At 42.8% G+C, this 65,364-nt stretch overlaps 1 protein-coding gene across 2 annotated transcripts; it reads left to right on the forward strand.

The window, feature by feature from the left end:
* Window positions 1-17,400: 17,400 nt before the first annotated feature.
* Window positions 17,401-60,576, forward strand: MOCS1 (molybdenum cofactor synthesis 1). Of its 2 annotated transcripts, none has more exons than XM_063124179.1 (11): window positions 17,401-17,589; window positions 32,160-32,292; window positions 33,833-34,000; window positions 36,594-36,758; window positions 46,048-46,109; window positions 46,858-46,969; window positions 47,266-47,381; window positions 48,881-48,991; window positions 50,931-51,051; window positions 52,343-52,390; window positions 57,292-60,576. In XM_063124179.1, the coding sequence occupies exons 1-11, from the start codon at window positions 17,449-17,451 to the stop codon at window positions 58,170-58,172; spliced, it is 2,058 nt and encodes a 685-aa protein (XP_062980249.1). In that variant the 5' UTR covers window positions 17,401-17,448; the 3' UTR covers window positions 58,173-60,576. The 2 variants fall into 2 exon arrangements, with proteins under 2 accessions (XP_062980249.1, XP_062980250.1); XM_063124180.1 differs by having other exon boundaries at window positions 52,343-52,405; window positions 57,292-57,382.
* Window positions 60,577-65,364: the final 4,788 nt, after the last annotated feature.

A 65,364-nucleotide genomic window follows, 5' to 3' on the forward strand; every position in this document is an offset into this window, starting at 1 on the left:
TGTAAGACTTCTTTCACTTTTATCTCTCTAAACCTGCACCCTTATTGAGTTTGTTTGGTTTTTTACATATAATTGTTTTATATACAACTGATTGGTAGGAGATTCAGGACTGATAAAAGGAAGGACTTCTTCACACAGCACATAGTTAAACCATGGAAATCAATAGCACAATATGTGGCGATGGCCACCAATTTGGATAGCTTTAAAAGGGGATTGGATAAATTCCTGGAGGAAAAGGTTATCAATGGCACTAGTCCTGATGGCTATATGCTACCTCCAGTATCTGAGGAAATATGCCTATGTCTGCCAGCTGTTGCAGAGCATGAGTGTGTGGTTGCTATTGCACTCATGTCCTGCTGGTGGGTTGGCCACTGTGTGAACAAAATGCTGGAGTAGATGGACCCTTGGTTTGATACAGCAGGGCTTTCTTGTGTTCTTACATTCATTCTCTCTTAAGCATACGTAAGGGGTAGACAAAACAGAGTGGGGAGTGCACTATGCTAAGCAAAGATAACAGTTCCTTGCACATCCAGCAGTCAAACTTTACCTCATGTCTCTCCAAGCTGTTTATCAGCCCAATTTTGAAATTCATTCCCAAGGCAGGCATGACACTGGGATTGCCACTCATGGTAATCACAGTATAGTCGTGGGTCTCTAGTCTCATCATTTTAATTATTTTCTATTATTAAATACAGAGCACAACACAGGTCACTAGTGTCTAGTCACCCTTATTATCTACATAGCAATTTCAGAGTGGGCATGACAAAATGCCAACTGCTTGGCATTGTATTTGTGTTTAAAATATATACCCTGTACTACGAAACTATATGGAAACAAAGCCCTATGAGGAGAGGCTGAAAGAACTGGGCATGTTTAATAGGGGTGTGCACGGAACCCCCGATCTGCCCCGTGGGCCGATCCGAAAATTTTGGATCAGCCCGCTCCACGCCGCTCCGCCCATAGTCCGCTCCTCTTCGCCGCGGAGCTCCGGCTCCGAATCAGAGCTCCGCAGTGGAGGGGAGTGGCACCAGGTAAGGCCCCCTCCCTCCTCTCCCTTACTTGAGTCTGTCCGCAGTCCCTCGGCTTCTTCAATTGAGCCCGTGGCTCAACCAGGAAGTCTAGGCGGCCTAGACTTCCTGGTTGAGCCACGGGCTCAATTGAAGAAGCCGAGGGACCGCGTACAGACGCAGGTAAGGGAGAGGAGGGAGGGGGGTTTACTGGGCCCCGCCACCGCCCGTGCAGCGACGGCGGCAGAGCCCGGTAATGGACCAAGGGGGAGGGGGGCTTTACCTGCATCCATCCACGGTCCATCGGCTTCTTCAATTGAGCCTGTGGCTCAACCAGGAAGTCTGGGCCGCAAGTGCGGCCTAGACTTCCTGGTTGAGCCACAGGCTCAATTGAAGAAGCTGAGGGACCACGGACAGACGCAGGTAAGGGAGAGGAGGGAGGGGGGTTTACCGGGCCCTGCCGCTATCGCCGCATGGGCGACAGCAGCAGGACTGGGTAAACCCCACTTACCTTTCTTGCGGAGCTCCAGATCGAGGTGAAGGATCCACCTTCACCTCGATCCTCTTCGCAACGCTCCGCCGGTCCCCCAATTCTCTTCACCTCCGCTTTAAGGGGAGGTGAAGCACCCCGCTCCGCTTCTAATTCGCCGGTCCAATTAGAAGCGGAGCACATCCCTATTGTTTAACCTTGAGAAGAGACTGAGGCCGTAGCTAGACCTAAGGTTTATCCCAGGATCATCACGGGTTCATCCCTGCCTGAGCGCTGGATGCCCTGTGTGGCGCTTAGATGAACAGGTTTGACCCCAGGACAATCCTGGGATAAAACTTAGGTCTAGCTATGGCCTGAGGGGAGACATGTTAGCACTCTTCAAGTAGTGGGCTGTCCCACACTTAGAAGCATTCAAGACACAGCTGGACACAAAATCACAACAAACTCCACCCATTCTTAATTTTCTATCCAAAATAGGGCCACTTCAAAGTATGTGATAGGAGTCAACACAGCATGATCCTCTCCCATATTGCTCCTCATAATTTGAAAGAAGCTGATCAAGCATCAAATGTATGGCATACCTCATGAGAAACAGTACAAGAGTAGAGTCTGGAACAGGTGATGGGACCAGCATTTATGTACCTGCTGCCTCTCTTGGCTCATGTTTTTTAATCCTCTAAACATCTCAGTTTTGTGCAAGCCCTTTCAAACCATAATGTGTTTCCACCCTTTTTTCGTTTTTGATTTGCTTTATATTGCCCTATCAAGAGACTTTTTTCTTGTTCTTCTTCTTTACAATTTCCCTTCAATTAGGCATTGTTCTATTCTTCTATTTTATTTATTTCTTTACTTGTCCTGTCAGATTTTTATCATTCTTTTTCACATTGTGCATTAGCCCTTACCCACCTCCAGTCCTCTCCAATATTCCTTTCTGGCCAACCCACTTGACATATTCTCTAACATCCCCTGTTGAATCTATGTAAAGAAGAGTTTTGTCACGATAAGGAAAGCAAAATCTATTTAAAACTATGTGCTGGTGGGTAATGTGGTCCCATGTTAGAAATATCTTCAGAACGTTTATCTTCACAGGTCCTACCCTAAAGGTGTCGCTATAATAGTTAGCTTGCAATCTGGTTGACTTTCTTGAATGCTTTGTGATAAGGATAATGGAGCTTCTAATCTTGATAAATACTCTCTTACATGACTGGTTGTACCACTAAGCATCCCTAGATGACTGGTTTATAAGGGAGAATAGACTCAAGCATATTTTCCTGTGAACTATCAGCCTTGAGCATGTGGTTCTACAGCTTAGAAACAACAAAGAAATCATGAAGAATCCAATGCTATAGGAAAAGCAAGAGACAGCCAGAATCCAGCAACAATGAGAGAGGGCAGGCAAGGAATCATGTATAACTAGAATGAGCAGCTGCCTATTAGTATCCAAGGCAAAGGCTTCACTGAGAGGCACAGATGTAATTTGTTGAATCTAGTTGCAGACTGATTTGACTGTGTCATAGATTGGAATGGCTGAGTGGATAGGCCTGACTAGGAAAATAATCCTGAGGCTGCCAACCAGCAAGCATTTTATTGGTCCAACTTGTAAAGGTCTGTGTTCTGTCAAGTAACCAGTAATTTAGTTTGGAAAACCACTACACAGCTTGAGACTAATGGACTGCCTTCTCCTACATGAACTGGTCCGTTTCTTAAGATCATCATTGGAGGCTCTTCTCCAAGTGACCCCTGCCATCCGTTGTGAAATGGCAACCAGTAGGAGGACTTTTTCTGTGGTAGCACCCCAAATCTGGAACAGTCTCCATAGCGTTTAGCCTCGATTGATGCCAGGCTAAGATGTTTTTTTTAAAAAATGCTCTTGGTTTTATTATTGTGTGTTTTATCTGTGGGTATTATTCTTGTTTTTATTACTTTGCGGTTCCTTTTATTGCTTTATTTTAGGGTTGATGGTTGTATAAATATTTTATTCGTTTTGGTTATCAACTGCCTGAAAACATTTAAGGATGATGGTGTGTATGTGTGCAAATATTGTATTTATTTTTGGTTGGCAGCTGCCTGGAAAATTCTTGAAATTTTAAGGTGGAATAATAATTGGATTAAAAGATAAACAAACTGAAGATTTGTCAAGCAGCTCCATCCTTAAACTGCCAATTTTCAACCTGACTCAAAAGATTCTCCCACTCATTCACCAGATATCTTAGCTCTGCTTCTGACTGCCATTATTACTCTAGGCTCCGCTCTTGGACCAATCAGGTTCAGCTTTGACTTCCCCGGGCCCAGTATTTTTTAAATCAAAGTTAGCAGTCCTTCTCAGATAGCAAAGAAGAGTGGGAGGTTATCAGGCCTTGGAAAACCCAACATCTAAACGTAGGCTCATCAAAGACATGCTTCCATTTTGTGGGAGTTTCAATCAGCAAAAGCATAACACAAAAACATGCAAGGAGGTAATAAATAATTCTAGAAGAAAACATGCTAACCGAAAGATAGAGGAATATAAACACATATTGAATTGCAGCCAATATCACTTAGTCTTCTGCATTAAGAACATAATTAGTGGGGTGGGATCAGGGGGAGAGAAGAAGGCGTCAACGGGATTCGTCCTGCCTTAGCACATTGCAACCCCTTTGGGCTTCTTTCACCTTCTCATGAAAGCACCTCCTTGTGGTGGAGGGGATGTGTAAATGGTATGCTATATATTTTAGCACTTACAGGACATACTATCTCAAACTGAAGGGTGAAATACCTCTGATGCACTCCGTGCCACATCCCCAGAGACCTTCTGCCTCATCACCGTTGTCATGTTTACTTTGCTTCCCAGGGGTTTTAGGACTTGCCTCTAACATTTTCTAAAACAGCTTGCCTCAAGTGCTGCCAATGTACTAAGGAATACATTTCACTGTGTATATTTTATGCCTAGTGTCCTACTGTACTTTGACCAATGTGATATATGAAATATACTGGTGTGATCCGCCCAAGATTGCAACCTTACTTGTTATCATGCAGTTTGGCATCATTATTTTATTTGTTCAAAGAAGCAGACCATACAACAACACAACCTGGATGAAACGAATAATAACATCTATTGAAATGTTTGCAGTTTTCCTCACAAATAATATAATTCTCATACAGAATTTCCGATCCAGAGCATGGGCCGGAGAACAAATTGAAGAGTACATAAAATAGTTCTTGCGGAGAGAGGGAGAAGGGAGGAAATAACGACTCGGACACCAGAGCTGGGGTATAACTAGGGCCTCTATTAATAGGTGGAGAACTCACCCCTCCCTGGATCTGAGAGTGCGGGAGTCCAGCAACCTGTCTCCAAGCTACTAGCCTGCATCAGGGCGAACCACTTGGCCAAGCCAGGAGTTGGATGTCAACCTGGCTCCTTTCTTAAGCACACGTTTGTGCTTGAGGGGAAACCCACTGTGTCACTCCCACATTGGAGCCCCATGGCCCCAAGTAAGTGAGACAGTGAGGTCCCCAAAGGCAGGCCGTATCCTGGGATGAGAGCCCCATAGCCCCTGAGTACCAGGCCTCAGACCTGCCAATCACCATAAAGGTGCCCAACGAGTGCTCACCAACCTCAACTTATATCCACAGATTCCCGCACAAACCCTGCTATCAAATCAACCTATTTACCCACCCTCGACTAAACTTAAAATCCAGTATGGAGTAGGCAAAAAAACCTGTGCACCGCACCCAATATGTGGCAGGTACAAATCCTACTCAGCCCCCCCTACAAAGGGGGCAGCTAGCTAATCCCATATTAGATAAAGGACGGGAGGGTGGAGGCCAGAAAACAAAAGAGGCCAGAAGACGCACGGGGCTCGCCTTTATAGGCCAACCCCGCCTGACTTCATCTTTCCTCCTCTCCCCTGCCCGCAACAACCTTCTCCAGCCCCAACCGTTTGAGGGGCGGGAAAAGGACTTCTACTGGAACTAAGCAAGTCCAGCTCTCTAGGTATGGATGGCATAGAATGTGGGCTAGAGCTACAGCTTTCAGCTGGGGCAAAGGTATTTTTGGTATCAACCCAGGACCTGCCCCTTTCCAGAAGATTCTAGGCTCTTGGGACATACCTTGGTCTCACCTCCAGTGCATGTAGGAGGCAACAATGCTACCTCTGCTTGTATACACCAGAAGTATCACACCCTGCAACAAGGCCTAGCATCCCTGGGACGCTCTGGCACATTAGCAGAGTATTAACATTTTGCCACCCTCTTAATCAGCCAGTGGTGTCTGCAGTAAAAACAACACCACTGCAATTCTATTTTGGGCGGCCTTTTGACTCAAGTCCTCCTCCCCCCCCCCCCCGCCCACTAATGGTACTTCTAGAAGCCATCTGCAGAGGTATATGAATTGTTAATCTTATATAATTGAGGCCATGATTAAATGCCTACTTAAGCCATCACTTGAACCACTTGATGGAGAAAAATGGAATGAAGGCTTTGTACATGTTTGATGGAGAAAAACAGAATGAAGGCTTTGTTGTGATTTACAGGCCAATGACTCCATCTAGCTGCTAAACAGCATTTTGCTGGTTTTAAACACCAGGGCAACAACTGTATTCAAGCCACTTCAGGAAGGCCTCCATGTGACTGTCCCATCTCAAACTACATGCAGAGGTCTTCCCCACATCAGAATTTCCTACATATGAAAAGTATGCCTATCAGGTGACCCAAGATATCCCCCAAGTGCATTCTAAATAAACCAATTAAAGCTTAGTTCTCTGAAATGTGGCACCAACTACTAGTTCATAGGATTAGGGATACAACTTCCTAGGGTGACCATATGAAAAGGAGGACAGGGCTCATGTATCTTTAACAGTTGTATTGTAAAGAAAATTTCAGCAGGTGTCATTTGTATATATGGGGAACCTGGTGAAATTTCCTCTTCATCACAACAGTTAAAGCTGCAGGTGCCCTGCCCTCTTTTAAATCTGGTCACTCTAGTATAGCTCCTGCAGCTTTAACTGTTGTGATGAAGAGGGAATTTCACCAGGTTCTCCATATATACAAATGACACCTGCTGAAATTCCCTGTTCTATGCAACTGTTAAAGATACAACTTCCAAGAGTGGCATAAGAAAACAATGCACAAACCCAGGAACATTAAGCCAAAGTAATGATGAAGTAGACACCATGTGAGTCTGTGATTCAGGAAGAGTAATTGTACAGATTGAATAATGCAATCAGATGCAATGACCAGAGGGCAGTCCTCTATTTGAAGGCTGCTGGAGGACCACCATCTATTTGAAAGTGTTCTCTGTTTGAAGAGCTGCCCTATCCAATTCCATTTTAAAAACAATAGTGTGGATCTGGTTCTTGCTGCTCGTTCTAGAAGCTTTCCAAGTATCAATGTCAAGTTGACTGGTCAATAGTTGCCTAGATCCTCCATTTGAAAATGCGAACAACATTTGCCCACGTCCAGTCTCACGGCACTTCACCTGTTTTCAAAAATTATGGGCGGAGGCTTTTAGGGAAGAGAAGTCTGTAACTCCTTCCACTCACCATATGACCTTTTTGTTAGGTAAAGCACAGTTTTCCTTGTGGGACTGAAACATCATTGGAGTTGAGCATTCTCCCTTCTCTCTGTTGCCTCTTTTTCCATTTTCTTCCACTTTCTTCTTCCTCTTGCTCTGAACATCATCATCATCATCATCATCATCATCATCATCATCATCATCAAAATCAGTTTTTATATTTTTATCATCCACACAGCAAGCCTAAGCTTATTCTCAGGCTTAATGCTTCTGACACTCTCCCTACAAGTTTGTGCTATACTTCCCTTTTAAGCTAAACTTCCCAAGGCAGCTAACAAAAGTCAATAAAATACAAATTTCACACAAAAGAGTTAAAACACTGGCTTCCTAATTGTTCTTAGATCCAATTCTAAGTGCCGGTTTCGATCTTTAAAGCCCTGAAATGTTTAGGACCACAACATCTAAAGGACCTCAGAAATACATTTAATTGGGATATGGGGGAGGGCCTCCTTAGTGGCTGCACCTAGGCTTTAAAACATTTTAACTGGTGAACCACTTCCATGGTACTTTTTGTGTGTGTGGAGGAAAGCAATTGTGGAGATTCCCTGTCATGAGGCAAAAATAAAGCTCAAGTTCCAGAAAAAAAGGGACTCCCAGCAGATTGCCCTGGAGACAGAGCAATCAATTAATATGTGCAGATCTTAAGTACTACTCAATGTAGTTCCCACAAATAATACATATAATTGAACTTATGGGAGCCATATATGGGCTGAAGAACTGCTTCGGCCTCTCCTGAGTGATGTGCAACATTTACAAAATGGTTGCTTCATTTAATCAGTAACCCTAAGATAGTAACAAGCAGGACAACAGGAAGGTGCATATCCTTGTGAACAGCTTGAGAAAGTAATCTTTGCACTGAGGAATCATTTCTATGTTCCAGTAAAAGATAGTGAAATACTTTTTATAGTATTTATTTATTTTATTTATTATTGCATTTATATCCTGCCTTTTTTCCTCCAAGGAAACCATGGCGGTGTACATAATCCTCCTTCTCTCCATTTTATCCTCACAACAACAACCCTGTGAGGTAGGTTAGGCTGAGAGTCTGTGACTGACCAAAGTCACCCAGTGGGCTCCCATGGCCAAATGGGGGCTAGAACCCAGACCTTCCGACTCCCAGTCCAACATTTCAGCCACTACACCACACTGTCTCTCATAATATTTTTAGTGTAGCCTTATTTCTGCTGGCATGCAGCAACATGCCTAAGAAAAAGATTTTAAATGGTCTGTGTTATACAGTGTAAAATGAAATTATACACTTACACACCACCAACACCACAAAAAAACCAGGCTTGCAAAATTAACTACTGCAGAGGTGACATTTGGGGCATGTCACTTTCATCTCCTCCTGTAGACAACAGTGTAAGAGTCGATTCAATCACCGCACGAAATCGCTTCAAGGGAGGCCTATGAGCAACAGGCCCTTTTCTCCCCATGTTACTGTCATGGCTCCAGCAGAAAGGTTGGAATGACAGCTCACACAGAGTTAGAAACACACTTTCCCATTGTGTAACCACCCTTGTCACACACTTCTGTCACTGTGAGACATGGTGCTTGTTTCAATATAAAAATCTAAAGCTACAGCAAGAGAAAGTGAGAAAATGCAACCAGGTCACTAGAACTTCATGTTTTGGGCTTGTACATTCAACACAGAAGTCAGGAGGAACCTGGTACCTTCATTACTCCCATATAATTAGTGTTACATGAGGGATGTATATTCTGTGATTCCATATAAACAGAGAATTTAGTTTTAAGCTCATGATTCTCTCTCTCTCTCTCTCTCTCTCTCTCTCTCTCATATTTACAGTTGCCAAGGAATACATTGTGAAATCTCAGAAATTGGGAAGAGCAGGCTGACCCTACCCATCAGGCAATGAACTGGGTGTCTCAGGCAGCTGAGACAGCGTTTCATGAAAGGTCAGAAAATTGTTAGATATTTGATTTATTAATATTGCATTTTTACTTCTTATGGGATTTTTTTTTTTACCTCAGGTACCAAAATAATTTGACCAGCAGGCTATGCACCTAGGGATGGGACAACCAGGGATGCTCAGACTTGCCAAGATGGTCTGAATTATACTTTGAAGCTCGGTTCACCTAATTTCTGTTTTTGTTTGTGACCCATTTTTCTTTTAGTTCAAATGGGAAATGCACATTTTTCATGCATATTTTTCAAAAGTGTGAACAGTCGGTCCCTCATTGACTAAGAAAACACTTTTTTCCTTTCCATTTTTTTTTAAATATGCATTTTGTAATGTGATCACTGGTTTGAGAATATGCAAGGTTTTTCTGAAAAATGCACTCCCATTTGTTTTCACATTCGGGTTTTGAACAGGCAAGTTTTGATGATTTGCAAATTGAAATGAAATGCTCAGGTATCGCCATATGCACCCAGACTTGGGCTCTGTGTGTGTGTGGTTGCGGGAGGGGGGGAGGGTATTTTCTGCTCTGCCTCAAGCAGAGAAATGTGTGGGGCCAAGTCTGGGGAAGGGGAAGATTGAGTAGCATTTAGTGGTCACTGTCAATAGACAGGAATACAGTGTTCTTCTCGCTGCCTAAAATCCAAGTTTGATATGCTTCCTATAATATATTACAGTACTCTGCTGGTTAACATTTTATTCAATTTTTGGGAAATTAACATCTTGTCTCCCTATCCACATTCTCCACACCATGCATAATTTTGTACACTTAGCCTTCCTTTTCCTAGCTAAACAGTGCCAGTTGATGTAACCTTCTCTCAGAGGAGAGATGCTCCAGCCCCTTAATCATTTTAGTTGCCCTTTCCTGCGCTTTTTAAAGCTCTATAATATCATTTTTTAGGTGTGGTGACCAGAACTGTACACAGTATTCTAAGTGTAGTCACACCATAGGATTATATAAAGGCAGTATGATACTAGCAGTTTTATTCTAAGTTCCTTTTCTTATAATGCATAACATGGAATTTGCCTTCTTTACAGCGGCTGCACCCTGGGTTGACATTTTCACTGAGCTGTCCATCACAACCCCTAGATCTCTTTCTTGTTTGGTCACTGCTAACTCAGATCCCATTAGGTTATACTTGAAGTTGGGTTTTTTTGCCCCAACGTGCATCACCTTACACTTGCTTACATTGAACCACATCTGCCATTTGGATGCCCACTCTGTCAGCTTGGAGAGATCCCTTTGGAGCTCTTTACCATCCCTTTGTGTTTTAACAACCTTAAATAATTTGGTGTCATCGGCAAACTTGGCCACTTCACTGCTCTCTCTTAATTCCAGATAATTTATGAACAAGTTGAAAAGAATTGGTCCCAATACCGATCCCTGTGGGACCCCACTATTTACTTCCCTCCATCAGGAGAATTGATCATTCATTCCTACTCTCTGCTTTCTGTTCTTTAACCACTTGCTGATCCTTCCATGACTGCTAAGTTTGTTCAGGAGTCTTTGGTGAGGGACTTCATCAAAAGCCTTTTGGAAGTCCAAGTAAACAATGTCCACCAGATCACCCCTGTCTACATGTTTGTTGACACTCTCAAAGAATTCTAGTAGATTAGTGAGATAGGACTTTCCTTTGTGGAGTAGTAGACACATACATAGACGCACACACAGTATAATTAACAGCAGGCACAGGAGTGAAATGTAAGATAAAGTATTGGAATAGAAAAAGAGATATTTTTTTGTATTTTTACAGTGTTTTGTGGAGTAACAGTAAAAGACACACACAGGGGTGGGGTGCTGTGAAGCAACTTCGACAGACAGACTGTGAATTAAAGAAAAGTTGGACAGATAAACGTTTTTTTCTTAATTTCTTTTAAAATTTCTCCGTGGGGGTAATAGCGTAGAACAAGAACACACACACACACACACACACACACACACACACACACACACACACACACAGAGTAATGGGTGAGTGTGAAGTGAGCAAATAAAAGCAGACAGACACACAGAAAGAAAAGCAACCCAGCCAAAAAAAAAAAGGAAGCAGAAGCTATTTCTCTCAGCAATTAGAAATGAAGCAGTCAGAGCAAGCAAGCACAGCTAAACAGAGCTCTCCCTCCCTCTCCCTCTCTCTCTCTCTCTCAATCTCTCCTCCTCCTCCTCCTCCTCCTCCCTTCCCAATGCTTCATGAGGAATGAGTTCCAGGGTGGGGGGAATTGGGGTTTATCATTTGCAATTTCCAGGGAGTAGACTGTGGGTATTGGTTAGCCACAGATGTCAGTCTCAAAACTCCCCCCCCTTCACCCATCGTCATCTTCCTAATATGGAAGTGTTCTGTTAGCCGTCCATCAAGATGAAATGAGCCCTCATGTCACCTAAGAAACCTGTGGATCCAGATTTCTTTGGGGCCCTGAATGATCTTCTACCCACACCACGGGTTTCCATCATTTTTTTAATCGCCCCCTAACCACACCGTGCGTTCGGAGGTCCATAAGAGGTCCGTCAAACCCCCGATTTTTGGTGTGAGCACACACCCCTACTATCTAATCCAACATTCTGTTTTCAGAGTGGGCAACCAAATTCTAGTAGGAAGCTCACAAGCAGGACAGGAGTGCAATAGCACTGTCCCACTCAAGTTTCCTAGCAACTGGTATTGGGACAGGGATACTGCCCCTGACATTCCCTGGTATTCTGTAGGAATGGGGTCTGCATGGGATCCCACCCAAGGCTTGGGAGTCAAGAAGACCACTGGCTTTCCCAGTTCTAGAAGAGTAACACACCTGTTGGCTTAAATGGAAGGATAACTCAGAGGAAAGAAGAGATAATAGAAGAACTGCAGTTAGTGTTTATCCCACACGCTTCTGCAAGAGTTATGGTCGTCGTCGTCCCCCAATTCACCTCAGAGGCTGTTTTGGAGCTCCCGTAATGACCCCAATTCGCCTCGGGGTGCTTCAGGGGTTGCCTGCCTTGCCTCAGCACTGAAGCCGAGGCAAGATTCGGGGCCTCCGAGATGACTTGGCCTTGTGGGTCCCTGGGTGCCAGCCACGCAGCTGGCACCCAGGAAAGCTGGAAGCAAGTCTGAGTAAGAGCCCACTGGACTCCCGACTTTATGCTCCCTCCCTCAACCCCCCCCAACCCAGAGCTGCTGCTGCTAGGACTTACCCATTCACCTGCTGCCACAGCTGCATCACTATTGCCAGCCCATCGCCCCATCAGGTCCACCATCGCCCCATCATTGCCATGACCAGGAAATGGGCCATCCTCATGAGAGCCAGGCCATGATTTCAAGATATTGCGGGGGCTCTGTTTAGTACATCTACGGCCGCAAACTACAGTAGCCACAAAGGGCCATTTCCCCTTTACAGCCACTGTGGTTTGCGGCCCAGAGACCACATGATATCTTGAAATCACAGCCTGGCTCTCAGGAGGATGACATGTTTTCCTGGTCACGATAGTGATGTAGCAGCAGCAGCAGCAGGTGTGTGGGGAGAGGGAGTTGAGTCCAGCGCTGTCTGAAGTGGCCCGAGGCATCCCAAAGCTTCGGTACCAATTTGCTTCGACCTCAGGCCACCCCAAAATCGACTCGGAACCAAGGCAAGGTGGGCCTAATCAGCCCGCCTTGCCTCGATTTCAGAGATTTGGCCCAAGGCAGTGCACAGCTCTAAATTAAACAGTCCTGGCAAGACTTGTGGAGGCGTTTCAAACAGGCGTTCCTGACTCAATCTCCGCTTGGCTCAGGTCCTTATCAGGTTGATCAATCCACCAATCTGAGCAGTATAACAAACTGTGTCTTCAAGAAGCCTTTCTTCCAACATCCAGTTGCCTCAACACCATGCAGCTGTAGTTCCTTACTACACTTGCAGCTGTAGGAAGGAACTTAACTGAGACAACTGTGTGGAACTTGTCTGGAAATTTGGCATCATTCCCTTTGCATCATATTGTTGTTTAGGCCTGGTAAGCTCCCTGCAAGAGCTTGGATTTTAAATGTTCCTTTCCCAGAGTACAGTTCATTTCCGTCCCTGCTAGAAAATGCATCCCACTGAAGGGTAACAACATACTTTCGTCAAAATATGACCCCCATACATGAACTACTTGCATTAAATCGCACCATTTAAAATAAAGGTAACCAGTTCTGTCAAGAAGACCTCAGATAAGAAGTTCAGAGTTGTTTGCATTCCTGTCAAGTGAGGCTGACTTATACAAGTGGCTGATCCTAGGGCAAAATAAATATATTCTACTCTAGTCTCTGTGTTCTGCCTTCTTTTTGCCTTTCCTGTTTTTAGACTACATATCAGACTACATATTTTACACTTGAAGTGCAGTCCATACCATGTGGAAAATATGTGATTAAACATAAATTTAGCATGACGTCCCTATATCTACCCAAACACTGACTAGAGAATCCCAACAAGTCCTGCCCACCTAGCACTCCAATGTCCAGATGACGTCACAGGTTGGGCTCTGATCCCTGGCATCAGGAGTTGGGCCACACATCCCTACATAATCTGATGTCTGGCTAGAACTCTTCCAGCTGGTGCTTTGGCCACACCTTCTTGTATTGCAGAGGACGTTGGGTGGGCAAAGGAGCCAGGTAGAGGGGCGCTTGGGATCACCTCCCATCTCATCACCTTCAAAAGAAATTAGAAAAATGCAATACAGGAGGCTGACCATTTAAAATAGTCATACAAAACATTAATGTAAGTCATATCTGTTTTAATGAATCAATTAGTCTCACTGGAAAAGAACCAGGAAAAAAATGGGGGGGGGACCTAGGAAACAGTGCAGGAAAACTTTGTTTTGTTTTCAGGGGTTATGGGGTGTGTGGAGAAATAATTTTATTATGAATTTTTCCATATCCTCCTGTTGTTTCCCCCATGGCTTCACATGAATTCTTCACATCTAATTTATTTATTTATTATGTATTTATTTAATTACACTTATATACCCCCCCACAGCTGAAGCTCTCTGGGCGGTTTACAACAATTAAAAATAGTAAACATGAAAAGTATACAAAAATTAAAAAAACATAAAAACAGTATAGAAACAATTCTTAATTCTTTCTAACAAATAGAAATATATACTGGTTCAGTCTTAAAACTAAACACTATAAAGATGAAAGCCCAATTGATATAAATCTTTTGTTGTTGTTGTTGCACTCGGCGCATAGCTGTCCAAACATTATTATTTTAGAACGGTCCAATTTGTCTGAGGAAATTTAACATCAGGCTTTTCTATTCTTTTGTGACTGTATGTAATCCAGACAAATTCTATAACTGTATGATCACTGTGTGAACAGAGTGCTGGACTAGGTGGACCTTGGTTTGATCCAACACAACTCTTCTTACTTTGGACAATACACTATATGAGTCCTTTACTTACCAAGGAAGTTTTCAAAACAGAGGTAGCAGCCATCGCTCTGTCTAGTTAAGCCGCTTGTATATTGGATATTACAGCTACAGTATTCTGTATATTGGATATGGATATGTGATTTTTTGCAATATGTTTGTACATTTTGTTGCACTTCTGAATATTTTTAACACATTTTATGGAGACACTGGATTTTTCTGTTGTTTGAACCCTAACCCTTTTCACCTTTTGTTTGCTTTTTGTTTCTGCTTAACTGCTGCCAGCAAAGGAGAGCACATCCCCTCCCAAGGTAGTTTGTTCCACTGTTGAATGGTTCATACACTTAGGCATTTCTCCTAATGTTTACCTGATATTCACTTCCCTGAAGTTTCCACCCATTGGCTCTATTCCTGCTCTCTGAAGCAATGTGGAGATAACCTTTAACAACCACCAGTTCCACAGAGGTACAAGTGATACATCTGACACCACATGAATTAAAAATAAACTACTAATCAGATTAGGTCCTGTGATATAGCACATTGTAACTATTTCTTTTTAAAAATTTGCCACATACTTTCATAATGTCCTTGCCTAACTGATTGTACAAAGTTTTTCCTGATGTTCAGAGTAAGCTTGTTCTACTGCAGCTTAAATCTCTTGGGCAGTAAACTACAAACCCACTGCTAGTGCAACGGGGAGCTAGTGGTTCTTAAAACAACCAGAAACAATTTTGGCAGGGAAAGAAAGAGTTAAACTTCACCTTCCCACCCCTCAGGGCCCCGTCTTCAGGGCCCTGCTTTGCTGCTCCTTCCCCTTGAAACCCTGCAGTATTGCTGCTGTGGGGTGGGGGCAGGAAATCCCTATGCAGGAGGGAGCGTGGGGTTTTCCAGCAGTCATCCAGGTACTGGAGCTCCTCCCCACCCTCTTCATGGCTTCCAGCGACCAATCAGCCATCCGCCCCAGAATGCTCCCAGATTGACACCAGAATGCGATGGCTGTGAGTCAGCAGCTCCGTCATATAACTGACACAACGCCACCATGCAGCCACCGCGGGGCAAAGAAGATGTTTCGACAGTCCCCAGGTTCACTCAGACTGACTAAAGTGTGTAAGGAAGGAACAGAATCCTCACATCTCAAAATTCCAACTCATCAGGAGTTTTGTTTGCTCTGTGCTGGAATGCTGGCCTCTGCTATAAGGGAAACTTCATGTGCAATGTTTTAACCAACATATTGAATGACTGTTTTCAGACTTTTCTATTTGTTAGAATGTATTAAGCTATGAGGGTCCAATTTTCAGTGTTCTCAATCTGAAGTACTTTTGCGTTGACACCTTGAGTGCCTCCTTTTTGAGGGGGAGATGTACAAATGCCCCCTTCAGAGTTCAGCAGTGTATTTTAGACAGTGAATGTACCAAATTTCAGTTTCCTAGCTAGTGTAGAAGTAGCTTAACTGTTTTAAGGCATGCTTTGAGTCCTCTGCTTGACTGAGGAAATGTAAAATTCTAGTGTTTTCCCATTTTTTCCTCATAATCAGGTGCCTTGAAGTATGCATGTACCAAACTTCAGGCCTCCAAGTCAAGAATAATGATATTCTAAGGAATGACGACTAAACTAGTCTCTTTGAAGTTTGTTTCTGTCTTCCAGGGTATTAGCTATCCCACCCAATTTTGTGTCATCTGCAAATTTGATCAGCGTTCCCTGCACCTCCTCGTCCAAATCATTAATAAAAATGTTGAAGAGCACTGGGCCCGGGACTGAGCCCTGCGGTACCCCACTCGTTGCCTCTCCCCAGTTTGAGAAGTTTCCATTGATAAGTACTCTTTGAGTCCGATTCTGTAGCCAACTGTGAATCCACCGAATAGTTGTTCCATCTATCCCACTAGTTTGTTAATCAGAATGTCATGTGGTACTTTGTCAAAAGCTTTGCTGAAGCTTTGCCAGAATGTGAGGTTACTGCCAGTTTTTTCAGTAAAACCAAAACTAGTTAGGTAAATGTCAGTATATACACAGTTCACATTAACAAAGCGCTAAGGGAGCCTTGTTGTTCAACTCAGGCACAAGCCAGCATTTCAAATCCTAATGCACAGGAGATATAGCAGAACTTGCTGTGTTCTTTCTCTGCAACTGTCCCCACAGCACTGTCAGCAGTAGCACAACAAAATGGAAACTTATCAGCAACATATGTTGGGATTGATCTCTCTCACCCACCACCCTGCACACAGCTGTTATCCTGACTGACAGAAAACAGAAAAGTTTCAGAGTTTGCCCCTCTAGAGTCTTATTTTTGGCTCTCTGCCACACACAGTAGGCCTGCCTACATAATCAAAATCTTTACATCAAAAGCTGGGGCTGACATGTAACATGTAAGAAACAGCAGTTGAAGCCCTTGGTGCAGCTAAGCAACTCTAGACGCTGGGCTTAACATTCTCAAGCACACGCCTAACATTCTCTTCTCTTCATCCATCACCCCCCTGCCCTGCCATTCCACGTGGAACTGTTTCTACTTTCCTAATATGTTACACCAAAACAAACAAGCCTGTAAAGGCAGCCTAATTATTTTTAAAAAATAAGTGTTTGCCAACCCTGATGTTAAAATGTTGAGCAAGTTGGCAAACAAACATTGTTGTGGTCACTGCTTTTCATTAGAAAAAGGCTCAGGATCCTTGGACTTCGCACAAACCAACAAAAACACAGTCGAAGCGGCTGATAAACATAAAGGGGGGGGAGAGAAAGATGGTGATAATGACGAATGTCTCTTTTTTCAGAAAGCTGCTACTCGAGAAAACACATGGGAGAGACTTCCCAGCAATTCAGTATCTGTAGCCCAAAAGTTCGTGCAATCCTCCTTAATTCGGAGAGAATCCCATTTAACTCAGTTCTGCATAAACTTACACCAAAACAAGGTTTCGGAACTGCTGGGGAGGGAGCTTTGCAGTTTTGGCCGACTACGAATCCCAGCATGCCGCGCGAAGAGCCCTACCGCTCCTAGCTCGCGATTGGTCGCTAGCATCCCGCCCTCTGGGTTCATTTTCCTCTGGCCGGTGGGGGCTCACCTATTTCTTCTGGGTTGTGGCTGGTGGCGAAAGCGTCGGCAAGCGGGCTGCTGGCGTCGGGGTCGGCGTGGAAGGGCCCATGGCAGCCGCCGTATTTCGGCGAGGGCGCTGGACTTTGCTCCGGCGGGGAGCCTTCCGAGCTCAGCCGGGGAGAAGTTGTCGCTCTGGGGTGTCGGTGAGGCAGCAGCAGCAGGCAGCGCTGCAAGTTCCCTCCGCTCAGGTGAGGCGAGGGGACGGGACGAAGGTGGAGGAGCGCTCCGGTCAAGGAAGGGCTTTGGGGGCTAAGCATGCGTGGGATTCCCAGAAGGGGGAGGAACCTGGGCAGCAGCCTTGGACCGAGTCGGACCCTTGGTCCAGCTTAGCCCAGTAAGCAACACCGACGGGCAGCATCTCTCCAAGGTTTCAGGTCGGAGTTTTTATCCAGTCCGTCCTTGAGATGCCGGCGATTGAACCTCGGACCTTCTGCATGCAATGCGTACGCTTTGCCGCTGAGCTACAGCCCTTCGCAGGAGTAGCTCTGGCAGTCCGTTGCAGCCACACAGCCACGAAAGCTCTTGTCGGACCTTAAAGACAGACGGATATATTCTGGCGCAAGCTTTTGTGGACACTACGCACTTCATAAAGAAGAGCCATGCTGGATTAGGCCTAAAATCGATCTAGTCTGGCACTCAGTTCACACAGTAGCCAACCAGATGCTAATTGGAAATCCACGAGGAGATGAATGTAACAGCACCCTCCCGGCCATGTTCCCCTGCAACTGGTGTGCATAGACCTACTGCCTCTGATACTGGAGTTAGTATATCTATGGTGACCATATGAAAAGGAGGACAGGGCTCCTGTATCTTTAACAGTTGTATTGAAAAGGGAATTTCAGCAGGTGTCATTTGTATATATGGGGAACCTGGTGAAATTTCCTCTTCATCACAACAGTTAAGGCTGCAGGTGCCCTGCCCTCTTTTAAAATGGTCACTCTAGTATAGCTCCTGCAGCTTTAACTGTTGTGATGAAGTGGGAATTTCCCCAGGTTCTCCATATATACAAATGACACCTGCTGAAATTCTCTTTTCTATGCAACTGTTAAAGATACATGAGCCCTGTCCTCCTTTTCATATGGTCACCCTATCAGGAATAGTACTCATTACATAGGAAGCTGCCTTATACTGAGCCAGACCATTGGTCCATCTAGCCCAATATTGTCGACACTGAGTGGCAGCTGTTTTCCATGGCAGGATTCTTTCCTTACTCTATCTGGAGAAGCAGGGAATTGAACCTTGGACCATCCACATACAAAGCATGTGCTCTATCACACTGAGAGTTAATAGCCTTATCCTCCATGAATTGGTCCAATCCTCTTATAAAGCCATCAAAATTGGGGGTCATCAATCCATCTTGTGGTAGCGATCTGTCCTGAATCTACCACCAAACAGCTTCATCAACTTACCCCATGTTCTAATATTATATGAGATGGAGAAAAATGTTTCCCTATCCACTTTCTCCACACCATGGATGATTTTTGTATGCCTCTTATCTTGTCTCCCCCAACTGCACATATCAGATGTATGAAGTAGCAGGTACATTTAGTGTCGACTTCAAACAAACACATGGCATAGTCTGTGCACATTTATAGAAGAGTAAAGTTTTAGCCCACTGAACTCAGTGGGACTTACTTCTGAGTAAATGTGCATGCATGGGATCAGGTTGCATATTGTCTTACGTGAGAAGGCCCTGGGACAGTGGGAAATTTCTGGCACAGGTGTTCAGGTATTGTTACAGTTTCTGAGCTGGAAATGTTAGTCCCACATAGGAGGAGTGGCAGTGGTCAGTCTCTGTTGATGGAACTGTATTCTGCACATACTCAGAAGGTGTTCCTCCTTATTCTACATGAGAAGCTAAGCTTTGGCATTCACTATAGGTTTAGAAACTCAACTAATTAATTTATCCTCCACCTTTAATTGCCACTAGTAATCTAGATTGCATGTTTACACTAGAAGAAAGAATTGGAGGATTATTCAAGGCAAGTGGTTACATGCATAGTCAGCACTTAATAAAGTTCTATATAAAATGTCGTGATAGACAATTCCAGTGGTTTAGGACTGCCGCTTAATTCAGAAAAGAAGAAAAAGAAGTTGGTGTATTAAAATTACATACAAATTAAACATCCTTGTTAGCAAATCAGTTTATTACTATGCATTGCTCACCATATATTCAGTAAAACTGAAAAACTGTACCCACTTACCTGGGAGTAAACTCTAATAGAACTCAATGAGACATACTTTAAGTGGAGATGTATAAAACTGCAATGTGAGATTGTTATAACCCTCATATAACATCTCCAAAGATTATTTTTTAAAATTTTGTACAATATAGATCAATTTATGAAGATTAAAACTGCCAGAATTAATCTTTATTAAAAATGCCAAGCACATTTTAACCAAAGTCTTTCTTAGCACCCTGCTTTCTGTTTATTCTGGTTTTATTGTATTGGTGTTATTTTGCATACTGCCTTGTTATCTTTGATAAAGTAAGGTGCAGTATACATTATTTAAATTAAAAATAAATAAATGATAAGCTACCTATTGGTTTTCAGCAATATTTAAAATGAAATGTATATAGCCTCAGTACAACAAAGGAACCAATTACCTAGGGAGGTAGCCGGCTCTCCCACACTAGAGGCATTCAAGAGGCAGCTGGACAGCCATCTATCAGGTACGCTTTAAGGTGGATTCCTGCATTGAGCAGGGTGTTGGACTCAATGGCCTTATAGGTAACTTCCAACTCTACTATTCTATGATTCTAAGTGTATCTTCTCACATTGGAAAGTTATTGATAATCTATAGTTATTTTAGACATCCACTTTGTATCATAAAAAACGTTCATGTATATTGAGAATGGGAGTTACCAAATAGTTATTCAGAAAAGCAAGTTGAGATACTCTAAATCTTATCATATATGAAAGATCTGTTGAGGCAGTTTGTCAACTTCATTGAATATACTGTGAGAAATATATAATAATAAACTCTATATGTCATTCTTAATGCAAGGAGATGCATATACTGAAGTTGAGGAAGATATATTTGTATTTCTGAGATCAATGTTATCAAGAGTATACTTTAGCTCTAAGAACTGCCACTGAGTATCTTTTTAAACGATATTCAGTTTTTTGCAATTAAAATTACATTAACCTGATTTTATTTACTGGACAAATTTGGAATTTTCCCTTGGAGAAGTCCTGTGATAGGTATTGTACTTAAAGTTTTTCACTCTGAATGTATAGCTGTATGTAATGCATAGCAATAGATTGTACTAACTTGTATGTTTTTCCTGATAATATTAATTAATTAATTATTTTTTTTATTTTCTGCTTATATTTTGGACTGTGTCTAAGGTGATATCTTCTGCTTTTTGAAGTAACTTACTTTGCAAGGCTGCTGTTCCATAACTTCTAATCCTTCCAAGAAGTGCCACTGTGAGCAAGATAACAGGTGTAAAACATATGAGATCTCCTATTGCAGCGAGTGGGAAGGCACTATGTTATTTCCCACAGAAAGCTGAGTCACTCTAGGTAATACTAGGAATCTGGTTTTCTCCAGCTGCTGGTTAGACACTAAGCAGTGGATCCAACTCACATGTACAAAAAGAATGGCTTTTGTGTTGGTAGCTCCAACCAGCAAAGTTTTAAATGTGTATGAAAATAGAGCAGGTAGTTTGAAGTCTTTTACCTGTATATACACACACTCCATTTTCCTGAAATGTGTTGCTTTATTGCACCGGAGTGGTGAGCCTGTGGGCTGCAGGCCTCAGACTAGTTTTGTGCGGACCTCGGTCTTGTTTCATGCTGGATTTTGGTTCTGCTGGAATGCAGAGCCTTATAGGTTTTGACAGAGGTGATGCAGATCACAACAGAAAAAGATGGAACTGAACCTGGAATTGTAACTTTGTAGGTGGAGGGGCTATGTACATAGGATCCGACTTCATCTTAAATGGCCACCACTAATTTCTGTGGAACAAAGTAAACAAGCAGCAGAAGTCAAGCTGGGGGAGGGCAAAACCTGTCCCCCCTCCATTTAGGACCACCAAGAGTAGTGTAAACGAGCATGACTGTTAAGGGGGGAGGATATATTGCAACATTTTGTTGCAGGTCCAATTTTTAAATGCCCTTAAAATGAGTTCTGTCTCCTCAGAGATCATTCTGGAAAAAAGAGTTGACTCCTATTTTTGTAGCTGTAACTTTCTGTAAAAATGGAACTTGACATGCAGAATATTCACAACTGGAATAACTTTTATCGATCACATCCTGACACATGGTATGTCTTCAAGCAAAAAAACTAGTCATATTGCCCCTAGATAGCGTTGGGGGGGGGGGGGCATAGGATATTTCAGATTCCTGAATACAAGTCTGAGACAGTGCTCCAGTCTTAAGCCTGGGAATCCGTGCTCGCTCCCCATCTCAGCAAACATAGAGAACTGTGCTGGCTGTCTCTCCAAGACAACCTTGGAGTCTTGGAGAGGTCCCTGATATGTCAGAACAGTGGTTTGTTTAACAAGCCAGGAGCAAACTGTGGTTTCAGATACTGGCTTGTTCTGAAACCACCTTTTAAGAAAGACACAATTCACTGTGTTCAGACATATTGGGGAACCATGAGTTATTTAAAAGTAGATGCAAAAGCTTCTAATCTCTTTCTTGCAGCCTGGGGTGGGTAGAGCATGCAAATCCAAAAATCATTAAACTATTATATCTGAACTAGCCTTCATTATCTTGATCAAATCTCCCATCTGGTGGTAAAAAATACATGATATGTTATAATGTGAACGGCAGACCCTATTGATTTAATTCTGTCCCCACTTTTCCCCCCAGGCAACCTGAAGTTCTGCCCAAGTGTTTTTGCGACACCTTTCAGTGGATGCCTGCAAAACAATCATATTTTTTAGAAAGTGAAATTAAGAATGCAGTTTGGGTCTTCTAGCTCTAGAGTTAATAAGATTTGCTAGGTTAACTGAATCTAGAAAGCTGACAGCTGTCTTTTTGCCAAAGTGAAGAACCACAAGAGCTGAAGCTGGAACACTATACCCATGGGAACCTTCAGAGCCTTTAGATAATCTCTTTTAGAATTGCTGATTCCCTTTTTTTAAAAATGATCTTGCCTGAGGTTTTTGAAGCTAGATCTTCAGGTTTGCTGTGCGTGGGCTTAACTTTTACAGGCATGACCCTCAAGTTTCAGGCAGAGGTGAAGATGATAGAAAGTGAGAGGGAGCAACAGAAGAACATTTTCTCTTACGTTTGCATTATTCAGTATGATAATAAATTCTTAAAACAAGGTGTTTCATCAGGCATGACTGTTGAGAGAAATAAAATAGATTTAGTTTTGTGTTTCAGGCTGATAGCTTCCTGCCAGTCTTTTTTGCTGTGAGACCAAAGGAAGTGGGACAAAATTGTTAATTGAATTGGAGTTGTGTACTCTGTCCAATATAATACCTTGTGGAAGTATTTATTAGGCATTTATCAAGTTGTTTTTGGAGCAGTCATGGCGTTCATTGTTCATATCACCTATACAAGTTATATAAGACCATTTCTAAATGGTTAGACTACAGGAGTAGAGAAACTGGGCATCTAGATGTTGTACTCCAAATCCCATCAACCCCATTGAAATGAATGGGACTTAAATTAATTATTATTATTATTATTTATTTATATAGCACCATCGATGTACATGGTGCTGTACAGATAACACAGTAAATAGCAAGACCCTGCCGCATAGGCTTACAATCTAATAAAGTTGTAGTAAACAATAAGAAGGGAAAGAGAATGCAAACAGGCACAGGGAAGTGTAAACAGGCACCGGGAAGGGTGAAGCTAACAGTATAGAGTCAGAACAAACTCAAAGTTTAAAAGCTATAGGGAAAAGAAAAGTTTTTAGCTGTGTTTTAAAAGCTGTGATTGAGTTGGTAGTTCTCAGGTGTTCTGGAAGAGCATTCCAGGCATGAGGGGCAGCAGAGGAAAATGGACGAAGCCGAGCAAGGGAAGTAGAGACCCTTGGGCAGGCAAGAAGCATGGCATCAGAGGAGCGAAGAGCACGAGCGGGGCAATAGTGTGAGATGAGAGAGGAGAGATAGGCAGGAGCTAGACCGTGAAGAGCTTTGAAGGTCAACAGGAGAAGTTTATATTGGATTCTGGAATGAATTGGGAGCCAATGAAGAGATTTCAGAAGCGGAGTGACATGGTCAGAGCGGCGGGCCAGGAAGATGATCTTAGCGGCAGAGTGGTGGACAGAGACCAGCGGACTGATGTGAGACGAGGGGAGGCCAGAGAGGAGGAGGTTGCAGTAGTCCAACCGAGAGATAACCAGTGCGTGAACGAGAGTCTTGGCAGAAGAGACAGACAAAAATGGTCGAATCCTGGCAATATTATACAGGAAGAAACGACAAGATTTAGCTACTGCCTCGATATGAGGAATAAAGGAGAGCGAGGAATCAAATATAAAGCCAAGGCTACGAGTTTCCTTGACCGGAGTAAGCGTGACATCGTTGACAGTAAGAGAGAATGAGAGGTGAGGAGAAGGTTTAGGAGGGAAAACAAGCAGTTCAGTTTTTGCCATGTTAAGCTTCAAGCGACGATGAAGCAGCCAAGCTGAGATATCTGAAAGACATGCCGAGATACGATCGTGAACATCAGGAGAAAGTTCCGGAGATGAGAGGTATAGTTGTGTGTCATCGGCATACAGGTGATATTGGAGGCCATGAGATTGAATAAGTTTACCCAAGGGCAGCATGTATAGAGAAAACAGCAGCGGGCCAAGCACCGAGCCTTGCGGAACCCCTACTGAAAGGGGAAAGGAGGAGGACGAGCTGCCGTTAGCCGACACGCTGAAAGAGCGACCCTCTAGATAGGAGGCGAACCAGTTATAGACAGAGCCACAGAGTCCAAGGTCATGGAGGGAATCTAAGAGAAGATTGTGATCAACCGTGTCAAAGGCTGCAGTTAGATCAAGGAGAATAAGGACGGAATAATGGCCCTTAGACTTGGCAGTGAGAAGATCATTGGTGATCTTGGTAAGGGCTGTTTCAGTGGAATGCAGAGGACGGAATCCAGATTGAAAGGGATCCAGAGCAGAGTTACTAGAGAGAAAGTCAAGACAGCGAGAGTAGACCACACGTTCCAGAATCTTTGAGACAAGGGGCAACAGAGAGACAGGTCGGTAGTTAGACAGAGAAAGTCGATCAAGAGTGGGTTTTTTGAGAATGGGAGAGACAGTAGCATGTTTAAAAGCAGAGGGAAATGAGCCAGAGGACAGGGAAGAATTAATGATGTGAAGCAAGGACGGGAGGATAGCGGGGATAAGATTAATAAAGACGCGAGAGGGAATTGGATCACGGGAACAAGTGGAAGGCTTCGACGAGCGCAGTATTTTAGACAGTTCATCAGCTGAGACTGAGGGGAACGCCGAGAGAGTTGCAGGAGGAACTGACAGGTGAGGCACAGGAGCTGGGAGCGGAGCAGAGCTGGCCAGATCGGAGCGAATTTAATCTTGACTAAATTAAGTCCCATTCATTTTAGTGGGTCTACAGTATGTGAGTATGGGTTCCCCACTCCTGGGCTAGAAGATACTATAAGGAAAAGGTGAAAACAGAAAACAGGGCGGTTGAAAAACGTTCAGTCTCTTTTAACTAGTTCTCCTATAGTTGGTAGAGATGGATAAATTCCCATGTGATCTCCTAGGAGTGGCTTAGAAAATAAGCTGAGCTACTTCTAAAAAAGCCAGAAATAGATTGACTTTATTTTCTAAATTCAAAAATTGCCCACCCGGCCCCTATTCCCATCCTCCAAATACTACTTTCTGGTTCAGCTGGTATCACCATGCAATCATCTGGAGAGAGGAGGCCAAAACAAACCCTGGTAGAGGTGCCTCTTTCCACCATGCAATCCAGTGGAGACCTAGCTGTTTTTTCTGGCTCCTGCATCAATCTCCATAGTGGTTCATCTTATTGTACGTCTTGGTGGTCAAAATATGTCACCTGGGGTAAAATAGGGATACCAAAAATGTAGATGAATGGGAGGGGAGAAGGAGATGACATGAATCTGAATTAAAAACAGCACACACTTGTTTCTGTCTAAAAAGCAGAGGTCTAATGTGAGGAATCTAGTTAACAAATCAACAATAGGGTTCAATCTGACCTTTGGTATTGTTCTCTGTATTGTGTAATATGTAACCTGATTATGTGTCGCGTAGGAACATATTCGCTATCACCCCAGTTGGCCAGCCTAGTAGAAAATAATCAGCAGCCCTCATAGTGACTGGAATTGGTTTTCTGGAGACAATAACTTGAGATTTATCTTTTTGAAAGAAAGGTGTTTGATGGGTGTGAACTTAATGCCTCTCATTGTAGACCAAAATATTTGTGGGTTGCCAGTTTGGGAAAGGCAGGAGAGGTGTTGAAAAGGCCTGGCATTGTATTTCACCTAAACTCTGGCATAGGATTTATTTTATTTTATTGCAGGGCGTATGACAACAATCAAGGGTTTCTAATTCAAGGATGGTATGAAATGCTAGGCCTGCACTAATGGGAACCGCTGTGTCATTGCAAATTGGGCTTGTAAACTATCTTTTCTCCAGACTTCTGCTGCTGAACCAATTTCATTTGGTAACTTGAAAGCACCTACTTTATCTCTTGACTTCAAAGATAGTGGGGGGGGGGAATGGCTGCTCAGTATTAGACCATTTGTGTTGCTAACAGCAACACAATTATATTCAAAGGAACTTTTCAAAGCGACTGTGTCAGCAAAACACAGCTCTTCACAGTTCAAGTGTTAACATGCGTTCAGCTGCTGGCATAGATTAAAAAATTATAGAGGCAAATCTCAAATACAAATAGGCAGTTGTAGTTTAAAGAAGATAATGCTCAACAGTTCTTAAAAGGAGATGGGTTTGAGCACTTTTTCCTAGGGCACAGTTCACAAACTGCATATCGATGTGATCTCACTGACTCTTTTTTACACTAATGTGCAGAGTATGGAAACTAAACAAGACGATATTGAATATGGGAATGACTCACATGATTTGGAATGTAGCCATCAAAGGATATAACTTTCAGACTCTTAGAGCCAGCAGCTTTCAGTACCATCAACCATAGTATCCTTATGGATCAGCTGTCATGAGTTGTTTTACAGTGGTTCCATTTCTACTTGAATGGCTGTATGTAGAAAGTGGTGCCGGGAGATTGCTACTCTCTTCTGTGGCATTTACAACAAGCCTCAATTTGATCCCCCATGTAATTTAACACCTGCACAAAACCTATGGTGAAGGTTATCCAGGGATGTGGGCTGAGGTCATCAATACACAGATGACACCCAGCTTTACATCTCCTTTTCATAGAATCCAAGTGAGGAAATGGATGTCCTGAATTGCTGCCTGAGCCAGATAATGGGCTAGATGACAGCCCAAAAACTGAACCTCAATCCAGATAAGATGGAAATACTTTCAATGAGTGGTTCATCTACTCAGTTGAAGATGTTTAACTTAACCTGGAGGAGGTTGTCCATGTCCTGAAGGCTCAGGTGCACATTTTAAAGCTGCTCCATCATTGGATCCATCATTGACATTTATTTCTTTATTTATTTCATTTATATCCCACCTTTTTTCCTCCAAGGAACCCAAGGTGGCATACATAATCTTCCTCCTCTCTATTTTATCCTCACAACAACAACCCTGTGAGGTAGGTTGGGCTAAAAGTCTGTGATTGGCCCAAAGTCATCCAGTGGGTTTCCATGGCTGAGTGGGGACTCGAACCTGGATCTCCCAACTCCCAGTCTGACACTGTAGCCACTACACCACACTTGAGGCAAAGGTGGCCTTGGTGGTTATGTGATCCTTTTATCCGCTAAGGGTGATATACCAGCAGTGACCCTTTCTGGACAGAGATAGTCTGGCAACAGTTATCTGTGTTCTGCTAACCTACTTAGTTGATAACTTAGAGGCCCTATTTGAGTTGAAAGAGAATTTGTACATTTATAAACTTATTTATAAACTATTGCGAAACTTCAGTTAGTCCAAAATAGAGCTGCTGGACTATTAACTGGAACTGGTAAATATGACCATGTGACACCAGTCAGCTGTACTGGCTTCCAATCCGTTTCCAAGCTCATTTCAAAGCATTGGTGTTGATTTTTAAAACTCTAAATGGCTTGGGGCCAGAGTATCTAAAGGAAAGTTTTCTCCCTTATGTACCTTTCCAGACTATTCGATCATCTTCAGAGACCCTCCTTTGGGTGCCTTGTCAAAGGAAGTGAAGTGGGGGGGGCTACTAGAGAAGGCTTTCTCAGTTGTTGCATCCCATTTATGAAATCCCCTCCACAGGAAGTTTTGTCTGATGCCCACACTGTTATCTTTTTGGCACCAAGTGGAAACATTCCTTTCACATTCCAGATTTTATAGTTTAGATTTGCCCATAGACTTCTGGAATGGCTGCTTTTATATATTTTATATTGTATTTTCTGTGCTTATTACTGTTGTTTTTACTGTGAACTGATTTTATTCTTTTATTATTTAATCCACTGAGATAACATTTTTGTTGTTGGGCATATCAAAAATATAATATATAAATAAACAATGCAACAGGAAGTGGGATGAGTAGCATTTTCTGTCAAAAACAAGTATCCCTTCACAGGGTGGCTCAGTTCAGACAAGTTAGTCAATGCAGTGTAAAAACTCCATTCAACCGTTGAATTTTTAGGAGGTACTCCCCATTGTGTGATTGGGCTCCCGTGGAGTTGAGTAAAATCCATTGCAATGTTTGATTGACATTTCCTCCGCCCTCTCTTCTTCCCCAGTCCTCCCGATAGTATCCCATCAGCCATTACCACACACACATATCCCGGCAGCTCTCCTAGAATGGCACTCGCTCATTTCACTACTCTTGCCAGGGAGCTCTGTAGCCTGTGGGAAAAGTCCACTGAATGCAATGGAAAACTCTACGGAGCCCTCCACACAACACACAACGCAATGATTGGGCAGGAACTCTCTTTGCATAGCATGGATATTCAGCGTGGGATGGAGTATTTCCTACCAGACAGCATGTTTCTTAATGGTGGTGTAAAACGTGTTGTCTGAACTGAGCCAATGAATTCACTAGTCCTGTGGAAAGCATCTGGGTAAAAATGAAATGAGAAATACATAAAAACAATATTCTTTTCAGAGTATACTACAGCATGCCATCCCAGGGAAATGATATGAATGATGCTTTCCTGAAACATTGCAGTTATCTTAGGGAAGAAACAATTAGTAGTAATGGGGGTCTTAAGCTACTCCATCCTTGCCCAACTTGGCACCCTCAAGATGTTCTGGGCTATACTCCTAGCATTTCTTACCATTGGCCATGATGGCTTGGTCTGATGGGAGTTGACATCCAAAATATCCTGGGGGCACCAAGTTGGGAAAGGTTGAACTGTTTTGATATCTGCTGGGAAACAAACACTGGAAAGCAAGGATTCTCCCAACAATTTTCTGAGTTGCCTTGCTGAGAGCTTCCTCTTTCAGAGGAATCTGCTGTCCTTGGCTTGATCTTCCCTAATAGGAAGGGTTGGTTAATATGATTAAAGTAGCAGAACTTTAGGAGAAAATGGCCCCTAATGCAAATGTCTTCATTTGGTGGGGGGACCCCACAAAAAACTAAAAATCAAGTCCAGAGGTACAAGATGGTACCAGGTACAGGAGGTACCTGGAAGCTATTTGTCTCCAGTAGTGAAAAAAGTAAAAATGATTCAGCAGTAGTCCGGCGGATAATGTAAGGACGAACTCAGGATTTTTTAAATTACTTGTTACAGCAAAACTAACAGCTGCCAGCAAATCAAAATGGGACATTCATTAATTCTCTCTGTCCCTTCCTGATCTTTGTGCTCTGAAAACTGAAGTGTTTCCTTTCTGAATACAGATGTCCTTTAAACAAGGGAGGCTTTCCCTCTCTGTGGACAGCATAGAGGATTATATTCTTTGAGGTTTCTTTGCCTTTATCTAGAATAGTTAATCTAAAATATGTCAAGTGTTTCTAAATCCAGTGTTGTGATTTTGTCTAAACATTGGAGTGGCTAATGGTGCTGACTGGTATGAGGTAAAACATGGGGGACCTGCAGCCAACTGTTGTGGTGGGGTGTGCTTCTGTTCAGTATGTCAGTCATGCCTTCCTCCAAGATATTCTTGGCCCTGCGCCAGTTTTCTGTGTACCATCTCCCTCCAACTGTCAATCAGCATTCTGTGGCTACTCATTGGACTGTTTGAGTTTCTTTCCTCTCTCTTAATGGTTTCTCTCCCCCCCCCCCCAATTAAGATTCTGTGTACTTCTGACAACCTTGGGAGTCTCCTAAGACTGTAGATGCCTTCCTCTTGTGTGTGGATGGAGCATCTTTGGCTACATAAAGATCTCCGCTCACCTCTGAATTTCAGAAGCAGAGGGTATGATCGTGTTTGAGTTGAGCAGCCCTTTCCCCATCCATCTCTACCACTGCCTACCTATTCAAATAGTTTATTAGGCATTTGTACTCAATCCTGCTTCTTCGATGACTACCGGAATTAGTTGACATCCCTGTGTTCCATTGCTAATACATTTTGTCTTGATCTGTGTCAAAAGATATGTAAAGAAACAATTCACACTGCTTGGAAATTACGTTTGCATTGTCAAGTAACCCTCGTGCATCACAGCTCTCTTTTCTACTCATTGGAGGTTCATCCTGAATTAATGTCCTGAAGCCATGCTGTCTGGGGCTGATGGAAATAGTAATCTAAAACATCTCGATGTCCCCAGGTGGGGTGACGGCTGCACTAAGGGCTTATAGTAGACTCGGGAGGATAGGGGTTGGAGGATGTGCACAATGAGGTGTTCATCCCCAACCCTAATTCCCATTCCCTCTGCACTGGCTCGACTCCTCAAAATACAGAAAAGTGTCTTTGTAAAGGAGTTGGCATTGACTTGATCTGTTTCATGTCTTTGTGTGTGTGTTTATTGACTCAGAGGCACCTTGGAAGAGTGCAACCCTATTCCCTTCTAATGGTGGCTAATTGGGTAGTATTTGGGTAGGGAAGCTGCATGGTTAGCACACGGGATTAGCTAGCTGACCATGATGTGCTTCCAATCATAGAGAGCTATAGAAGGAGTCAGATAGTCGACAAGGAGCTCTACGGCGACATGAGGAGCAGGGCGTGAAACGCTCTTGTGCTATTTTAATCTTGCTAAGCTTTTAAAAACTTTTTCTACTTTTAAAGTTGTGGTTTTAACTCCCCAACACTGGGCTGCTTAATTGAGCTTAACCTTGAGATGGTTCTCTTCTCCGGAGGTCGCTATGTCAATGTTTTTGCTGACTTTCAGTAATTTTGAGACAAGCCGGTCATTCGGGCAGAAAGTACACCAGAGAAAGTATTGTCCTCCCCCATACTGGCGGAGTGGGGCGGTTCTCCCACTTCGTTCACACAGTTGCAGCTCAGGTCAACGGTGATAAGAATACTTATCTAAAGAACATACTTTGTCTTCAAAAAGAAGAAAGTGATTAACGACGCCACGGATCCAGTAGGAAAAAGTCTCTGCTGTGAGTAACCGAACAAACGGCTAGGCCTTCAAACAAGCTAAGAAAGCGAGTCTGAGATTTTGACTATCACCAGTCTGTACTGCCTAGTATTGTAAACGTAGTATTCCAACTTAAAGAAGTAAATGAAGAAATAGATTATGAAGCTGTGTGAAGCAGACTTTTAGTAATCCAAGGCCTCATTAAGGGAGGCTGCTGGAGGCAAGGTAGTGAATAGCCTCACAAAGTTTACAACAGGCAGCTGCTTGGCTTGTTCGGTTTGTTTAATTCTGGTGGACCCCTCCAAACAAGAATTCAAAGGGTCGGAGGAGAATACATTAGCTTAATGCGTGGGACAGCAGAGGAATATAGTCTCGGCTTGTACTAATAACCCTTGTCTGAGCCACCCCAGACTTCCCTGGACCCGAGGAACCCGTTTGGGTAATTTGGAGTCATATGTGAGTCAAATAGTCATGGTGTTAATGTGTTAACTATATTGCATGACAGATCAGCAGTTTTATGCCATGATTATATGGTTTGAACAATTTAATAATAACAATAATATATTTATTTGTTACCTGCCTCTCCCTCTGGATTGCTTAGGGAGCAATCCTATGCGTACTTAGACAGAAAAAAAGGTCCTGTCTGCCGGCATGATTGATTGAGGCATGCTGAGAGTTTTTGTCTAAACATGCATAGGATTGCATCATTATAGTGCAATCCTGTGCATGTTTATTCATTAGTAAGTCTTAATTGTGTTCAGTTAGGCTTACTCAGGATGTAGTGTGCATAGGATTACGACTTAAGACGCTCTCTCCTTCCTTCATTTTCTCTCAGTTGGTTGTTCGGGCAGTTTATATGCCTTGACTATAGTTTGCTGTTTCATTTAAAAGTTTGCTCAAGTCATTAATACTTTCAGCTGAGCATTGTCATTGAGAATATATTTCCGTCCTTAAGAGAGCAATGCTAAAAAGACCCTCTAACAAGTGTCTGTTCAGCCGTCAATCAATTTCATCTTGTCTCATTCTTTTATTTTTAAGACTTTGGTGTGTTCTATCACATACAGTGGCCCGGCTCTTACAATGCAGACAAGAAAACAAATGCATTATGCAGTCTGGGCTGAAAATTACCTGACTTAGTTCTTTCCCTCCAAGGATTCAGCATCATCCATCTCTCTCTCCCCCCCCCCCCAACCCCAACAAATGTATGCTATCTTAAAAGTGAAAGTACTTTTATTTGCTCCACAGGAAATTCCAATTCCAAGAAGAAAAGGATTCCTAGCTGCACACGCTGCCCCTTTCTCGGCTTTCTTGACTGATAGCTTTGGTCGCCAGCATAACTACTTGAGGATTTCCGTGACAGAGAAATGCAACCTCAGATGTAAGTCTCTACTCTGAATAGGGGCATTGTGTAAAGTCCAAAGCTATGGTCTCATGATGTACTATTATCAAGCACATCTTAAGCATATTGGAACCCTTCTGAGGCACTATAGCAACATGGATGTCACCCGAAAGCTGCCTTAGTTTGGTTGTCTTCGCATTGCAGCAATTAACATATCAAGCAGCAGCCACAGGGAGCAGCTGCATTATAGGGCCAAGTTCCCGTTCCACACTTCCATGGGGATTGCTTGGTCACGAAACACAAAGCTATAGTATACTATATAGGAGAGAACCTAGTCCCCATAATTTCGTATTTCAAGGAGCCAGCCATCTCGTGTGGCTGTTGCATGATATGCTAGGATACGGAAGTGTCTTTTCATTGGTAGCCATATCATTCTATTTATTATTGATGAATTAGTTAGAGGTTCCACCCTTAAAGGCAGCCTAGAAATAATTTTAGATAGATATTATTTAAAAGCATTTTTACACTGCTCTTAAGCCAAAAAAAGGCTTCTAGCATAGTTTACCTCTCAGTTAAAAAAAGAAAAGAAAAACCCAACCCAAGACAGTCCCTTCCCTCCGGCTTATCATCTAAAACAATGGCCTTCAGCTGTCCTGACCTAAGACCCACCTTGGACTCCCAAGCAGCAACATAGGACCCACTTTCACAATTGCTCAACATGGTGGCAATAGCTTTGCCGCAACCTGTCTGGACTGATCCACCATTTGAAGACCACTGATCTAAAAATACAATAAAGAAGGGGGAAAGGGATCAGGAGGGATGAGAAGAAAAGACAAATTGGGCCACCAGTTCTTCGAATGACCATCTGGAGTGAAAAAGAATTCACGGAGAAGAGGAACCAAAAGTTGTTGGTTTCAGCAGAGCTGAGGTGCTGTTGTATCCTTTTCTCTTCCTCCCTCATTGCAGCGTGCTGGAATGGCTGCTACCAAGTGCATTTGATGGAGGGAGGAAGCCTGGCTTCTCAGCCTGGGCTCCTTTCTTTTCCTCCCTCTGCTACAGCCTGCTGGAATGGCTGCTGCCCAGTGATGCTATGGGTCACCAAGAAGAGAAACAAGTTCTCAGATACAAAAAGGGCTTTTTGTTAATTCGTTTTTGCATCCTGAGAACTTGTTTCTCTTCTTTGTGACCTACTTTGGATGCTCACCTTCCTCCGCTTTTTCCAATGACACCACAATAACATACGAATGGTGGAATGGAAGAAGGTGTTAAAATTGCCAGGGAAAGCAAGGTTATGTCCTCTTCTTGAATTTCTTTCTATGATGCATCTGTCTTCCGATAGTGTGTGGCTACTTCCTCGAGGAAGCTACTCCATGCAAGATGCAGGTGAGAGAATTTCTCCTTTTTTTAAAAAAACACAGAAATGGAAATGACAAAAGAGCCAGATAGTCCAAAACACAATATTCATACCGTAATTTTATTTGCAGGGAAAGTATGTGTTCAGATTTATTCTCTAATAAAACATTGAAAAAGATATGGGTAACTGAGGTTATGTTGTATTTCTATTTGCTTTTTGTTTCAGGTCAGTATTGTATGCCGGAAGAGGGAGTTCAGCTAACTCCCAGAACCGAACTCTTGAGCACCCAGGAGATAATCACTCTTGCCAGGCTATTTGTGAAGGAAGGTGTGGACAAGATCCGACTGACTGGGGGAGAACCTCTCATCCGGCCTGATGTGGTTGACATCATAGGTATGTTCCTTGTATATACTTCTCTATGTGACGTTTGCAAGTGCACAAAGCTCAATTTAGAGCAGTGTACCATGGTATGGATAAACACTACCTACAGAGCTTTGAGAATTCAAGCAGATCTATAGGTATACATTGTGGTACATAAAACAGATTCAATTTCAGACGCTCTCTTCCAGATACTCCTCCAGTGGAGTGCTTCCCTTCAGGGTTCCCTCTCCCACCTGGCTTTCGTGGTTTCCCCTCCCAGCAGTTGGTCAGCCTTCTATGTCCACTGACTATGCCGTCCCAGGTTTTTTGTACTTCTGCAAAATTTTGGATTCCACCAAGCACGCTGGTACCTCCCTCTTGTGTGTGTGCCACTTTGACTGCATATGAACTGGCACTTGGACAATTGAGATCACGCTTAGGATACTTACATGGTCACGACATTTACATACCGCCCCATGACAGAGCTTTCTGGGTGGCTTACAATGAATTAACATAAAAACAATTTAAATACAGACTAGGACAAAACTTTAACATCAAAAGCAACGTAAAACATAAGAGAAGGTAATTATAAGGCCTAGGTGATTGGAGGAATGGTACCAGGTGAACCTTTGGGATGGCTGTTCCATAACTGGGGTCCCGCTGCTGAAAAGGCTCTCTCCCTGGTCCTCATCTGCTTCACTTTATTTGGTGGGGGCACTCGGAGGAGGGCCTCTGAAGACGATCTTAAGGTTTTGGGTCAGTACATATGGGAAAAGGCGGTATTTCAGGTAACCTGGTCCCAAGTCATTTATGACTCTTAGTATTTCACATATCTGAATAGACAACACGTCCAAATAGATGAGAACACATCTCCCACAAGATTTGCTAAAACATAGCATAAGTACAACATGTTCCCCCTTGAAAGTTTGATTTTGTATCTTGTATTATTCTTTAATTAGAATAACTTCTGTGCAGGAAAGAGTGCACACTGTCTGTATCAAGTTGTCATGTCTTGACCTGCTCCCCCTGGGTTGGAAGAAGGTGTTTCAGGTGATCAGTCAGAATCAGACACTGAAGTAGAGGAGTTGGCGCCAGAAACAGGCCAGCCTGTACCAGTGGGGGAGAAAGCTCTCACGGGCTTTTATTATTATTATTATTTATTTATATAGCACCATCAATGTACATGGTGCTTCATGGAGAGTTTGGTTTTCATGCGTCAAATTGGCAACTGCCTGTTACATCTTGCAAATTGGAAGAACTCCCTGAAGTACAAAGAGGATCAAATCTTGAAAGGACAAGCTATTGTGTTTCTCACAACCTCCTGCCTTCTTGGGAGACAATAACGAGGCCTGCTAAGTAATCCACAAAGCTTTATTCAAGCAATAAACATCTCTTCCCACCTGAAGAGAGTCTAACCTCTAGGAACTTTCCCCTAGACAAAACTATGCAAACTAAGCAAGACAACTGTCCTTTCAAGAAGAATGGAAAGCCCTTTTAACTTCAGAGAGACTAGATCTGAGGCAGCTTCTGTTGGAATGCCAGCTGGGCCAACTTTCTCTTGCCTTCTTTTAGCTCCGCCCATTTTAATCTGCAGCGTACTCTAGGATTGGCTAACCAGTTCATGCTCTCCCCCTCGGAAGAATATTGGCTTCCCACAGTCTGTGTATTGTTTGCCCTTGAAGAGATAAGCTCTGGAGAGAGTTCACTCCCAGCTGGTGAAGAGCCCGTGAGAGCTTTCTCCCCCACTGGCACAGGCTGGCCTGTTTCTTGTACCCACTCCTCTACTTCAGAGTCTGATTCTGATTGATCACCTGAAACACCTTCTTCCAACCCAGGGGGAGCAGGTCTAGATACAACACAAGTGAAATGTGTTTTCCCACACCACACTTTGTGTGTGATCTTATGCTTGCTTTTACCTACATAGATATGATGTCTATAGAGGAAAATGTCATGTACAAAGTGGCCATTGGCTACTGTAGCAGAGGCAGTAACCCTATGTGCACCTGGGGAACATGGCTGGGAGGGTGCATATGTCCTGCTTATGCGTTCTGATCAACATCTGGTTGGCCACTGTGTGAACAGAATGTTGGACTAGATGGGCCCTTGGTCTGATCCAGCAGAGCTCTTCTTATGTACTGTGAGCCGGGAACACGGCTCAGCAGTTGAGCACAAGCTTGAGTGCAGAAGGTTCACACTTTGCCATCTGCAGCTAAACGGATCAGGTAGCAGCTGATAGGAAAGAACCCTGCCAGAGAACCCCAGCTAGTCAAGACAGAGAATACTGGGCTAAGTGGAAAAGTTGTCCAACTTCTTTAGTAGAAAGGGCTTTCTGTGTTTTCATCCAAGATTGTGGTTGATACAGGGATGATGGTGGTAAGTTGTCCGTCTAGGAAGACTTGGTTAAAGAAATGGACTCCTACAGACTCATTGAAAAGTATAGTAAGCACTGATCGCTATAATTATTTATGCAAGTGCCACATTGCGTGTGTGATTTAAGCATGTCAATTTCCCCCTGTGCTGCTTGTTTTGTCTTTGACCTCCTGATTCATCTAACTCTTTAGACTTTCATCTTTCCACCCCCTAATGATCTCTTCTCTTCTACCCCCCGCCCACTATGTTTTCCCAGCTCAGATGCGCAAACTAGAAGGGTTGCAATCCATCGCTGTCACAACCAACGGTATCAACTTGGCCAGGCTATTGCCCCGACTGAAGGAAGCTGGCCTGGATGCCATTAACATCAGCTTGGACACGTTGGTCCCAGCCAAGTTTGAATTCATTGTCCGTCGGAAAGGTAGAGCTGGAGCCTCGCTGTGATTTTTCCAGTAACGCCTTTAGCATTGTCATTGTTATATCCTTCACAGTGCCTGCCTGACTATCAGGTGGGGTGGAATGGAAAATTAAGTGCTACCGTATTTCTTTGATTGTAAGACGCCATAGATTCTAAGGCGCACACTAATTTCAGTACCACCAACAGGAAAAAAAGCTTTGATTCTGAGAAAAAATAAATTTCTTAGAATATCTTTTATGAGTAGAATTTCTTAGAAATTTCTTAGAAATATCTGAGAAAGAGCTGGGTTTTGGTTCCACTGGGCTGGGAGGGGCTGAGGGGTAAGCAAAAAACCAGGCGCTTACCCTCCCAGCTCCTCTTTGGTCACATGGCTCGCGGCTGCTGCAGGAACTTCCTCTTTTGGAGGCCTGCCTGCACGAGGAGGAGAGAGACGACTGGAGCTGGAGCTGCCGCGTGAGAGCAGCTTCGGTGGAGAAGCACTTCTTTAGCCTGTGGGCACAGGTTTTTCCGTGGGCGTGAGGAGTTCCAGGCGGGACGCTCGCTTCCCAGCGCGGCGGCTGGGGGGGCGCGGACCCGGTGCTTGTGGGGGGGTGAGCCTCCTGACTCTTGGAGCCTCTTGTGTCGTCCCGGCGCAGCTGACGAGGGCCGGAGCTGCATGGGGCGTGCTGTAGGCCCCAATCAGCCTGCAAAGCAATCTTTAAAAGCCCTGCTTGCTCAGCTTTCTAAAAGCAATAAAGCTAGAGAGAATGGATGTTTCAGACCCTTTTTTAATAGGATAGAGTCTTTTTGCATCTACCACATTGCTTCGATTGTAAGACGCCATCGATTCTAAGACGCACTCCATTTGTAGAGCTGTTAATTTAGGGGAAAAAGTGCGTCTTAGAATCGAAGAAATACGGTAATTTAAGAGAAGGCACACTTGATCCAGAGTTGATAATGACCTTTTTTTATCCTGTCTTCTGCAAGCAGGATTCTTTTTCATTACGGAAATATACGGGACTTAAACCTGGGACCGCTCAGTGTTTGTGTGACCTATATATAATTTTTAGCACAAACAGCATGCTAGACCTGAGAAGTCTTGTCATCTAAACTAAATAGACAGGACACCTGTGGCGGCAAAGGAAAGAGCTTAACAAAGGAATAGTGATGAAAGGGGGCATGAGAGGCTTAATTGGCAGTGCGTGGTGGTTTAGGAAAGACTTCGCTGCAAAAGACAAGTTTTGAATTTTAAAAAGGAATTTATGGGTGGTAGCTTGACAAAGAGCAGGAGAAACAGTTCCATTGAAGAGATGCTGCATGCAGGAAAGAATGGCAAGGGCAAAACACAAGTAGCTAATAGTAAATGAACTCCTACAGAGAAGAGAATACAACAAGTAGAAGAGGAGATAAATAGGGACCCAAAGGTAGAATCTTTTCAATGGTACTGAGTTGATGTGAAATGTCTAGTGCAGACACATATGACAAGGTGTGATGTAGTTCTAACAACAGCAGAGAGAGGAATGATCAGCAAAGGCATTCAGGGAGCAGGTAAGGCTGTTATTTGTTTTAGCCATAGTCCAAACCAATAACAATAGAATAACAAAGGGAAAATACCTACAACAACAACAACAAAAATGAGGCTTAAAACAAAACAAGGACCCATCAGCAGAAATGTAAGGATATCAGTTAATCATATGTCAGGTATGCAGTTTGTGATCAACTACATTTGCACCAAAATATTTCAGTTGGCATTTGGAAGCAGCCAAAGCCGTAGTAGCCACAATTCAAGCGACCTTTGTTTATTGGGCTAGACTAGATGGATGCTTGTTCTGATCCAGCATGGCTCTTATGTTAGTGAACAGAAATTCTGTCTTTGTTGATATGACCAGTGCTCACACTCGTTAAATGAAGGACAAAGGAACATATTTTGTATATTTTCATAATGGGTCCAGATTGTATAGTATAGAATATCTTCTGTGTCTTCTTCACTGCAGATACAAAATCACGAGTTAAAAGTCATTACAATATCTCCTATCCAAAGGGCTGTGTGAGAGCTTTTTTCCTTGGGTCCAAATATTTAATATATATATTTTTATTTATTACATTACTAATCCATGTTCTCGTGTGAATCTAATGTTCCCTGAGTCCACTAGACTCACCTATTTTGACAGAGGGTCATTACGGCAACCTCTTAAAAAGCTTTCTTTTCTCGGCCAAGAATTACTTGTTATTTAAGTAGAAACTTCTCTGTCCCCTCTACTCTAACAATGGAATCTGAACTGCAATTACTAACTTTACTAATTAGAGTCCTGTTAGATCCCAAGCTTCACAGTTCTCCACTTGGAGAACTGTGTACCTGACTCTTCTATTAGTCTTAATCAGAACCAATGTTGAAGAAAAGTTGCAAAGGAAGTAACTTCTCCAGACAGATTGCTATTCAAAGGCTTTATTCCAGATACTACACATGTAGGAGGAAGACAGCCCCAGTTTCCTGGAGACTGAGCTCTCTGCCCAACTGAAAATCAGGCACTCCTTTATACTATTTGAAAAAAAACCCATGTATGACGCCTCTCCTTTCTGGTTTCCTCTTGCTTAATTGCCTTTCACAACAGTTGTTTACTATACTTCTTAACATTAACATTCTATTTCCTAGGATTACAGCAATAATCAAACATCAGTATCCTTTCTTTTTAAGATAACAGCAATCTGAGACTCTGTAAACAGCAGTCAGTAATCAGAAAACTGTAAATTTCCCTTTTTAGTAGTGTCCGGAGCTTAGGTCAGGGAAGGGGCAGTTCCTTCTTGTTTACGTGATCAATTGGCAGGATGATTGTCTTTGAATTGGGAAGAGACATACAGACTCTGGCTGATAGAAAGTAGTAATACAAAGGTCATGTCATGTACTAGATGTTCTGGGCTTCTATCAATATTAAGGCATGTACTGTTCTTTGCTGTTTATCAAAGTGTAATTTCATTACTTTATCACCAGTATATTACCTTAAACTGACTCCCAGGGCTCCCTCTGGCTTTGGCTGGTGCCGAACAGTTTTCCTGGGGCGGAACCGCTTCCTCATTTGACTACCTTCCAGACAATCCTTACAAGATCACAAGAATCTGTTAAAGGATTCTTGATCTATATTTCAAAGACACTATTAGACAATAGATCAAACAACACTGAATTCCTTTGGCTCTGTGCCCAAAGTTTTCCTGGCTCTATGCCCAAGGTTTTTACTGGCTCAATGTCCACAATGTTTTACTGGCTCTGTACCCACAAAATTTTACTTTATTGCTCTGGAGACTTTATTAGTGTTATTCTACTTAGTATCTAAGAGTTTTTACATAAAACAGCATAAGCAACATTCATACTTTCAATCAATCAATCAATTCTGATTATAATCTCACATGAGGCCTGTGAAAGATCATTAAATCTTTTAGGAAAAATATTGGTAACCTTTTATTTGAGAGATACTGAACATATAGGCTGCCTGGAAGTAGAGATTCCTGCAATAGTTCTCAATACTTCTGAAGATTGTTCCCCTCAATATTAGATGAAACCTCTAGAGATAAGTGAATGAATGACTTCACTCAGACTCACAAACTCAATGAAACTGTTACAGCTTTAAAACATTTATTAAAACAATTTAAGGAAATTAAACAGACACACAAACCTCCATTCAGCAAAGCAATTAAAAGAATATACTCATAAGTCTGGCAGATTTCTGGAGAACAAGATCTTTGCTAAGATAAACACATATAAACACTCCCCCAGTGACAACACCGGTGTTGGACTCTTCCCCCTTCTCAAGGAAGACCATAGTCTTAGGCCTGGCATCTAGGCTCAAGCCAGTGCTGGAAAGTCAGCTTAGGTCTTGATGATTTGAGAAAAGAAAGAAGAGTATCTGTATAGTCACAAATTCTGTATAACTCATACTGACTCTGCAAAGGAGCTTTTCTCTGCAGAGGGCCTTCCATTTCCCACAGGCAAAACCAAGGAGTCACTGAGACCTACATGCTAGCTTAGAGCAACATCCCTGAGGGGTCATGCCTGAGGGAATGGAAAGACATCTTTCTCCTCTGTGTTCAGACTTAAATACCCTTCTCCAAGACAAAGATCTCCCCCTAATTCGTATTAATTTATTCTAAAATATCTAACTGTTGGTCCACATCATCAATTTAGAACATCCTCTTCCCAGAATGTTCCATCCCTTCTGACGTACTTGTTTATCCCAAATCTGCACATCACTTATGCTTTTCATGTGGTCAGTTGTCTGGTTTACTTCTCTGTTCTTATGCACACAGGGATTTTCTAAACCACAACTCTACCTTTCTCTATGCAATGCCAACAAACTCTTATAACCCCACTCTTACACATACTCAGTAAAATTGTAAATGAAGGGGAAAAAATGCTTCAGTAGCCCTAGGGTTGTTTAAGCCTGTATTCTGTGATGAGTCCAGTCTAGTGGACCATAAAAAATGCATGTGATCTGCAGTTATAATTTTAATTCTATAATTTTTGGAATGGGCACAATTTGTTTAACCATGTAAGTTCTCCAGACTTTCAGTACACCACGATAATCTAGTGCTGATACATTATATAAAAGTTAGGGCCAAGTGCAGCCTGCCTTCCACCCACTACCTTCCCTCATAAAATAGAAGCCGCTTGTTAGTAAATCTGAAGGAGCACTCCTTAACTTCTGAAGTGGTGTCCGACTACTGGATCTTTATAGACATTGGCACCCTCAGATCCAAGTTTTAGAGAATTTCTTCCTCATTATTACTGTCAGTTGAGTCACAAACTGCGTTTGTGTCAATTGTGTCATAAACTCTGTTCATCATTGTATCAACATTTGTAGATTAGAGGCTCAATCCTTTGCTTGGGTTCTGCTCGTGAAGGGGGCCCAGTATAGCTGTTATGCTAGCAAAAAAAAAAAAATGCCAGCAAAAGTTGGCTCCCACCATGTGTGGGCAACATCTGACCATCGTTGCTTACATAGTCCCCAATCCAGGAATCCTGGGAGTGTGGCTGGGATTTTTATACTTGCTTTGGGATTTTTCGTGTGCTATGTTTTCCTCTCCTGGCTGAGCACATAACTGGGTAAGCAGCCATTCTGTTGGTATTGCAGTAGCATCTCTTCCCCAGCCTTAGTATAACTGCTGTATAGAATTTCTTTATAAATGTACAAGTACAAAACTTAGCATGTTTTAATGAAGGCTCAAAGGTCCAGAAAGACATTGTGTAACCACACTAATTGTTGTTTATTCGTTCAGTCGCTTCCGACTCTTCATGACTTCATAACCACACTAATGCATCAGACAAAAGAAAGTCTTTGATGCCATCTATCACACTGCCATCACACTTGAGACATCCAGCACCTACAAAGTTAATTCTAAGCGTTAGTTGTTCACTGTGATCATATGGGAGATTTTCAAAATCCATAAACCCGTTACATAAATGCAAAAGGAAAGTGGATATTTTCCTACAAGGGTAGCACAGGAAGCTCATATGAAAGTGAAACCCCTGTTTTTACCTCGAGAGTAGTGAGAGGTTGGGAAATAGGACAGAATGGAAGGCCATCAAATTCAAACATTGCAGCAGTTTAGATGAGTGGGACTGAGGTTATCAATAGGGATTCTAGTGGTAGCAGCGTGATTGGAAACATAAGAGATGTTCAGATGGAAAATAGAAAGACTCAGCAATCACCTGGATGTGGTGGAAGAAGTTGAAGATGAACCCAAGATTGTGTGCCTGGGAGACAATGGAAAGAGCATTTCTCTACATCATCTCCTCTTTCTGAAGTTCTGGCTGTGAGTGGTGTTGCTTCTATCACCAAAATGAAAACACTACTGTATAAAAGAGGAGGGATTAGCAAGGGATCACCCAAAGATTGAAAAAGCACACACACAAAAAAACCATTAGAAAAAAACCTAAGGGACCTTCACACACACGCCAAAAAAGAAAGAGGCCAGTGAGGACTGAACATGCTCAATGACCATGGAATGGTGACTAACTTGGGGAGGGGACAGAAAACCCAGGGGGCAGGGGTGGAATGAAGTGACACGAAACCAGAACAAGATAATCCCACGCTGCAATATTTTGTTGCAGTTCCCACTTGTTTTCTCCCTAGTGTCATTAGTTCTCAAGGCTTTAGCTGCCACTTCCAGGAGACTATTTCCAAACACATCTTACTTACACCTTCTTGCCTTCTGTCTCGTTCTTCATCTCACCATTGAATCCGCCTGGACGTTCCATTGGACATCCTAAATTGCACATGGAAAACGTAGTGCTGATGTGTGTTTTTCAAGCCTCGATATTTGTCAGTGTAAGAGACTAAAAAAAGCATGGGGTGAAGAGTAACCCTTTGGGACATGGAAGGAGAGATGAAGAGGAGTAGAGACAGATAATCTCTCCTCCCACCCCCTCACAATCCTCACTGGGCCATTCTGTGGCAAATCAGGAATGCCGCCAAACTGTTGATTGCAGCACCGTCACCATTTAAAGCAGTGGGCAAACCTTTGTCTTGTAGAAGAAAGTGGAAAAACCCTTGCCACCTCCTTTTATAATGGCAAGCCTCCTGCCCCCTCTGAAAATCAATAGTATTCAGTCATATATACACAAAAGTTGTCAAATTCTTTCCACATCTTTGAATGGCCCTGTGAAAGGGTGGGGAGAGAAAAGTCAGCCTTAAACTTGGGTGCAGAGTGCAGTTCCCTGTGGGATGTAGTAAAATGGGGTTTATATCAGAGTTTGCTGATAGAAGTCTTATTTTTATTTTTATTTATTTTATTTATTTATTACATTTTTATACCGCCCAATAGCCGAAGCTCTCTGGGCGGTTCACAAAAATTAAAACCATAATAAAACAACCAACACGTTAAAAGCACAAATACAAAAAGTCTAAAAGGTTTTACTTCACATCTTGGTATTTGTTAGCAAAACGTAAATGTTGATTTCACCATCTTAGAGTGTTGACAGGCAGCATGGAAAGAGGATTAATATTGTCTTTGACGTGCATGCTGGAGTTAAAACCAGGCTTTTGAAAGGAAGCTAATAGTCTCAGTCTTCAATGTCTGTACCTTGCTATTTACAGGGGAAATGCTCAGCTGTAGCCAGTAGATGGCGCTACTGTATCAGTCAAATCAAATATATGCTGGAGTTTGGGGAGAAACAGCCAATAAAAAGTGACTTTAATAGATTCAAGATGTTTGCTCATTTCCTTTCTGTTATATTTAGTTGTTTCTAAATATGGATTGTGCTGTGTATGGGAATCTCTGGATAGATGGTGCGACCTGTGCTTTGAGTACGTACCAAATTCTAGAAACCCTATTGTGTTCAGACAATGCCAGCATGATTTTCTGCATTTCCACTGCAGTACAACCACTCCAGCTTAATGCCCAGGAAATGTAGGGCTTTACCAAAGTTTTGAAGAAAGTTATTATAGTTTGGTCAAGTAATGATATCTGGTTCAGTGAAGACAGAAGAAATTAAGTAGATAGGACTCCGGACTGTTACACTGCTGTAACAACTGTGAGAGCCAGTGTGGTGTAGTGGTCAGAGGGTTGGACTGGGACTTGGGAGATCCAGGCTCTAGTCCACGCTCAGCCATGAAGCTTCCTGGGTGACTCTCTGCTTCACCTACCTCATAAGGTTGTTGTGAGGATAAAATAGAGGAGGATAATGTAAGATGCCGTGGGTTCCTTGTAAGAGGAAAAAAGGAGGGATATAAATGTTTGTGTGTATATCCTCACCCAAGTACTTTGTGAATTACAAGATGTGATGGTGGCCACAAGCATAGATGGCTTTGAAAGGAAATTAGACAAATTCATGGAAGCCAGAAAGTACCGATGGTTAATAGTAATGATGGCTGTCTACTACTATCCAGATCAGAATACCAGTTGCTGGGAACAAGAGCAGGAGAGCCCAGAAGTGCTGCTTGTTGTCTGCCTAAGAGGCATCTTGTTGGCTGCTGCAGGAAACATAATGGTGGACTGTATAGGCATTTGGTCTGATCCAGCCCTTCCTCTCACCCTGAAGGGCAGAGAGATGTCCGGATAGGAAAATTCAGGCTTAAGTTTATTCTCTGAATGGGTATGATCTATTCCGATGTAAGGCTATCTCTTGTCATTGCAGATCTTCTCTGAACTACCCATTCAGAAAACAAATGAGCTTGTAAAAATTCTCTAAATGTGTGACTGGTGTGTTTGTCCTCTACTGATACTTTGTTTTTTTTATTTCTGTTCCTTTGGTTCTAAATGGGCTTCTGCCTTTCCTAAAGCCATCCTACTTTTTGACCTGCTTCCGTGAGCATCCTATTCATGAGGGTAGCTCTCTGGAGAGTATATCACTACATGTTAGATTCTCAGCAGCCATGTTTAGTCTGCAAGCTTCTTTTATCAGAGTAAACCTTGCAATTGATGTCAGAAGTTTTCTGAGGCACGGGGTGGAGAAGTAACAAACATGTTTTGGCATTAAGCAACTGTTCTGCTATTCCAGGTTATTTGTTAGTTTTTGTCAAGCCCTTTCCCCCTCCGCCCTGCTATTTCCCTTCTCTCTTGGAGGAACATTGTCTTCCCAGATAGATGATACTCAGATGAAGTCTACCTGTTCATCAGAAGCACCCTATAGGGCCTCTTTACTTGAAGGGTAGAACCCAGGGAACTGTGAAACTAGTTCTGTGAGCATCAGGAAGGTTTAGATTTGTGTGTGGTGGGGTGTTCAACAGCAGCACAACAATGCCTCATGACAATTGCTTTTGAACCTGAGCAAAGTTTCAAAAGCAGTTAAAGGGGTGTGTGTAGAATTTATTTATTTATTTATTGTGTTTATTTCCCGCCTCTTTTCCTCCAAGGAGCGCAAGGCAGGGTTCATAATCTATTCAATTAAAATGAAAAGAGCTTCTACTGGGCTACTGCAAACTCCTTGTGTGAATCTAACAAGCATTTTGGCTCCTGGTCTAAATGTCCAGACTTTCCAGAAGCATATTTAGAAGCACATTCTTTTCCCCTTGTGCTGGAAAAGAAAATAACCATGTTGTTTGATTGAAATGCAAATATTCATAATCTAACACAAAAACACAAAGTGTGACTTATTATGATGTTTATGAAATGCTTGATATCACAAGTCCTTTTATGTAGAAAAGTAGGGTTTAGCTTAATGACTTTGACAGGGTCATGAATTCAACATTAAAAGGTTAGAAATGCGAACTTTAATGTATTTCTGTTAAATTGAGTTTGTATTTTTAAAAAGAACCATCATGATGCAAAGAACTATTTTTATCCATCCTATATTAGAGTTTATCCCTGTTTTATATTATAGGTTTCCACAAGGTGATGGAAGGGATTCACAAAGCCCTTGAACTTGGATATGATCCTGTTAAGGTGAGAATATTGCCTGCTACAAATTGTGAGTGATTTATTCATCACAAAGAATATTATTGTAGATCAGGAATTCTTATTTTACATCTCTTGTATTTTTGTTCTCTTCTCTTTAATGGTTGTTATATTTCTTTAAAAAATATATTCCTAAATATTTTGTTGTCTTGGGCCACCATTCCTGGATCAAAAATGGAAAACAAAAGTGAGTGCACACAAACCTTCCCCAAGCTGGTGTCCTCCAGACGTGTTGGACTGCAACTCCCACTATCCCCAACCAGCAGGGCCACAGCCATGCTGGATGGGGAAGATGGCAGTCCATCTGACACCAGGTTGGGGAAGGTTAGTGAAGAGCCTCCACTCGCCAGTTTTTGGGTTCTCCTTTAGACAAAAGTTAATGAAGAGCTGTCCTTTTCACTGTTACTCCTGAGGCTTTATCTGGGTGGCAGGTTATGCTGGTGATGTTGGAAGCCATGCACCCATTGGCTTCAGTTGGCTGTCTTTCTCCTGGAGGAAAAGGCTTTCAACAGCCACTAGTCCTGATGGCTATATGCTACCTCCAGTATCAGAGGCAGCAAGACTTTGTATACCAGGTGCTGGGGAACATGGGCAGGAGGATACTGTTGCACTCATGGTATGCTTGTGGGTTTCCCATGGGCAGCTGGTGGGCCACTGTGTGAACTTCTGCTGGACTAGATGAACTTTTGGTCTGATCCAGCATGGCTCTTCTCATGTTCTAATGTTTTCCTCATAGGTGAACTGTGTGGTTATGAGAGGCCTCAACGAAGATGAGCTGGTAGATTTTGTGGCTCTTACCGAGAAGCACCCCCTGGATGTGCGCTTCATAGAATACATGCCCTTTGATGGTGAGCACTTCCGTTCCCGGCTGTGCCTTTCTTGAGAGGAGGAATGATACGGAAGTTGGTGATTCCCATTTTTACAGAAGATGGTGATAGGACATCGACTAAAGACTATCTATAGGGACTGTGGCATTCAGAGGTTTCTGTTTAGAAAGGGGGGTATATGAACATAACTTTATATGCATAATGTAATCAGATCACAAAGATAAGATTTTTGTGCCATGGAATTTCAAGTTTCTCCCCAGCAATACCAACACTGTCAGACACACTGATCATTAAAATTGGTTCTCCTCTCATTCTAGGCAACAAGTGGAACTTCAAGAAAATGGTGAGCTATAAGGAGATGTTGGATACAATCAAGCAAAGATGGCCAGAGCTGGAAAAGCTGCCATGTGAAGATGTTTCTAGCACTGCCAAGGTGGTTAACAGCATGATCAAAAAAGCCCCAAAAGTTTATCAAAAGTTCAGGGCATGCTTATAAGCCAGCTGAGCCAATGTTAATGACATAAGCTGTCAAAAGGAAAAGTGAAATGGCTGTGATTGTCCTCATAGACACCTTCCCACATACTTTTGGCAATTATGACCATCATGATTAAAGGATTATGATAGTGGAGGGGGTCTGTGGTCAGATAAAATAGGCTAAATATAGCTAAAGCAAAACTGTTTGAGGTGTTGCAGAAAAGAGTACGCAGCAGATGCAAGTATACATCTGGTATGGTGAATTTTAAAGCTGATAAGCAAAAGGGAGCTGTATCTGCAAACCAGAACTCTTACTATCCTGCAAAATAGCTGAAACTAGCTCCTTATTTGCCCGTGGGCTGATTAAAATAATGTTTTGTCTCTTTTTTTCTGGATAGTTAAGGATACCTGTGATTGTGTTCGTGCCATGCTTCAGACATGGTATTTTTCTTGCACAGGTATGAAAATTGTAAGCATAAATGCAACCACATACTTATGGTTCATAAGGTATACATATTGCATGAGTTTCTCTCTTGCCATGTGTAATACCTGTTGAAAAAAGTCATGAATTGAAGCAGTCTTCAAGATTGCTTCATATGTAACAAAATTCATCTATAGAAAACACTTACACGAAGGGTGAAAAATCATTATTCATGTTTAGATCAGCATGTGTAGTAGTTGTACGTACCTACAGTATATTCTGCTGGGCTGTATGTGTGTTTGTATGTTATGTTTTCCACAACTTTCTCATTTTTTTCATCTACTTAATGAAAAGAGTACCCAACAGGAAAGAAAAAGGAAAAATACAGGTGTAGAAGAGAGAAAATAAAATAAAAAAGATGATGATGGTGATAATTAGGCTGGAAATAGTAGAAAACCTATACACATGGTGTACACATTCTGGGAAACCATATCCAATTACAGTTTTGCAGAATGTGTACACGTGGCTAAATATCCAGTTGTTACACATAATCTACACATGGTTTGTAACCGATTTCTTACACAGAAGTATGCTCCATGTAGGAATTTGGAAGTATGATCTGGTCACATCTTACTGCAGTGCTACCAGAAGAGTAGTCATAGAATCTTCCATTCTGCGTGCAAACTCACACAATCGGGTATTACAGGAAAATAAGAATCCTTGTAATTTTGCTGTCTACTCCTAACCAAATGTGCCCTTGCATAGTGAAAGAGTGATACAAACACAGTCAGTGAGCTATTCATTTTCAGTATTACATACATGTGTAATGGGCAATTTTGGTGGCACTTCCCTCTGTAAATTCATCTTCGATTCAGAGCTGCCGATATCCTGTAGCCATCTTCTCACCCATTTAATTCACTGGAAGGGCCCAATGCTATTCTTGAAGGCAGCTAAATTGATAGTTTCAGTGTTAATGAAGATGTCCTTCAACTTCTCTCTCTGCTTTATGTTTCTTGCCTTTGCCTGGGTCACGGCAGGCATATAAGGTACCACATTTTCATGGCCAAGTCAGCTTCATCACCTCGATGTCCGAGCACTTCTGTGGGTCCTGTAATCGACTGAGAATCACAGCTGATGGGAACTTGAAGGTAGTAGGATCATGTTGTTCACTCGTTAAACTGTTTGAATACCTGCTAACATTTGATTGATTATAGAAGCTCCATCACGTGCACACAGACAAAATTTACATTGCATCTAAAACAGGTTCGGAAGTCATTGGGTGAATGCTGCCTAAGCAGAAGCAGTAAATCCAATGGCAATCCCTGGTGCATCTTAGTGTAGTTATTTTAATTTATTGCGTGAAGGAACAACTGTGCCTTTCTTGATCAGTTCTCGCTGTTCCAGAAACATTGCCTTTCTTTCTTCCATCCCTGTTTTCATTCTGCACCATCTTTGAGCTGTAAAACTAATTGCTGAGAAGCCTGCGAAGATAAACACATTGTTGAGCTTTTTATGTTAAAATCATCTTAAACTGGCCACAAGCAAGCATCTCCTAGTAATGGGAGGAAGGGGAACTTGGTTTTTCTTCTTTCCCAATATCCGGTTTCACTGCAGAGCTCTGCACGCCCGTTGGAAAGATGGGAGTTGCAGAATCACCACTCTGGTGGGCATCAGTTTGGGGGAGGCTGCTGTAAGATGATTAGGGCTGCCCATACAAGTAAATACTGCTTCTCGATGCCTGAGTCCACTTCCAGCAGGATGCCCCCCCCCCTTTATTCTGCCCTCATACCTCCAAGACCCCCACTATCCTTTCAGACTGGGATGGATACCATTGAAAGTGGAGATCCCAGGAGGTGGCAGACCTATTGGCCCACACAATCCCCACCTGTTAAGGCTGTGGAACTCCCTCCCAAGGGAGGCTAGAACTGTTTGCGCTCTGCAGGCAAAGACCGCTTTATTCAAGCAGGCCTTTGGCCTGTAAGTGGCATTATTGGATGGGTGCTGTTTTTATTTATTTATTTATTTATTACATTTTTATACCGCCCAATAGCCGAAGCTCTCTGGGCAGTTCACAAAAATTAAAACCATAATAAAACAACCAACAGGTTAAAACACAAATACAGTATAAAAAGCACAACCAGGATAAAACCACGCAGCAAAATTGATATAAGATTAAAATACAGAGTTAGAACAGTAAAATTTAAATTTAAGTTAAAATTAAGTGTTAAAATACCGAGAGAATAAAAAGGTCTTCAGCTGGCGACGAAAAGAGTACAGTGTAGGCGCCAGGTGGACCTCTCTGGGGAGCTCATTCCACAGCTGGGGTGCCAGAGCAGAGAAAGCCCTCCTTCTAGTAGCCACCTGCCTCACTTCCTTTGGCTGGGGCTCACGGAGAAGGGCCCCTGTAGATGATGGGCAGGTCTGGGCAGGTACATATGGGAGGAGGCGTTCCTTCAAATAACCTGGCCCCAAACCGTTTAGGGCTTTGAATGTCAATACCAGCACTTTGAATCGGGCCCGGACCTGGACTGGCAGCCAATGAAGTTGTAAAAGGACTGGCGTAATGTGATAAAATCAGAATTGTTTTTATTCTGTAATTGTTATATCCCTGGTGGCAGCCTTCCAGCCCAGAATAGCATAGGTAGCTGGCTGCCTTCTCAAGGTAAGAAACATGCTTTCTTAGTAAAGCTTTTACATTGTAATTGGCAATTACACCAGTGCCTTAATAACCATTTAAAATTCTGCAGCCTGTAAGCCCAAACCTATTGTCGTGATTCTTAGGGTCTAAGGCTGTCATCTCCCCCAAATCCTTGTCTTCAAAGGCAGCCACCACCCCTGACAGGATCGGGGTGAGTGGGTGGGTTCCCCCTCAAACCTTCTTTTGCACACAACCCTTGAGGTGTGTCAATGCCCGTTTGGGTGCCTTGAGCTGGCCCAATGCATTCTCAGGGTGAGCAGCCTTCTGCTCTCCCACCCCTAAAGTTGATCTGAAGATGAAGACGTTCTGAGTCTGTTTTCATGAAGTTTTCTCTCGCGTCACCTACATTGATGCATCCGCTCTCCTCTTCTTCTGCATCCTTCTTTCAGGTGTGCCTTTTTGGAAGTTCAGAAGTGTCCTTGCGGGATCACTTACGTTCTAATGCTACAGAGGAAGAATTGGTTCAAATCATTGGTGCGGCTGTTGGGAGGAAGAAGAAACAGCATGCAGGTATTTCATTTTATGATGGGTCTTTTCCCCTTCAAGTAATGTAGGCCATATTGTATTGGAGCTGAATTCTGGGGTGGGGGGGGATGCTTTCTTAGTAAAGCTTTTACATTACCATTAATTGTAACTGGCCTTATTATTACACCAGTGCCTTAATAACCATTTAAAATTCTGCAGCCTGTAAGCCTAAACCTATTGTCGTGATTCTTGGGGTCTAAGGTGAGCCTCCATATAGAATTGTTGTAGATCGCAAGCTGAATATGAGCCAACAGTGCGATATGGCTGCAAGAAAGGCAAATGCTATTTTGGGCAGCATTAATAGAAGTATAGCTTCCAAATCATGTGAAGTACTGGTTCCTCTCTATTTGGCCCTGGTTAGGCCTCATCTAGAGTATTGCATCCAGTTCTGGGCTCCACAATACAAGAACGACGCAGACAAGCTGGAGCGTGTTCAGAGGAGGGCAACCAGGATGATCAGGGGTCTGGAAACAAAGCCCTATGAGGAGAGACTAAAAGAACTGGGCATGTTTAGCCTGGAGAAGAGAAGATTGAGGGGAGACATGATAGCACTCTTCAAATACTTAAAAGGTTGTCACACAGAGGAGGGCCAGGATCTCTTCTCGATCCTCCCAGAGTGCAGGACACGGAATAATGGGCTCAAGTTAAAGGAAGCCAGATTCCAGCTGGACATCAGGAAAAACTTCCTGACTGTTAGATCAGTGCGACAATGGAATCAGTTACCTAGGGAGGTTGTGGGCTCTCCCACACTAGAGGCCTTCAAGAGGCAGCTGGACAAGCATCTGTCGGGGGATGCTTTAGGGTGGATTCCTGCATTGAGCATGGGGTTGGACTCGATGGCCTTGTAGGCCCCTTCCAACTCTGCTATTCTATGATTCTATGAAATATGGACAGTTCCACTGCACATGAGCATTCTCTGGATCTTCTAAAGCCCTGTGATTAGATGTCCTGCTCTGGCATTCTGCTTCTGGTCCAGTTTTTTCCTACCTGTATGATGCAGGAGGCTGTTCATGCATTTCCCATTTGTATTGTTAATGTAGCTTGATTGCTTTAAGGGGCTCAAACTTTCTTTCTCTGCTCGAGGAGGCTCACAAGAACAATGTGTTGTTGGAATAAATTGTGTATCTTCACCTACGTACTTCTGAACGCCTTGCTCTGATTGAGATTGTCTCCCTGGATGTTTGGAATGCCAACCTTTTTACTATTACCTGCACTTTAAAATAGACTATCTAGATAAAAATCTGCAAGACTCCATAATTCATTGTTTTATTCCCAGGCATGTTCAACATTTCCCAGATGAAGAACAGACCAATGATCCTCATTGGTGGGTGACCAATCTGTACGTAATAAACATTTCAATAATGCTATATTTACATTTGCCTCTTGGGGAGGCATTGAGTCTAAGTTATACAAAACTCTTCATGTACTGTAAGCAAAGGCTAGATGCATTTGAATTTCTAAAGAAGTTTATTTATTTATTTATTTATTTATTGCGTTTTTATACCGCTCTCTGGGCGGTTTGCAAAAATTAAAACCACGAAAACCATTCAAAATATAAAACAATAGCATAATATAAAATACAATATAAAAACAGCCCAGGCTAAAATCGAGCAGCATTGCAGAAATTAATGCAGATTTAAAATACAAATTTAAAACAACAAAGTGTGTGTGTACAAATGCTTCCTTAGACACACACACACACACACTCATACACAGGTATTACACATCATTTGGTAGAAATCTCAAAATCACATCAATTTTATTTTGAATACACATCTCACTTATCCAACATTGTGGAAGTTTATGGGCCATCTCTCTTTTTTCCTTCATAGTCTATAGGTCAGATGTTTATAATGAAATAGTGCCTCATTCTCTCTCTGTTCTTCTCAGCCACTTCAAAATCGGATGCATTGCTAGAATTATGTAGTTGCAAAGTGGATAATTTGGGAAATGGGAACAATTAACTACTAGCGCTTCCACAGCATGGGAGAACTGTGTGGTAAACCTGTCACCATCCCAATGGCGCTCTCGTTAGATTCATTTGCTGCCTTTCCTGTAATTGAACAAGACATTTTGGGGAGACCAAACAAAGATAGATGCAAAGATGGGATTCTTCCAGCTGGTTTTGGAATGGCAAGTTGGCTGCCTACGGACTGTTCTGTAGCAAAGAACTCGATCAAGTCTGACAAGCAGGCATTTCTGCTTCTCAAGAAAACTAACCACTGGCATTCTCTGTACAAACAGAATGGTCTCTGTGACCAGAGTTGAGCCAGGAGCCAGCTTTACTGTCACACACAGGCTAGCACAGTCGTATGGAGAACAGCTAGAAAGGCTTCCTAGTTTGGACTTCAACCTGATTGCATAGTTGCAGTGAAGCCAGCTAGCATGTGAACAGGCCGGAGGAAGTGGGTGGAGGACCCCAAGGAGGGGTGGAGGGAATGTAGCCTCCACTACCTACATACCAACTGAGAGCTATGCAACAAATTAGTTGTACCGTTCTGCTTTCTTAGCATATTGCCATGTTTCCCTTCATTGCTTGGATTTAACCGGATTCTCTTAAAATGTAGGCTGATCTCAGTGTTTCCTTTGGCACATTCTTTCACATAGGGTCTCTGCCTTAGTGGGAGGTTTGGTGAGATGCAAAAGAAGCATGCAATTAAGACTTCTACAGTGTAGACATTAATGCAAACAGTGCTGTGAGCTGGCAGTGCTGGATTGTATACAACATAGGCACTTCTGAATAATATCTTGAAGCTCTACACTGTCTATACACCACCCTTCTTCCTCTGTCTACAGTCATGCAACTGTAAGCAGGTAGTCATGGAAACAGCCTCCCCAGCCCATTTTCTCACAGTGTGGACAATCTCTGCTCCTCATGTCAGGCTGGTTATTTGTATTTTACTTTCCCCTCCACTGCTGACATGGTCTCTGCCACCAAGTCCTCTCCAGTCATATACTAGGGGAAACCAGCCAATATATCCCAAGCTATGAGGAATTGAAAGACACTCAACAAGAAGCAAAGAGCATTAGCACACATGTAACACAGAAGTGCAGCCAAATAAATGGTAGGAAGTCCAGTTGAGTTGGAGGCCATAATATTTAATCCCAGACCTGTGATGGAGGGTAGGCCTTCACCGGAAAATTCCTCGTGGTATTTGGTTGCAGGCAGCACACAAGTGTCCCTCTCTTTTTTCCTAATGGATTACATGGTTACATATTGGTGCAAGGGGTAGAGATGCGGACGTTGAACTGTACGTTGGAAATTGCTTTGAGTTCATCAGGTAATGTTTTCCACAAGAATGCTACCTCACTTCTGACTATGGGCTTGGCTAGACTTACCGGCGGAGGGGTGAGGTTCCTGCGATACGGTGATCGTGAGGTCCTCCCCCTCAGTCCACACATAGTATGTGACATCCCGGGAGGAAGAGGATGTTGCGCTTGCTATTTTCGATCCTTTAAAAATAAAAAATGAGTGCTCAAGCGCTCCACTGAAAAGTTAGACTTTTTTTAAGGGGAAAAAAACCCTCTCACCCCCGATGGGCACAGAGCTCCTGAGGAGCTCGGTGCCCCATGCCCATTTCCCGGCTCCTCATGTTTACTTGCGAGGAGCTGAGAAGAAACTGGGATGGCTGCCCACACATCCCGCAGTCTTGGGATGATCCCTAGACTGCAGGAAAAGTTGGGATTAAAGCCGCCCCGCTTATCCTGGGGAAAGGGGGGGATCATCCCTCCTTGCCCCCGGGATCCCCTGTGCGTCATATGGACACTCAGGGATGCCACCCTGTCTAGACATGTGCTATGCTTTCCCCCCTTTCAATCGAAGATTTTTATTACAAGATAAAAATACATTTACAGTTATTTCTACATAGCATGATTATAATTAAAAATACTAAAAGGTTTTAATAGTAGAGCATAGGGGTGTGACTGAATAACTTGTGTATAAGTTGTAACTCCCATCAGCCGAAGTCAACATAATCAGGGATTATGGGAGTTGTAGTCTGAAACATCTGGAAGGCACCAGGTTGCCTACCTCATCTACAGTCTACAAATAAACTCATCTATGAGAAAACCCTGAAAAACTAGAGTGGTTTGTGGGGGGAAGGGTTCTGTTTGTTATATATGTCTTGTGCTGTCACCCCATGTCACCTCAAAACTTGTCAAATTGTTGAGATGCAGATCTCTGAAAAAATATATACAGAAATCTATACGTTAGGAAAAACGTGCATGCAAATTTTCAGATGAACTTTACGTCGCCTTCCATTGTAGAAATGGGACTGAACAAACCGAGGATTGGAAAAACAAAAGCTGGCAGAAGCTGAAATGGTGCTGGGAGTGGAGGAAGTGCAGCAAATCTTGCAGAGTTTGATGCACTTGTGCTCAACTATTGTTTGTGAAGTACACTTTTCTAGTCTATCAGAAGGTCTGCTGCTTTCAATCAAGGCACTGTTTTGCCAAACCAGGCACGATGGAAGTAACCCAAGAAAAGTGTAGGAGGATGGTTGCACTGTATCAGCCACATCACCTGGGCTGGTTCCACTGCTGCTCTCCACTGGCTTTGTGGGCTTGTTAAGACTACTGTAGGGGCTGACTTGCCTTCTGTGCTTCAGCTGCAAGGATTGGAAGCAGTGTGAGTGCTCCTGCACCCCAAAAGTCAAGCAGCAGTGAAAGAGGGCTCCTGTGCCTCCAAAATAGAAATGTCTCCTGCTGTATGATGATTGGACCTTGAACCCTTATTAGAATCCCTCTTAAAGATAGAGCTGGTCTGTGAGTTGAGCTGCATCGGGACCCACGTTCTCTGAGCTGCTGGAAATAAACTAAGGCTGCTCTTTGGATCAGTAGCTTCATAGGGAAGCCAAAGGGAGTGTGCCGAAGCTGCTGCTTCAAGGTACACATCATTAAAGAGAGATTTGGCTACCGCTTTGCATCTTCCTCCCTTTTTTCCTCTCTTGCTCATAAAGAGAATTGCTTCCATTATGTTTAACAGGCTCTTTTTGACTTGGTCCTTGGCACTGGACTCTAGACTTGCCACAGCCAAGGGATTAATGAGAAGGGCAGAGAGGTCCAGTTCCCAGTGGGCTTGGAACTTAGGCTGGCAAGACTCCCAGCCAGAGCAAAGGTAACGTGTGTCAATGAGGGAATTTGAGCTCACAGCAGCAAAGCTTACAGGCATGATGGGCCTGTTGTTAACACAGCAAGAGCTGGCAACAGTTAAGCAGTTCCTTTTATGTTAATTGCTGCCCGTTACTCCTTCAGGTTCTGAGAACAGAAAAGTAGAATCTTCCCACTTTTAAAGTTTTGGCTGCTGCACCAAATGAGGGTGTGCCATAAAGGACTAAGGGCTAGTAAAAGTGACACAGTAATGAGACACAGCATTAAAAGAGGTCGCTTGACAATGTGACACCCCACTCCTAAAGCTCCCAAGAATGTCAGGGAATCGGCCTTCTTGAGAGTGATCTTGTAAGTGAATCTGTCTGTGGGCTACAGTCGAGAGCAGGGATGGGCAGAAGGTAGCTCTTTAGATTTTTTGGACATCAACTCTCAGAAGCCCTTGCCAGCATGACCAACAGAATGCTGGGAGTTGAAGTCCAAACCATCTTGCGATCTACTTTGTGCCCACTTCTGATCGAGACGACCACACAATGATCTCTGTACACCAGAGGGGCTTTTCCTTTCCTTTCCTTGATCTAAAATTTTGTTATTTCTTCAGCAGTAGCAGTCCCTTCCCCTCCCCAGAACAAGCCTCCTCTGAAAGTCAGGGGTCTTGACCAATTGTGATCATAAATTCATAGAATTTTAGAATTGGAATGGACCTTGGAGAGCATCTCGTCCAACCTCCTGCTCAGTGCATGAAACTTGGAGCTACACTATCCCGAGAGATGGCTGTTCAGCCCTGCTTAAATTCCTCCAGGGGAAGGAATGGCATTTAAAATGACCCCATTTTTCAAACACCGGTCACCATGTAGCATGTGTAACTGCTATATGAGAAACAATGCCAAGGTCATGCCTGGCACGAGAGTTAGTGCAGTTTTCTTGATTGTGGCTTCCATAGACCTCAGTAGCTGCTTTCTAAAAACTGATACAAGCCCTGGCAAAATAAGAAAACAGGAGTGTGGGTATGTGTGGGTGTGTCTTTCTGTCCGTGCTTCATAGGGGCTTATAGATCTCTGCATAAATTCACTAGTAGTGTTTCTCTCTTAACCATCTGCTTCACTGTTGTTTCTCTAGAGGCAGCATCAAGGCCATTCCCCCTGCTTCAAGATGCCCTGCAGAATCGAGCAAGCTTAAATGACTGGGGCCACAGACTTGGCCATCGGCTGACTCTGAGAGCAAGTATATCCAAACAGATGGGGAAAACATTTAAGAAAAATGTGTTTACAGGACAGTGTGGCTTGCCAGGATCTTGTTCAGCACGACAGCTTGCCGTAAGAATTCCACAAGCTCAGCTCAGTAGCAATTGCATTCTCCAAAAGAACCCAAGCCACAGCTTGGATGCAAAGTGCCTTTGGACAGGAAGTCCTCTCTCCAAGCAGACTTCTCACACGATTAGAGACATTCATTCTGGGGTGGTGAGAAAGCAAGCAGAGGAGGAGAGTCGGCGATCTCTTCTCACTGCCACATTTCTTGGTGCCTCCAATCATCTCACCCACATTGACCAGGAGGGACACGCATCTATGGTGGATGTGGGCAGGAAGCCAGACTCTGAAAGGACCGCCGTGGCCAGTGCCGTGGTCCGTCTAGGTGAGAAGGCATTTAACTTGGTACGGCAGAACCAAATGAAAAAAGGGGATGTGCTGGCGGTTGCTCAGATTGCAGGGATTCAGGGGGCCAAGCTGACTAGTCAGCTGATCCCGCTGTGCCACAACATCCCACTGACCCTGGTGGACGTCAATCTGAGTCTGGATGAGAAGAAGCATGCAGTGGTTATCAGGGCTCTGTGCCGCACCCAGGGGAAAACAGGTGTGGAGATGGAAGCCTTGACAGCTGCCAGCCTTGCTGCCCTGACAGTGTATGATATGTGCAAGGCAGTCACTCGCGACATGGTCATTGAGGAGGTGAAACTGCTCAGTAAGGAAGGAGGGCAAAGAGGAGATTTCCAGAGAGGCTGATGCAGATCTAAACCAAGAGATCATCCACAGGTCATCCTCTGCATGGCGGCTCCAAAGGATCATCTCCACATACTAACGATTAGGGTTCCAACCACTGACAACTCTAAAGCACAACTTGAGTTGCCCATCATCTTGCTATTGGATTGACAGCTACTTAAAGAATTTGTCTTGCCTGTCTGACACAGGCGTGGATCTTCTCATTCAATTCTCTTCAATTCTCAAAGCTTAGTCCTGACTGTGTCCTGTGAAACTTTAGGCTCCTAAGTCAGTTGTGTCTTTATGGGGTGTAATAACTTGCACATTCAACTTTTTTTCTTGGCAAAAAAATTGTGCCTATTAAAGTAGCTGCTATTTCTCTTCCTTCTATCTGCCACCTTTTTGAAAATAGTCTTCCTTCATCAAAGTTTTTTTTTTAGAAGTGATAGTCTTGTTTCTCTGCATTAGGATACTCAGTCTTTGTTCTGAAAACACTCCCAGGGGTTCCTTTTGCTTAGCACTCCAAATGTTCTCTACTGTGTTTATCCAGAACTTCCTGGATGGCCAATTCTACCATGTCCTTAATGATAGCATTCATATTGGTATAATCTTCTGTAAGTAGCACATAAGTGTTTCTTTCAAACCTTCAAATTTATATTCTAATCCATTTTTCCCAACATATGCTTGAAGATACTGTTGGGATTCAAGGACTTTTAGACACAAACCAAAGTATTTTGACTCGAAAATTTAATTCTGAGAAGTATTGTCTTAAATTCATCAACAAGATTTAAGGTTAAAGGGTGCCCTTCCTTCCTCTCCTATATGTGCTGTGCTCTGTGTGAGTCCAGTCTTGCTCACCCCCCTCACCTGTCTTCCCCTTTCCATGTACGCAAAGACATGTGCACATATATTTTTTTTGCACTTATAAAATGGACAGAATAGTTCATTTCATTTAGAGTTGAATTTCGAATTTTAAAGCCTTTAAAAAGCTTGGATTTTTGTATTGTTAATACTTATGCAGATTTTTTTTTTAAAAAAAAAAGTGTGTGTGTAATTTCGGCCCTTACATTTTGAGCCATGTGCCTGATTTTCAGATTGCAGCAGGAATCTCATTCAAAATGTTAAATTAGGTTGTATAACAATGTTTTAGTGTTTAGAATGAAGGGAAGAATGCCACAAGGTTGGGAAGGAGGAGGAGAATGAAAAAGAAATTGAAAAGGTGAGAGAGGATAGCAGTAGCTGTGCTTCCAGCCCGAATTTGGCCTTTGCATGCAGCTGGGCTTTTCAAGCTATTTCCTAATTAAAATTTGTTTCTAGTTTTTTGTAGTGGATTGAATATGTCCTCCAAGCAATGTACCAGATTTATGCTTTAAAGAGCATCGTTGCCTAAATTTTCCTTTGTGACAGGAGCAAATTTGATATCGCTGTCTCATAGCATTTAGTTCAAATTTATGCAGCAATCTAAGGATGAGATTTTGAATTGAACACCAAGTCGCCTGCTTCCTTCTTGCTCAATCTAGCATCTCTTGCACTACTGTTTCTTTTATGCATTGAGAATTCTAGCGGCATAAATTATGCTGTAGTATATTTATCTGGAATTGACCGTTTGTGGATATCCCCGATGTCCCAAATTACTTGGACTGCCAGTGTCCCAAATCTTCCAAGCTACATTGTACAAAAGCTTCTTTTGTTAAAGATGGAAACCCGAAAATGATCATCTAAAAGAAACATAGTTTCCTGTATCAGTTCCTATATATTCATTTTTCTCCCACATCTTTGTGAATTGAGCCAAGTATCTGCCAATCCCATTGAACTAAAATTAATCGTTGCTGCTTCCCAGTGCTATATATTTTTCTACAGGGAGGACTCTCAAAGAAAAGCACAAGCAAATGGTTATTTTCGCCATGAGTGAGAGGTCACCTCTGTGTTGAAAAACGTAATCTGTGAAGCTGTAATTAGACACAGGGTAATTTAATTTGCATTTCTTGCTCTAGTGCCAGTGCTCTGAAATTGCTGCACCAGAAAATGAATGTTCCTGATGGCATCGTATGACATAAGATATCCACAGGGCCTCCATCTCCTATACATGTTCCTGTGAAATGAATGATGTAAGAGTACAATTGAGGCTTGGGTAAAAGATGTTTCCAGTAGATTCTTGGTGCTGATAATGACACTATTCTACTGCTGCAAAAATATGCTCTGGCTGCTAGGATGTTAGGATGCTACTCAAATGCTCTTAAAGTCAGTAACAGAAGAGTCATTTACTGTGGTGGGGTGGCTTGACTGATCTACCTTCAGTAGCAGTGATGTTGGTTTTCCGGGGTGGGGTGGAATTGCATTGGAAATTTTTCTGATGCCCTACAAAGCGATATAATTTAACGTGTTTATTTTACTTGTATTTGGTAAACAACAGAGCTAAAAACAACAACCCCATGTTATTTTATTTATTTATTTGTCCCAGTGCACCACAATTATTTGACCTCAAATAACTGGCGGGGGGGGGGGGGGAGGGACGGAATCAAAGCACACTTATTGTGATTTCAATGTTATATTATGCATACAATTCTACTGGAATACTTGTAAACATGTAAAGACTTCCCTTACATTGTTTAAATTCAAGAAAAAAGCAAAAGTTCTGAAACCTTGGCAGACTAATTAAGCTTTCCCCAACCTGGTGTCCTCCAGATGTGTTGGACTACAACTCCCAGCATCTCCCTGTGAGCACTAATTACTTTTAGCAGCCCAAAGAACTGTACATGATATGCTGATAACCACTCATCTATATTTCAACGGAGTTCAGCTCTCTTAAGCTGCGGTTGCTAGGACAACTTCAGTTTTGCTGTCATTTCACCCTATTAGTTTTAATTCATGCTGAAACAAATATTTCAATGACACATGTTTGTATTTCAGTGACATATACATATTCTCTCACACATTTGCTAAGTATAATTAAACATTAAGGAAACATTAATTACAACTTCAAAACTGCCAGGCTTGCCTGCTCTTGTCTTTGCAATTGGAATCCATGCATTGTTCCCATGAAATGGAAAAATCTTCCAAGGAATAATAAAGCGCTGGAAAATTTTCTGCCCCACCTGACTGTTCAGCAATATTTAGCTTGAAAGGTTATTCAGATAGCACAGACAACTCAGTACTTACACCCAGGAGGGTACCGGTCAGTTTCTTTATAGAAAATTAAAACATGTCCATTCTGGGGCTTTTGCTTTTTATTCATAAATCCTGTGACACAATTTCTTTTAAAGAAATTAAATGAAAAGAAAGCTTAGTTTAGTATCAGTGCCGATCCTGAATACATTGAGTAGATTTCTGACAAAAGCTGTGCAGTAATTGGTAACAGGGTATCTAGATATGAAGTTTTAAATAATAAAATTGCCTTTAAGCTTGCTTATGGGTGAAAAGATTGGGATTTATAAATATGGGTTTGGGAGGAGGTTGTTTATATTTAAAGTGAGTTGTTAGGCAAACTTTGGTGCCATAATCAACCACAATATAAGTAACTTTTGGATCTATGCACAAAGTTGGTATGTTTTCTAAATAATGGTGAAGTTGGAAATAATTATTTACACTAAGGTTTACTTGAATGGTATTGAGATTTTTTAAAAAATATATATGCTTATCTGCACTTTTTAAAAAATAAAGGAAATTACTGACCGTGTAAGAGTATGTGAAGTTATTTCTTAAGATGTACGTTCATACTTGTCAGCTTTTTTATAGATGAAGAACTGAACATAGGAGAGGTAAAAAGTCACTGGGGAGAGCTTTCATGAAGACTATTCTGAGTAAGATTCATTTACCATCTCTCCCTCCTCCCAAATGTCTTCAGTTTCGGATTCAGAATCACTGAATCTGAGCATACACTATACTAGGGGCATGGCTAGACAGGGCGATATCCCAGGGATCGTCCCACATGACACACAGGGCATCCTGAGAGCAGGGAGGAACGATCCCTCCCTTTCTCCGGGATATCACCCTTCAACTTCGATTGTATTTCAGTGACGGGGCAGTTTTGTCCTGGCTCCTCGTGAGTAAATGCGAGGAGCCAGGATTCGAGTGCGAGGTTTTTCTTTGTTTTGTTTTAAAGACTTACACTTTTAAAGACTTACAGTTTGATCATAAAATCATGAGATCATTCCCCTCAACCCCCCTCATTTAGCTATGCCCTAGGGCAATGTTCTTGACCCTTAGCTTTGCTGTCTTAAACTAGGCAAAATAAACTTGTAATTGGAAAAAAGGCTGATGAAGTAGAAAAGGTTAATTGATCATAGGTGACCAAATCCATCACCTTGATATTTGATTTTAGATTTGGGGTTTGAAGAGATATTTGCAGTGTAATAGCTAGAGAAGTGGTAGCTAACCAAAGTGTAAAGAAGAGCATAGTAGCTGTTTAAAATGGAATAGCATTTGCAGTTCTAGTCACATAAGGAATTACTTTTTTTTTAATTGCCTCTCCCTTTTTCTATTATGTAAGGAAGCATTATGTGTCAATGTTTTAGGGAGACTGATAAGTTTGTATTCTGAATAGACCAAAGAGTCATTGCAGTGAAGTCTAAATTCTTATTTATTTATTTACGACATTAATATACCGTTCCAGATCTAACCAGATTCCAGAGCTGTGAACAATAAAAAAATAAAAAGAATAAAGCAACATATTAAGCATTTTTTTAAAAAAATATCAATATCAATTAAAATATCAATAAAACCCAGAACTGTTCAAGCAAGCAAGGCTTCGTGAAATAAAAATGTCTTCACCGGGCACCAAAACCAGCATTGTTGGTGCCTGCCTGACATCCAGAGGCAGGGAGTTCCACAGAAGGAGAGCCACCAGGCTATCAATGGCTACTAGCCCTGATAGTTGTGTGCTATCCAGTATTTGAGGCAGTAAGCCTGTGTGCACCAGTTGCTGTGGAACTTGGGTTGGAGGGTGCTGTTGCACCATGTATTGCGTTGTTGGTTCCTGGCCGATGGCTGGTTCACCACTGTGAACAGAGTGCTGGACTAGATGGACTCTTGGTCTGATCCAGCAGGGCACTTCTTATGTTCACCATGCTAAAGGCTCTTCTCTGGATGGAGTCCAATTGGGCCATAGGTCCATATGGACACTACCAGGAGTGTCCCATCTGATGATCTCAGTGATCAGGCAGGTTGATAAGGGAGAAGGCGCTTTCTCAAGTATCATGGACCCAGGTTTTTTTAGGCCTTTATACACTAGTAGGAAAACTTTAAGCCTGGCCTGGTAGCGAATAAGCAGCCAGTGCAGTTCTCTCAGCCAAGGAATTCCATGCTGAAAAGGGGCAGCTCCTGCCAACAGGCGAGCTGCTGCATTCTGCTAGCTGCAGCTTCAGGACCAGCCTTTAGGGCAGTGCCACACAGAGCACATTACAATAATCCAGCCTCGGGGTTATTAGTGCCTGTAGCACTGGCCATGCTATTCCTAGCCAGGAGATGCCAGTCGAAGCTCGTAAAATGCACTCTGAGCTGCCACAGACACTTGGGCCTGCAGTGACAGTGATAGATTTTGGAGTACCCCCCGACTACAAACGTGATTTTTGAAAGTGGGTGTGCAAGGCGAGTGAGCATCCAAGATGAACACAAAAAGAACAGTCTCAGGATTCTCTAAACAAATTTATTGTAGAAAAGCTTAACGCGTTTCGGTTCCTTGCTTTTTATTCGGCCTTCTTCAAGGGGCTGTAACAATACAAGTATAAAATAGCAATGTAGGTAGAATTAATAAAAAGAAAGAGGTCAAACGCATCAGGCTTTTCTACAGTAAATTTGTTTATAGCATCCTGAGACTATCTTTGTGTCCTTTCCAAGGGAGAGCAAACCGATCCAAAACAGGCAATAGGCCTATCTCCTGGATGCAGGCACCACTCATTCCGTCTTGTCATGATTCAGCTTCAGTTTATTGGCCCCCATCCAGGCCATCACTGAGTCTAGACACTGATTCAGGACTTCCACAGCCTCCTGTGATTAAGATGTCACAAGAAGATAGAGCTGTGTGTCATCAGCATTTTGATGGCACTCCGTGCCAAATCCCCAAAATCACCACTCCCAGTGACTTCTTATAGTTGTTGAATAACATTGGAGACAAGCTGGTACCTTGTAGCACAATTCACTGGAGAGAATGTTAACAACCCCCGGACCACCCAAAAGAGTACCATTGGACAGCTACTGGAGGCTGCAATGGAGCCAGCAAAGTAAGCCTTCTCTATGTACTATAGAGTGTGTTTGTTCATCTTCACTTCAAGTCTTAATGCCATTTGCACTTTAGCCAATGTCCAGCCTGGAGGGGATCCGCACGTCGCTCCCAGAGCACTTCTATGCGACCCCAGTGCAGCCCGAAAACGATAGTCTGACTTCCCTGTAAAAGAAACGACGAAGAGCTGTCCATGCCGCCGCCGATGACGAGGAGAGCTCTCCGCCAGCGAGGAGAGCTCGGCAAAAGAAGGCGGGGTAGAGAGCTTCTTCCGCTCTTCACCCTGCCTTCTTTTGCCGAGCTCTCCTCGCTGGCGGAGAGCTCTCCTTGGCGGCGGCGGCGGCGGCATGGACGGCTCTTCGTCGTTTCTTTTACAGGGAAGTCAGACTATCGTTTTCGGGGTGCACTGGGGTCGCATAGAAGCGCTCTGGGAGCGACGTGTGGATCCCCCGTTTCATTGCCTGCAGCTCCCCAATATGCCAAGGAACAGAGCAGGCTCTATGGTGCCAGAGAGGGCATTCAGATGCAATCAAATTGATGGCCTGCTGCAACTCACCTTTCTACAGTGAGCCTAGGGCCTTGGCTGGATCACCAGCTCTCTCCACTGGAAAATCCCCAAGAGCATTCAGAAATCCATTGGATTCCATCAGTCTCCTGGGGTTGACGGTTTCCATCTATCTCCATCTAGGGTGGACAACTCTTGTTTGATGGTGTGGCAGCTTTGTGTGTACCTTTCTGAGAGCACATTTTCCCTATGTGATGTTCCCTACTATAGGAGAAGGAAGAGATGGCACCAGATCTGTTGTTAACAACATTGCCTCCGCTATTGAACAGAACAGGGCAGTCCCTGCTTGTGGCCACAAGAACAATTAGATCAGCAGTGTCATGATTCCAAGGATGCCTGCTTATATGTTGAGATAATTATATTTAAAGCTACTTTTAGCATTGTAAATGAACCTGTTATATAGTTATTCAGCTATATTCAAAACAGTATAGATT

The sequence above is a fragment of the Elgaria multicarinata genome, chromosome 4 (genome assembly GCF_023053635.1).
Source record: "Elgaria multicarinata webbii isolate HBS135686 ecotype San Diego chromosome 4, rElgMul1.1.pri, whole genome shotgun sequence".
NCBI lineage: Eukaryota > Metazoa > Chordata > Lepidosauria > Squamata > Anguidae > Elgaria > Elgaria multicarinata.

Coding starts and splice junctions, on each gene's coding strand:
- MOCS1 (XM_063124179.1), top strand. CDS start 17,449: ATGGCAGCCGCCGTATTTCGGCGAGGGCGCTGGACTTTGCTCCGGCGG. Junction 36,759..46,047: donor ATTCATTGTCCGTCGGAAAG/GTAGAGCTGGAG, acceptor TTTATATTATAG/GTTTCCACAAGGTGATGGAA. Junction 48,992..50,930: donor CAGCTGATGGGAACTTGAAG/GTAGTAGGATCA, acceptor TCCTTCTTTCAG/GTGTGCCTTTTTGGAAGTTC.